Below are 70,541 nucleotides of genomic sequence, written 5' to 3'. Positions count from 1 at the left end.
AGGTGTATCTTCCCCGAGTCAGGAGAGCCAGGAAGTGGAACTGAGAGGTGACAAAGAGGCAGGGGCTTTGGGGTTTGCTTCCATGTGGCATGGCCAGCTGGCTCCAGTTCCCTGCTGCCTCCCAGACCCCTCCAGGGTGTGGGAAGGGGACACCTGCACAAGGAGAAGAGGGGCTCCCAATACATCATGCTCTCACCTTCCTGAAGGCTGACTTATTCAGAACGAGTTGGAGAAGCAGGCTTGAGAATCCTCAGGGGAGAGCCCTGCCCATCACCGTGGACTCTGGACTTGAGCCCACAGGGTGAGAAGTGACAGCTTCTCCCATGGCAGGGCTCAGCCACGGCGCCACTGGGGTCGGTCCTGACCCGCCCTCCCCCACCTATGAAGAAGGGGTTCAGCCAGCGTGCTTTGTGCTCCCACCTTCCTTCTGCATCCACATGGAGGAGGCCAGGCAACCTGAGACACTTGGGAAACTTGTCTTGAAGAACAACCAAGAATCAGAGAGATGAGCAGGAGACCTTGTGCCTGGGTGGCATTTCCTTGGGACCAAGGGGGAAGGGTCAACCCCAGGAGACCATCTTGAACAGAACTGACAGCAACTCTTTTGAAAGCTCACACCTGCAGTGCTGGCCCCGCCCCTCCCCATTTGTTCATTCATTCATTCAACATATTCATGGGGCCCTTCTGTGGGTTGAGCTCACCCTCTGGTAGAGAAGATTCTCTGCTACGGGGAGAATGTTATAAGTAAAATAGAAATAGCTAACATTTATTGAGAACCTACTTGGTACCAGGCACTATTCTAAGCCTGTAAAAAATCACTTAATGCTCTCAAAAACACTGTGGGGAAGAGAGGTACTGTCACTATCCCCTTATTATAGATGGGAACACACAAGCTCAGTGAGGAGGGGGAACTTGCCTGAGGTCACCCAGCTGGGAAGGGGCAGAGCCAGCCTATGAATCCAGTGTTGTCTGATGTCAGAAGCCAAAGTCCTAACCACAGCTTGAACTTGGGTGTTCCAAGGAGAGAGAGACATATGCTCACTGGGAGGATCAGGGGTGACTTCTCGGAGGAGGTGGCACTGGAGCTGGCATTGAAGGGGGTAGGATTCAGGTGTGGGGCTGGGGAGAGGGTATTCCAGGCTTCGGGGATATCAGGACCAGCAGCAGGAGGCTGGTAAACATGAGGCTAAATTAGAAGATTCTAGGGGGGTGTGAAAGGGATTGTGGAAAGTGGGAAAACTAAAAACTCCTGAGATATTTGCCTTGGAATTTTCTCCTTGGAATCTTGACTCTGCGGTCCCAGGCCTGATGTCCACAGCTGGCCGTCCACAGAGCTGAGTGAGAAATTCTAAGCCAGTGTGAGAGAAGGAGAGGCTCCACTTGGCCCTGACCTTGCCCAGGCCTGCACACACCAGTGGCCTTGAACTTGTTTCCCAGGGCTCAGGCTTGGTCTGGCCGGCAGGGATTCCCCCAAAGGGAGCCTGGGCTTGCTCTCCTGCTGAGATTCCAGATCCTACCTGTGAATTTTCCATGGGACCATCACCCCGGTACTGTGGGGAGGAAGAAAGAGGGAATTGGTTTCCTTTGCAAGCATGCAGCTTGTGGCTTCTCCTTACCAGGCTGGACCCACTGTCCCCTTCTGGGATAGAGTAGGGGAACTTTTACCTTGGGGAGCCTGGGAGACCAAACTGGGAGATTTAGCAGCTGACACCCCAAAAGAATGAGCCTCAGGCATCCAAGCTGTGTCCCTGGCACCTACATCAGCGCTCAATAAATATCTGTGAAGGAAGGAAGAAGGTAAGTGGGTAATGAGGGAAGGGGTTTGTCCAGGGAGGTGTAGAACAGGCTTCCACCTGCCAGAAGCTTCCTGTCTAGTCAAGGAGGTGGGTGGGAGTGGCAGTGAAATGTGATAATGATAACATTTTTCATAACTCAAGTTTGAGGCACCAAAGGCAATATGGGGGAGGTATATGTCAACACGAGGGTGGGGAAGCCTTTCCCAGAGGGGGGGCTTCCCCAATTACGGTCTGAAGAGGCTCTGAGCTCCCGCTCAGCTCAGCGGTGGCTTTTCCTTGAGGTCCTTCTGAGCCGGGTCCCTCTCACCCAGTTTGGCATGTCAGGCCCTCATGTGGTCTCTGCTGTTCTCTGCCGAGGATGGAGATTCCAGAACCACACTGATATGAGTGTGTCTTCCCTGGGGCGGAAGGAGGGGGCCTGGGTGACTTGGCACCCCGCCCCCCAGGAGCTGTGAAACTTACTTTCTCTGCTCAAACAGTGGGGAAGGCGTTGTGCTTTTTGCCCAAACCGAATTGTAGCAACTGCATGTGAAGGGAGAAACATGGCAGCCCCAAGCCACAGTCGTGGTGCCTTGTCCCATGGGGCCCCCTTGTAGGAGGGTATCTGCCCATGCCCTCCAAGTCACCCACTTTTCCGTGGCAAGGGTAATGGTGGTGGCTCTGGTCCACCCCTCTTCCCTGGTCCTCTCAGGATCTCAAACTCTAGAGACGCCAGGCTCTGACCCTGCCTTGTCAGTCTCCAAGGGCAGGCAGCCGTGGCAGGGAAGGGGGACCACCAGAATAATCTCCGTGCAGCTTTACATGACTGAGTCTCACCCATCTCTACATTTTCATACCACATCCTGGGGATTCAGAGAGGTTAAGTGACTTGCCCAAGGTCACACAGCCAGGAATGGCAGTTGGAGCCTGAACCCCTCTGATTCTCTGTCTAGTGCTACTTTATTGCGTCAGTGGTCTCAAGAGACTGAGAAAAGGAGATACGAGGCTTAGTCCAGGCACCCCCATTCTGAGGGGCAGGGCAAGGAGGCAGAGAGTCCCAATTGAGGATTCCTGGTTCCAGATAATAGAGATTGTAGCTGGAGCCAAAGAAGGGAAAGTGAAAAGGTGAGGAATGCTGGTGGCGAAGCTCCGATTTCTCCACATCTGGAGGCAGGACATCCTGGACAAGTGTTCACACTTTCGTTTGGTGACTGCTGCTTCAGGATGCCCTCTGCTGCCCGCTCTCTGGGGTGGCGTGGGGGTGGGGACAGGTGTCAGTTTATGTGGAACGCTGGGAGCCCTGCCTTCCAGAGGAAGCACCAGACTAATGCTACATCTGGGGTCCCAAACTTGGAGAAATGGCAGCATCTCTGGAGCAGAGGTGGGGGAGGTAGGAGAACGTAACTGATTAATGAATGAATCCATTTTATTCATTTATTGATCAACTGCTACATGCCAGGCACTGTGCTGGGAGATGGGAATACATAGTAAGTGACAGCCAAAAAATAACAGCAAATCTTTCTTTTAGCCCTCACCATGTGCCAAGCCAACCGTTTTACATGTGTTACTCACTTATTCCATATCACACACATGTGGGGCTCAGAGAAGCTAAGTAACTTTTCCAAAGTCACAGAGCTAGAAAGTAGCAATGGTGGGGGGGGGGGGGGAACGGGCGCGCGGGGGCAGAATTCCCTGGTGGTCCAGTGGTTAGGACTCCACGCTTCTATCACAAGAGGAGAGAGCTGAGTAAGCTCATGCCGACAATGCAGGAGACCAGGTCTCCCTCCAGGAGAGGTGTGCTCTGAGTGTCCTGAAGGATTTGAGAGAAGGTTCTCTGCCTGGGAAAGTGGAGAGGAAGCATTTCATCTGGGCCTTGTGAGGTTTCATCCGTAGGGGAGGAAAAAAGGGTTTCAGGTTGAAGAAGTAGCATTTGCAAAGGTGCAGAAGCCCAAAAGAAAATACGTGTCCCAATTCGCAGAGACGTGGATGGATCTAGAGACTGTCATACAGAGTGAAGTAAGTCAGAAAGAGAAAAACAAATATCCTATGTTAACGCATATATGTGGAACCTAGAAAATGGTACGGATGAACCGGTTTGCAGGGCAGAAATAGAGGCACAGATGTAGAGCACAAACGTATGGACACCAAGGGGGGAAAGCGGCGGGGGTGGTGGGATGAACTGGGAGATTGGGATTGACATGTACACACTAATATGTATAAAATGGATAACTAATAAGAACCTGCTGTATAAAAAAATAAATAAAATAAAATTCCAAAAAAAAAACCTGTTAAAAAAAAAAAAAGAAAATATGTGTCCCCGGGTTGATGAACTTGGGTATTAAGCGAGAGACTGGGGAGTGTGAACATTGTGGAGACCAGGTTTAGGAGCTGGGATTGCATCCTACAGACAATGGGGAGTCACAGGGCAGGGTGGGGTGGGGAGGACTCATTCTGAAGAAATTACTGCAGCCTTCTGAATTCTTGGAAATAAGAAGTGAAGCAGTGACTATTATAATTTGTGTATGTACACACACACACACACACACACACACACACAAGGACCCACAATCCTCCTTCCTCTGACCTCCTGCCTCTTAACTGGATCCCCATTTCTCTGCCAAAGAAGGCGGAACCCCTTGTCCCTGGAAGCATAGCATCCCAACAGCCACTGCAGACTAGACCCTGGGGACCTCAAAGCCTCTTCCCCTAGAATCCAAATGAAACTGGCCACCAATACCCAGTAGATGAGAAAGGTCACTGCCTGTAAACTGGCACACCCAGATCCATGGCCAAGCAGCTGTGGAGGCTTCCCCAGGACAGCAGCGTGGAGGAGATGGAGGGGAAGTGGGGGAATATCAGCCCATACTCTGGGAGCCAGAGAGGCCTAAATGGAGGAGGCCATGAAGTGAGGGTGCACCGGGGGAAGGGGGCAGCCAGAGAGACCTTGCACATACATTTATAGAGAGAGATTGAAAAGGGGCTTGTTCTTGTTAACTCGGCATTTTCTACCCATTATCCCTAGACCCGAGCCAAGGCAGATCTTATTGTCCCCATTGTACATATAAGGAAACTGAGGCTCAGAGAGATTAATTGACTCACCCAGATCACGGAGCCAGTCAGAGGCACAACCGGGATATTTGTCTCAAAACCCTTGCCAAGTAATCAGACTCAGATTGTGCTTAGGGCAAAACAGAGGCACCATTTTTTTTTTTTTTTTTCCTTTGCAGTACTTTGGTATTGGTAATCATGATGAAAATCCAATCTTGTCTGGATTTCCTCTAATTTATTCTATGGTTTATGTTGTTTTTAATTGTATGGGAGGTGGGGGAGATGGGCAAAACCATCTTAACAGTACATATAACAACCTCTAGAAGTTCTAGTTCAGTTTATTGAACTATTTGTTCTCTGGTTAGGCCAGGCTGTGCCAGGATGAAGTTTCTTTGGCTCTTGGTACTTTCATGCCCCTGTGTTCACAAGTCTACGCCATTTGTATAAACAAAGGAGAGGAGATTCAGGTATGTGTGTGAGGTCTGCAATTGTTGTGTATATGTGTATTGTTTGTCTCACCAAGAATGCACAAGAAATTGAAATCTCATCTGGGCTGCCTCTAGTAAGGCAAAATGGGTTGCCAGGGGAGAGACTATAAAATTTCACCAGAGAGCATTATACGACTTTTGAATTTTGTACCAAGTTCATGTCTTACCTATTCAAATAAATAATGGTTTGCAACATTTACAACCTTGTTTTAAACAAAAACAACATAAAATGTGAATTCAACAGCTTCTGTTTTCAACTCTGCAGACACAACAGGGACAAGAAAAACAAAGGTCTTGTTACTACCTTGAGGAGGCAGAGAGAAAATTACAGAGAATCAAACACAATTTAAAATCACACCAAATGATCCTGAGAATAAGAATCCAGCCTGGGAAGCCAGGAAAGCCAGAGGGACAGAACTGGGTAGAGAAGTGGTCGGTACCAACTGGGGAGGTGGGGGGAGGGGCTCCAGAGGCCAAGCCCCTCCCAGCAGGAGTTTGTCCGGCGGATGGGGGGAGACATTTAAAGAGAGAGGAGCACAGCCAGAAGATTCCTGCCCTTGAGATACACCAGTAAGTTAAGAAAGAAGGTGGGGCCATGAAGAACCAGCCCCTCACACATCACTGGAACTTCAGGGGTCCCTTCCCCAATCAAGATTCAGTTTCTTTGTCTATAAAATGAAAGGTTTAGCCCAGAAAGATCTCCAGGTGCCTCGCAGCTCTAATATTCTCTGATTTGATGGCTGCAGCCTCCTGCAAACATGCATAAAATAGATTAGTTTTAGCGGTAGTAAAAACAAAACTGAAAATCAGATTTATCATTTTAATTAAATACACTTTACATTCTCAATTTCTAGGGAGCAAAATGCTTCCCCCTGCCTTAGTTTTCCCTTTGTGGGAGACATTCGTGTCTGATGTGCAATTTAAGAAAATGCCGAACTACCCCCTAAGAAGATACACAACTAACAAGACCCTAACAGGTATTAACAGGAAAGTGGGTCTTGTAGGGGGAAAAAAAGAGCATAAAAAGGAAATGTCAGGGAGGGAAGGGTCAGATGGGTCAGGATATCAGAGGACCGTGGATCAGGCTGGTAAGAACAATATGCTTTTGTCTCTACGGGTCTCTCAGAAGCGGCTGCCCCTGGAGCTCGGTGGAGCTTGAACAGGGAATCAGGAGGTGGGAGTTTGGTCCACTCTCCCATCCCCCCCACTCCCCACCCTTCAGTGACAGAAGGCCAATTGCTCTCTAAACTTTAGAGTACTCAACTACAAAATGGAACTAAAAATACCTGCTTTGAAGAATGCCGGGAAAAGGTAATTAGATAACATATCTGAAAAAGCTTAGGAATACAATAAAATGTAAAGCACACAAGCACACACGAAAACACCATATTTTGGAAACTCAAATTGGAATCCAGAATGCCTGGGCCCCATCTGGTGAGGTTCTGTGTCCTCTCCGCATGCCTCCCCCTAACATCTTTCCTTTCTGCCATCCTCTCTCCACCCAGGTGCTTGGTCCCCACGGAGTGAAAAGAAAGCAGCGCCTTCACCCAGGACGAGCCTCATTTCCTGGGCTCTGGGTTCCATGGCCCCAGATTGTAAATTAACAACTGTGACTGTAAATTACCAGATAAATCTGGGCTGGGGTCGCCAGCAGGGATAGCTGAGAATCAACAGGAGAAGTAAATCTACAACAGCGCTTCCCGAGTTGCAGGGAAGCCCTTCAGATGCCTCAGGGGGAGTCAGAAGAGTTTCTGATTTGAAAAAAAAAAACCACTCAGAAATAAAACCAGGAATCCCCACCACCACCACTATTTCCTCCAAAAAGAGTCCAGGAGAAGTCAAGCCCCCAGGCTTCTGCCAGCTCCGGGTTCCCTGCCTCTGCCTTAGCCAGCTGGGGCGTTCACTCCGCGGCGCATTACTCGTGATGACAAGAGCAAATATAGACGCTCTCAGAGAACTGGGGAGAGACTAAGTGGAATGAATGGCATTTAATCTTTAACGAGAGAAATTGCCTCCCCTTGGCAGTGCCCTGCCCATCAGGAGCTACGGCCCCTCATAATTCAAATCCGCACTTAATTAAAAAGGGGATCATCCTGGATTCTGCCCAACTGGCACCGATTCCACTCTCATCCTTCAGGCTGCTGACATTTGTCCATTTGTCTCTCTTTGACAGAAAGGGAAAAAATTCAAAAGGGAAAAAAAGATCCTGTTCCATCCTAACAGCTTTCAGGGAGGGCCTGTTCTTGAGCTGGGCTGCTTCGTCTAAAGGCCGAGGGTTGAAATCTAAACTAATAGGGGAAGAGACAGAGCAAGACAAGGAAAACTTGGCATTTGGGAGAGTCCTGAGCGGCTGCAGCGGCAAAGAGGAAAAGCTGAAGTCACCAGCACCTTCTAAAAATAAAAGTGACTTTCCTCAGGGGCACACTTTGACCTCCCAGACTCTTCCCAGCGTTAGGCGCAAACTTTCCTCCCATGACAATATCCCAGATGAAAGGAGGACACATTTATTTAGCCTTGTTTAAAAACATTGAAATGTTCCTCAGTGGGCGTCTGACCAGTTCTTATACGGTTCCCCAAAAGGTGACTCCCGAAGGAGGAATCCTAAAATCAGCCCCTTCCAGGGATCGGCCTGGCCCAAGGAGGTCATTGTGTCTGTCCCTCTCCTCCTGAGAATCTCACACCCAGATGAGGGTCTCTCGGGAAAAGCAGAACCTCCCATCTCAGATTCCTCACTGTGGCCTCTCTCTGCTGTACGAGATCCCGCAAGAGTCAGGCTGTGGTGATCACCTCCTCTTGTTTCTCCCAGGTTTCCTGAGTACATCCCACCCCTACAACACCCAAGGGAAAGAGAGGCCCCGTTTCCACCCATGGCCTCATTTTTAGGCCTTTTCTCCTGAGACAGCTCTCCTCTACCAGGGTGCCCTCCGGAGTTGCGTAAGACATCTGCTTTACCCCTACATTTCCTCCAGCCCAGCGACGTGCTGGCTAGAGGGAGGGCCCGCCCCCTTTTCTGTGGGGTTCTCAAGAGAGGTCTCCCACTAAGTAGAAGGTGGAGAGAACAAGGGGAGCAATTGCTCCACCCCCTCCCAAGCAGAGTCTCCAAAAGTGCTCTTTCCAACCACTTTGAAGATCATATATATTGACAAGACGTTTGTGAAGACATCTAGGATAAAAGACATTAGGGCGGTGGTTCTTAACCTGGGGAGATGGGGGATCATAGACCCATCTGTGACGGTTCCGATAAAAGCTCTGGACCCTCTCCTCAGCCAAATGCATACACGTCTGCACGCACCAATGCAGACCGTTGGTTTCAAGATGTAGCGTTATCCATGGACCCTGGGCTCAGAAGCCCTGCAGTTCAGAGGAAGCAGTGTGAAAGAGTGGGACTGTGAGACAAGGACGAAAGGAAATCCAAGAGTGGCACTCTTTTTTTTGGTGACCCACCGGCCCATGGCGAAGACCCCATGTTCTCCCACCCCCACCAGAAAATAGGCCCTGACCTTATTCTCTGGTTCATTCCCCCTGGTGACAGCTCCAGTTTGGGAGACACTAAAGAGTCACAGGTTACCTCTTGACCCTGTTTATCTCATCCATCAGGCCTTACTATTAAGCTGGGTTACCTTCTAAGTACTGCCCTTTAAGCCTCTGAGACTCAGCTCTTCCAGACACTGAGGAAGCCAGGCCTCTGAAGGCATTTCTGTCTTCCCCTCATAGTCGCGCTGGGCAGGTCACCCAGCACCCACAGCTACATTCTGAAAGGCCACCGAGGAGAGCCTGCTTCTCTGATGGCTCCTGGGCCCTTCGGGTCTAATCCAGGTGTCTCTCCCTCCTCACCCCAGCGCTCGGAACTTCCAGCTCTCAGGCAAGTCCCAAGCTGCCTTTGTTGGACATTTGCATATCAAAAATCCACATTTACATTTTATAACTTAGACTCCTAGGAAACAAAGTCAGAGTCCAGCCCCAATATTCCAGGGAGAAGGAAGCATTAACCTGCACAGCCCCCCACCAAAGGGGTGTTGGGGGGTGTCAGGGAGTATGTTGTATGTGTTCTCCGTGAAGCTGTGTGTCCAGGAGGGGACTGCGAGCTTCCTTAACCTGGATGTGTCCGTGTATACTCTCTGGCTCAGGCGTGTTCTCCATCCCTCCTGCTGTGTATTCACTCAAATGTAGTCTTTGGGCCCATGAGTTGGTCTGGGGAGTCCTCAGTCTGTTGAGCAGATCCTTGGGGTAGATGTGTGTTTCCAAGGCCTCAGTTTCTTCGTTTGTAAAATGAAGAAGACTCCCCACAGGACTGCTGTGAAGGCTGCATGAGTAAATACAGGTCAAGTCGTTGCAGCAGGGCATGTCACATGGAAGTTCTCAGTAAATATTGGTTATTGAGATGTGATTGCCAACAGAAAAAAGCTCTGGACCCTCTCCTCAGCAAAACGTGATTTCCAGCCCCTCTATTCCTTCCTCTCCCCAACAACCTCAAGCCCTGGAAGAAGCTCAAATGTTCCCCCTGGAGATGTCACTGCTCTTAAAACCGTGAAACCCAGATTGGGACTTGAACCCATGATCTTTTTTTTTTTTCTTTTAATAAACTTATTTCTTCATTCATTCATTCATTCATTCATTTATGGCTGCATTGGGTCTTCACTGCCGCACTGGCTTTCTCTAGTTGCGGCGAGCGGGGGCTTCTCTTGTTGCAGAGGCTCTAGGCGCACGGGCTTCAGTAGTTGTGGCACGCGGGCTCAGTAGTTGTGGCTCACGGGCTCTAGAGCACAGGCTCAGTAGTTGTGGCGCACGGGCTTAGTTGCTCCACGGCATGTGGGATCTTCCCGGACCAGGGCTCGAACCCATGTCCCCTGCATTAACAGGCGGATTCTTAACCACTGCGCCACCAGCGATGTCCCGAACCCACGGTCTTTTTTTTTTTTTTTTTTTAACATCTTTATTGGAGTCTAATTGCTTTACAATGGTGTGTTAGTTTCTGCTGTATAACCAAGTGAATCAGCTATACATATACATATATCCCCATATCCCCCCCCTCTTGCGTCTCCCTCCCATCCTCCCTGTCCCACCCCTCTAGGTTGTCACAAAGCACCAAGCTGATCTCCCTATGTGATGCAGCTGCTTCCCACTAGCTATCTATTTTACATTTGGTAGTGTATATATGTCAATACTACTCTCTCACTTCGTCCCAGCTTACTCTTACCCCCTCTGCGTCCTCAAGTCTATCCTCTGCCTCTGCGTCCCTGCCCCTAGGTTCATCAGAACCTTTTTTTTTTTTTTTTAGATTCCATATATATGTGTTAGCATATGGTATTTGTTTTTCTCTTTCTGACTTACTTCACTCTGTATGACAGACTCTAGGTCCATCCACCTCACTACAAATAACTCAATTTCGTTTCTTTTCATGGCTGAGTAATATTCCACTGTATATATGTGTCACATCTTCTTTATCCATTCATCTGTCGATGGACACTTAGGTTGCTTCCATGTCCTGGCTATTGTAAATAGTGCTGCAGTGAACATTGTAGTACCTGACTCTTTTTGAATTATGAACCCACGGTATTTTAATTGAGATCACACACCTGGTCTCAGGACTTAACGAAGCTCAGGTTCTTGATGTCTCATCACAGAAAGATTTTGGTGAGAGACAAAGTGATAGGTAAGAAGTGGATTAATTTAGAGAGAAATACACTCCACAGACAGAGTGTGGGCCATCTCAAAAGGCAAGAGCGGCCTCAAAATATGGCATGGTTAGTTTTTATGGGCTGAGTAATTTCATAGGCTAATGAGTGGGAGGATCATTCCAACTATTTTGGGGAAGGGGTGGAGATTTCCAGGAATTGGGCCACCGCCCACTTTTTGGTCTTTAGGGTCAGCCTTGGAACTGTCATGGCGCCTGTGGGTGTGTCATTTAGCTTGCTGATGTGTTACAATGAGCATATACTGAGGCTCAAGTCCACTGGAAGTCAAATATTCTGCCATCTTGGACCTAGTTGGTTCTAACCAGCTTTCATCATAGCCTATGGCTATGTTGTTTTTTTAAAGGCTCTGCCCTGCCCCCTCCCCTCCTGTTTCACTCTGAGCCTGGATGTTGAATCAGCCAGGTGACAGCCGTGGCGACTCAGCCAGCCTGCTGAGCCACAGCCGGAGGAGGAGGGCCCCTCAGCCACGACCCTGGATGAGGAATGAAAAGGAAGCACTTACTCTCCAGGAAGCCAGGGGGCCTCCAGAGAAATGGAAGAACTCAGAACCAGAGGGGCACCCCGAAGAGAGCCCCAGACTGGAGTGCCCTCTCCAGGACCCGCCAGAATCTTCTTCATTGTCATGGAAACTACATCAGAGCTGCCTTCCTGGAAGCTGCCTTTCCTCTTCCCCCACTTCTCTTGGCTCAGAGACACAAGCTCCTCCCTAAACTGGTCCCATCCAGCTTAAAGCTGAGATTTGCTTGGACTTGTCTCTCCTTGCTTGGGGAGGGTTCCTTGCTAAGCTCGATTAGTTTGGTCTTTATTGTACCTACTCACTAAACAACTATTTCCTGGGACCCTCATAAGCATGAAGTAAGCTGGGGAAGACTTAAAGAGGCAAATGAGATCTTTTCCAGGCCCTGGAAAGCTCTCCATACAATCGAATGACCATGAGGCAGAAAAAGACATGACAACAGAGATATAGGCAAGAATGTTGTAGGGTCTTTATGGAACTGATTCAGGATCTCTGGAAGGCTTCCTGGAGAAGAGAGGCAATAAGCATGAGTCTTAAATATTTCGGGAGAGAAGAGAGGGAAGTTTATTTGCATTTGCCCAGGATGATCTCCTGAAAGGAGCCCTAAACAGGTGCTAGAGGTTTGGTGTTCTAGTTCTGATCCTGACAACTGAAAGAGCTTGCGTGTATCATTTCCTTCTCTGAAGCTCGACAGCCTCATCTGTAAAGTGGAGGTGTTAGATTAGATGAATTTTGAAAACAGGCCTGAGGTTTGGTCACTCTCTTGTGTTTATCACAAACAGGCAGGAAACAAAATCAGGCTCTCCTCAAAGGACGTCATAGACTGTAGACCCAGATTATCTCAGGAAAAAAAAAAAAAGACCTGGAGGACGTCATGTCCTGTGTGCCTCCATGGCTCCAGCCTAAGCAGCACAGCACACCAAGTGTCTATCTTGGTCACAGCTGCCTACCTGGCACCCAGCACTGTGTCTGGCACAATAAATATTTATTGAATGAATTGGTAAATGAATGAGGTGACAGACTATGAGTAGCTTTTGGCTAGAACTGAAAGCAGTCCTGCCCCCAGATCATCAGATCCCTTGGGGCTTTTGCTCCCTCATACCCTGTGTTTGCTCTCAGGATAAGAGGAAAGATGGCGGAGAGAGAACTGCATTTTCAGAGGTCCATGCCGGGCCTCTAGTTTCTGCTGCAATCAATAGAAAGTGGGTCACAGAACAGCTATGCAGAGAACAGACCCTTGAGAAAAAGCCTGGATTCCGTGCCAGCTCACATTTATTGAGCGCCTACTGTGTATCAGTTGTTGTCACATAGCTTTAATTCATTTAATTGTGGCCTCAAAGGGCTGTACAGGAGAACATAGGGGATTGCGGGCTGCAAACCCCAGCCGCGCTGACGGAGTGACCTCCGCAAAGCCACTGCCCCTCTCCGAGTTTTCATTTTCAGTCTCTGTAAAATGGAAAAAATAGAACCCCTTCGCCAGCTTATGGGAATGAAATGAGCACGTGGAAGCAGAGCGCTTCATAAATGCTCTTTATTATTTTTCCTCTGGGCATGCAAGTCCGCTCGCCTCCCCCCAGGACGCACACACAGATAGATTCACACTCCCACGTACACGCAGATTCACAGAGATGTGTGCAGACGCCAGCCGGAGGTGCTAGCCGAGCCTCCGGGCCACAGCCGAGTCCCGCAGAGAAGCCGTCGGGTCCTCGACTTCCCCCGTTTTCTCTCAGCTATTTATGAATGAACTCCGGCCGCGAGGAGTTTATTTTTTTATGAATGGGAGCCCAAGACGTGAATGAAGCCGGGAGCCAGCCCGTGCGTTCTGATTGGCCCCCGCGGCTGGGAAACTCCGCCCCTCCGGCTCGGCCGGGCGAGTCTCGGGATTGGCGGGCGAGCCCGGCCCTGGGGTTTCATTCACGAAAGTCAATGAAACAAAGGGAAAGGGGTGGGGGGAGAGAGAGCCGAGGCCGAGGCGAAGGAAATGCACCAATCAGCGGCTCCCCCGGGCTCACAACTGTCGGCGGCGCCCGGAAAAGAAGCCGGTGCGCGGGGGACCCGGGGCCGGGGCCGCCTCGCTCCGGCCTAGCCCCGCGGCCCTCAGTGGGGTCTCGGGGTATGCTCGGGACCCCCCGCTGCTCCAGCACAGACGCCCGGGCCTCAGGTGAGGCTGCGGGAGGGAGAGGGAGGGAGAATGTCTGCGATTCCCAGCCTCGCCTCCAACACGCACCACACTCTCACCGCCGCCTCCGCAGATTCCAGGGCAGGGGGTGGGAGACGCTGGGATTCAGGGTTGGAGGGGGCGCCAGAGTTGTGGGTGTGCGAATGGTGCGCTCCTCGCCTGCTCCTCCGCGCGCCAGCGCACACGCGCGCGCGAGCGAACACACAGGCACACACAGACACACACACACACACACACACACACACACACATATACACACGTCTTATGTAACTGAGCCTGGGCAAAGCAGGGCTGCAGAAAGCAACCGAAACGGCGAGCCCGGCTCCCAGGAGCAGGTGGGACCTCCTTTGGCGGGAGGGGAGTGGTGGCGGCGCTAAGCTCGGCAGGCGGAAACCTCCCCATCGCCTAAGTGAGTCGGAGAAGTTTTGCCGTCGGACCCAGAGCCTCGCGACTGCCCCTCCCGGTCACCCTTCCCCACCCCCACCTCGCTGCCTTCCCCCAGACGGTGTGCGAACGCAGCCCCCCCGCCCCCAGGTCTCTGCCCCCGCGCGGGGCCCGGGCCGTGTGGCCGGAGGGAGCGGCCGGATGGAGCGGAGGATGAAAGGCGGATACTTGGACCAGCAAGTGCCCTACACCTTCTGCAGCGTGAGCGCCGCGCCGGCCTCCACGCCCGCCCCCTCCCTGCACCCCGCCCCTACCCACCCAGCGGCCCCAACGGGGTTCAGGGCTGCCCGCCCCTGAGTCACCCCGAGACCCCAGCCCCGCCCCCCAGACCAGGCGGCCTCAGGGTGACTCGGGGGCATTCTTCCCCTTCTCCGCAGAAATCTCCCGGAAATGGGAGCTTGCGCGAAGCGCTGATGGTCCCGCAGGGGAAGCTCATGGACCCGGGCTCCCTGCCGCCCCCCGACTCCGAAGGTAAAGAGACAGAGAGACAAACCGCTACCCTCCCCACCTCACACACCCCGAGGGCTGACTCTGGAGCCCCCGCCCTTTTCCCAAAAAGACTCGCCCTCCAAGGGACTCTGGTCATTATCTGCCAGTACCCCCAAAGGGGAGGTCATCCGGCTCGCTAGGGCTCCTGCTCTCTCACCAGCACCTCCAGCTCACCTTCTCCAATTCCATTATTCACCCCTCAGATCTATTCCAGGATCTAAGTCACTTCCAGGAGACGTGGCTTGCTGAAGGTGAGTGGTTTTGTGTGACCTTGGGGTGGGGAATGCTCTCTACCCCTACTATTCCAGCCTAGCCCGCTTCCTCTCTCCTCGGCCTCAAGGGCCTCTCCAAGGCCCCTTCCCCAAGTCCCCTGCCTCTCCACTCTTTCCAGCTCCCAGCGTGGATACTTATATTGATATTTATTTTCTCTGCCCTGAGCCAGGCTTGTGTAACTAGGCCTGCGGATGAATCAGACCATTGTGTGGGGTATTTGCCTATTTGAATGGAACTTGGCCCCAGGCCCGTTTTCCTGGTTGAAATTTTCATTTGCAAAGTTTGTTTGGCACCAGCCGCCAGGCCGAGGTGTAGGTTGGGGAGTTGCAGGAGTGGGGAGTTTAAGAAACTGGAGGAGGAGAAGGAGAGATTCATTTGTTACTTGCCTTCTGGAATTGCCAAAACATTAATTGTTACACCCTTGGTTTCTCTTCTTCCCAGCCCGCAGCGCCAAACAATTTACTGTTTGAGCCAAAAGAACAGCAAAAGTTTAAATAATTCTTTTTTGCCGCACTTTGGCAAAGCAGCCCAGGGCTTCTCCCTCAAACAGCCTTGATTGTAATTCTAATGGCAACTGATCCTCCCGCCTCCTTCCCTCCTGACTACCTCCCTCCCCAGGCAAATTGCCCCTCCAGTTTGCTGGGGGCGGGGGTGGGGTGCGCTCTGAGCTGGCTGGGGTGGGGTCAATAGCGAGGCCTCCTCTGGGTAGCGAGGTGTGTTCTGGGGGGGGGGGGTGTCTCCTGGTTGGATTCCTTGGTGTGTTTGGGTGGGGCCTGAGGGTGTCGCCGGTGGGGCTGCAGGTAGGAGGCTTATGGTGTTTAGACAGTCTCTGAGAGGGAGGGGTTAACACCCCCATCTGAGGGTCCCTTCAGTGTAACACTGAAAACCAAGAAACTACAGCACTAGGAACCCCTTCTTGAGGGCTTTTCTCTTCTTTGGGATCTCCCCTTCCCTCCAACTGGGTATCTTTGACGATTTTTTTAAACTCAAACCCAGCTCCTCTAGAGCCATCTTTAAAACCTTGGGGTAGAAGAGAAAGACCCCTGACTAGGTGAGACTAGATCTGTCTTGACGACTGTGGTGTCCCCAAAATACGTACGCTAACAGACTGACTGTTTAGCATAGAGCAGGCACTCATGACATTTTGTGGAATTCGAGGCTGAACGGCCTCGTGGGTGCTGGAGGGACCTGGGGGTTCTGGGGGAGATTGTGCACATCTTGTCTTCCCCGATTCTGCAAGCCCTGTGTGCCCAGCTGCGAGTTACATGCAGAGCTATGCCCAGTCCTCCCATCCTCCGCTCGAGGTTCCGGAGCTGGGCTGGAGCTGAAGAACGCAGCGGTGTCGGTTTCCACCGTCTCTCAAAGACTTCCTTTCCCAAAGCCTGATTTCTGTCTGGCTTGCCAGGCTCCTCGTCTGTCAGCTGAGGGTCCCTAGGCTCCCCAGGTGGGCAGCTCCCGGGGCTGTGACCTAGGGGTAGGCTCAGAGGGTGGCATTTTGGAAGCAGCTGGGCTTGGAATGGGAAGGGGAGGAAAACGTTCTCATCTGCTCTCAACCTTGGAAGCCCCACCCCTTGGCGGTGGGGGTCTAGAAATTGTACTTGTGTCTATCTGCATGTGTCAGTGTGACAGCCAGTGTGTGTGCTTCCTGCTGCTGCCCTGGAAGTCCCTGTACATTTAAATCCAGTGGGTGGGGAGGTGGGGGTGGGGATCGCAAGACGGAGGTGGGGGGGGTGGGCCGCTGGGATCTCCTTGGTTCCCTCTCCTTCCTTCTGAGGGAGCAGCTCAGGTTCCCAGCTGGCGATGGATGGCCAGGCGTGAGGGGGGGATGCTGAGGCCGATCGCTCCTTCTCACTCTCTCTGCGGAGACAGATGCAGCTGCCAGGGCCCTGTCCCCCTGCACCATCCCAGCACCACCCCAGCCTCCTCTCCTGCCTCTTCCCACCAGGTCAGTGACCCCTGCAGCCCAGAGGGAGTTTTGGGGTGGCAGGGAGGGACTAGCTCCTTTGGAAACTTGCCAGTGGTGGGGCGCGTGGGACTGGAGGCCAGAGCCCAACCTCCCTCAGCTTGATTTCCCCCTAAAGCCCCAATGTGGAGAGACGCAGTGGGTCCTTGAAGTGTGGAAGAGGCTGTGAAGAATTCGGGGGAACACCAGGCTGGATTCTGGCGGAGGCGGTTCTGGGTGCGGCGTCTGGTGTCCATGCAACATTGAGGGGGAGGGGGAGTGGGGCTCTGTAGAGGCAGCTCAGACATCTTTGGGTTGGAGGTTTTCTAGATGGAGAGGGTGGGGGTGAAGTGAGGCTAAGAAGGTGTGTCTGTTTTCGGGGTGCCTGGGATCTGCTGAGCTGCTGGAGAAAGAATCAGGCTACTGCAGGGAAACCCAGGCTCAGACAGGCTGAGCCCAAGCTGTGTCTGGCTATGGTTAAAGATGTGCCGCTTCTGGACGAGCGTTCCTTTCCGGGCTTGTCGGGAGCCCTCAGGAACCCTCAGAGACAATGACGTTGGTCTCTTTGGTGGTAAGGAACATTGACTCTGGGTCATGTATGTCCTTTGTATGAGGCGGGGGTCCATAACGGGGTCGGTGAATTCCCAAAAGCTCGGTGGATAGGTTGCAGGGGTCCTTGTGCCCTCTGATATGTGTATAAAATTATTGGGGGTACACCATACACAAAGGAATGTGAATTTTCCTAGGAAGAGAATGATCTATAGCTTTTATGAGATTCTCAAAGGGGTGGGCCTGTGCTCCCCTTGTCATAAGAATCATTGCTCCCAAATCTTCCTCCAAGGTCTTCAGCCCCCTTGCCCCTTGGTTTTCCCTCATCGTATTTTTAAGTCCAAAAAGAGAACCTGTGTGGGAAGGGTATGCATGGAGGATGTGTTTCATCCGTGTGCTGCCGTGAAGTAAAAGGCATCAGGGTGTGTGTGAATCTGCGTGTGTGCACGCTGGTGCTTCAGCCTGTCTGTGGGGCGATATGGGGTTAATCCCCTCCCCCAGTCTTTCCTAGCTACAATGCCTCCTTCTACATCTTTCTGTCTCCTCCCCTTCCAGAAGGCTCTTGGGGACAAATGTCCCCTCCGTAGATAGAGAACTGGTTCCTTCCAGCACACTGCCAGGGTGGGGACGGGGTAAGGGTGAGAGATGAGGCCAGTGGTGACACAATGGAGCAGAAGCTCCGGGGAATGGCCCCCCTTCCCCCTGGGGCTCCTTGAGAGACCCCTTCACCCTGTGATTGCACCCTAGGAGGGAGAGAAGGTGATGGGGCATATATCGTATAGGCGGGTGGTTTGCCTGGGGTGGGCTTAGCTACTTGGTGATTTTCACCTCCCAGTTCTCCTGGAGCCCAGCTTGGGAAGCCCCTAAGCCCCTTCTCTTCTACTGACCCCCCCCCCCCATTGGAGGGATGTTCCCTAAAATTCTCTCTTTCTGGGCATCATGCTGGCTTGGCACGTTTTTCGTCCCCTCCCTAATCATGTGCCATGTCCCCAGGCAGATAAACTCCACCTTAGTGCCAGGATGGAGTTGGGGGCAGACCCTGGCACACTGGCTTGGCAGCCAAAGCTCAGCCAGGTCAACAAATACAGAGTGGCTGACACTCAAGACCAAACACGGTAATTAGAAATTCTCCTGCTCTCCAGGAATGAGAGGCTCCATGTTACTGTTCCTATTCCCATCCTTGACAGTCTCTGTGCGACTGAAGCCCTGTCCCACCCCTTGGGAGAAGCCGGTGTTCTGGAGAGGGCCCAGGCAGGGACTGGGGTTCCCACCACAGCCGCTTCTTGCCCTGGCTGATTTCTCATGGCCCTGGGATGAAGATGGCGCCACCTCTTTTGAGGTGTGGTCAGTGTGCTGCGGGGCGGGGGGGGTGGGGGGGTGGGGGGCCTCCTCTGGGACTGCTGGGGGAACTGGGGGTTCTGGTCAAACCTTCAGGCCTGAGGCAAGAGGAGAGACAAGATGACCCCAGGGCTCTCTAGCGTCACGTGACCTGGTCTGTGCTGCCAGCAGGAGATGCCCCCAGCCCATTACCTCAGTGGAAACTGGCAGTTAATGTAGCCCCAGAGGCAGACCTGTGTGTGTCAGCCTCCCCCGTGTTCTGCACCTCCCCCACCCTTGGAACCCTCTTTGCCCAGGTAGCAGGAAGGGAAATATTGTCCATCTTGCCCTTATCACCCCCATCCTGCCACTTTGGGGGTCTTGTCTATGGGTGGGCCAGAGGGCACAGCAGGGATGGGCTTGGGCCTTGCACCCCTGGGTAGCTGAGCAGGTTTTGCACCCTTCCCTTTATCCAGTTTTCCAAACCTGCCTATTCTTAAGAGCTACCAGGGGCGTGCGTTAAAATACAGATGCCTGGCCCCCACCCCGGGCCTATGGAATGTGGCTCCCCAGAGGAGGGGAAGGGGAATCTGTTGTTAACAATGCCCGGGGATTCTCGATTGGGCCCAGCTTGGGAATGGTTGCCTTTGTGCCCTAGTTGCGCTCCTGAAAATATGTGCTGTGTGGTTTTTTGGTTTATTTGTTTTTGCCACGGGATTTCATGCCCTAGTGATCTATTTGATCACTTTAGGATTGTCCTATGCTTACTTTTCTTTCATAAGTTCTTTAGCTGCTAGTGGTTCCTGATTCTTAAACCCCTCAGCCATCGGGTTCCCGCTGTCAGGAAGTCACCTACCTACAAACGTATATTTTATTTTATTTTATATATTTTTTTATTGAAGTATAGTTGATTTACAATATTGTGTTAGTTTCAGGTGTGCAGCAAAGTGATTTGGTTATACATGTATATATGTGTATACCTATATTCTTTTTTTATTCCTTTCCATTATAGTTTATTACAAGATATTGAATATAGTTCCCTGTGCTATACCGTAAAACCTTGTTTATTTTATATATGGTAGTGTACATCTGTTAATCCCATGCTCTCAATTTATCCCTCCCCCACCCCCCGCATAAATGTGTATTTTAAAGCACTTGATACCTCTGATATTTAAAGTAAGTTGGTGAAGAATCCACTTGCCAAGCAATTGATCACAGCCTAAAGCATCCCTTGTGAGATGTGCTTTTCAGGGGACCTGCCTCTAATGTTACCTGGTGGTGGAGAGGGGGAGCCCTAAAGGGGAGGGAAGGGCTGATTGGTTAGGATCTCTTTAGTTCTTGCTCCCAGGCCCATGTTGCTGGCTCTCACCGGCCTGAGGACAAGGAGTCATTGTAGTTTATTCATATAGTTGACAAATAATGCATTGAGTGTCTCTTCTGAACGGGACCTTGTTTGAGGGGTGCTGGGGAGTCAGACAAATAAGACAGACAAAGCCCCTGCCCTCAGCAAGGTTAACTTTCTGGTAGAGGAGATGGACAATAAATTACACATAAATTACACGTGCGTAAATTAATAAGTTCAGGTAGTCATATGTGCTAGGGAAAAAATAAAACAGGAATGCAATCGAGAGCCAGGAGGGACCACTTTGGTTTGGGTGGTCAGAGAAGGCCTCTGAGATAGCAAAGTGAGCTAACACTTCAAAGGCCAGAAAAAAACAGGCCAAGATGTGGGGAAGAGGGTTCAAGCTGGTCAAGTTTGAGGACCCAAAAGGAGACCAGAGCTCTGGAGAGTAACAGGCAAGGAGAGGCAGGTGAGAGAGGTAAGCAAGGGCCAGAAACTTGGGCGCCACAGAGGCCAAGGGCAAGAGTTTGGGGTTCATACTTTAAGCAAGGGAGAGAAGTGATCGGATTTCTGTTGTAAAAAGATCCCTCTGACAGTTTTGGGGAGAGTAGATGTTGGGAGTTCTGATAACATGTCGTGGCTGAAATCCAAGGAAGAAATGATGGAGCCTTGGCCCAGGAGGGAAGCCATAGAGACTGGGGTGTGCCCTGTATAGACTAGGACGAGTGGCGGTGATCTCCAGCCGTCTCCTCATATCCCTCACCCTTACCAGCCATTCTCAACTCTCCAGTCATTTTATCCATGAGTTTTCCTATTGTCCAATCTGAGAGCAGTCTCCAGGGAATAAAAGACCCCTCTCCATGGGTTCCATTGCTTCATCTTCAAGCCACTCTCTTCCCAGACTGATAGGAAGTCCCTCTCGGTGTCTACCCTTCCCCTTCCTGCTGTGATCTATTTATTCTTGAGAGAGGGGCAAAAAGTGGGCAAAGACTCTGGGGTCAGGAGAGGTGCTCAGCTGTATCGCACCTGAAGGAGTTAGTGAGGCCAGGATAAGAACTAGAAATCAAAGCCCAGATATCCAGTCTGGAGGCCATGGATGAGCTCTTGCTCTATTTTAGTTTTCCTGCCTAATCCCCAAACCCAGCTCGACCCACGCTGGCACCCTGGGAGTGCTCCTCAGAGCTCCAAGCTTGGCAAGCCCTTCTCTCTCTCCTAGATGCACATCAAAGGGATAAGGCACCATGACCTGTCAGTGTCCCCAGCCTCCTCTCCCATTGTCATCCTCTTATCACCTCTCTTGAACCATTCTCTTTCTTCCATTCCATCTCCTTTCCCAGGCTCTAGATTTCTACCTTTCACCCGGGAGGTTCTATAAAAGGCAGATTCCTGGGTCCAGCCCAGATTCAGAATCTTCCCATGTGATTCTAAGTCCACAGAATCTCACTCCTTATAGTACCTGCCCACCCCAGATGTGACTCTGCTGGGAGCTTTGAGGGAGCTTTGTAAACTCTGAGGGGCAGGGCTGTCTTCACTCATAAAAGTGGAGGGAAAAAAGACAAAGCACCTAGGACAAAACTCTGGAATCTGCTCAGACGGGTTCTGAGAACTTGCAGCCTTCCCTCCAGGGTGTTAATGGAGCCCAGAGATGGAGGTCGCTAGGACCTGGGGTGGAGTTGCCTTCAGTCCTAGGAAAGCTGTTTCCCCGCTTCGGGCTGGTGCTAATCTGCAGGGCTGCAATAATGGTGTCTGCCAGGGGCTGCCATCCAGGGCCCCCACCCCAGCCTCACCTCTGGCCTCTCTCTGCAGCTCAGGTACCAGACAGTGATGAGCAGTTTGTTCCTGATTTCCATTCAGAAAACTGTGAGTAGGGGGCCCTGGGTAGAGGGAATGGGGAGTAGGGGAGGGCAGGAAATGAGTCATAGGGAGAGAGAATCACAAAAGATCAACTTGTTCTGTCCTCTAGAAGAGGGTGAAGGGAAGGGCTGCCCATTCTTGGGTTTGGACTCAAAGACCAAGCAACAACTGGGAGATGAAGACCTTGCTTCAAATCGGGGCTTGCCCATCCTAGCTGTGTGACCTTGGAGCAGACACTTCATCTCTGTGATCCTCCATTTCCTTATTTCTGAAATGAGGGGCTTGGACCAGTGCAGCAGGGTCCAATTCTACCATTCTAAGTTACTTTCATGCAACTGGGGGCGATTTTGCCCCCCAGGAGACACGTGGCAATGTCAGTTGACATTTGGGGTTGTCACAACTGAGGGTGGGGTGCTATTGGCATCTAGTGGGTAGAGGCCAGGGCTGCCGCTAACATCCTACAATGCTCAGGATAGCCCCCATGACAAGGAATTATCTGGCCCAAATGTCACTAGTGCTACTGTTGAGAAACCCTGCTTTAATGTCAGATACTTTGCTCTCAACTATCTTCAGTGAAATGAAACAGGGCACAAATGATCAACAACAGAACAGTCGATTGCAGGTTTTGACTCTCTCACATTCACTGCCTTGGAACCAACTCTGCCGCTCAGCCTGGTGGCTGGAGTTGGCAAACCCAGCAGGGGCCACAGGAAAGGCCAATGTTCTTCTCAGATAATTAGGAGCATGTGTATGATGCTAGTCAGCTGACAGGCAAGTGGGCTAATATCCAACCTTAACCAGAAAAAGAAAGATTCTTCATAGCCCCAAATAAGAAAACATTTTTCTCCCTTGGAATTTTCCCAGGCAGTCAGGAAAACCACAGGCCTTTGGTTGGAGGGGCTCACTCCTAGAAAGGTGTTTGGGGGGTGGGGGGATTGCATTAAATGTTGAACTTCAGACAGTTTCTTTGGTTCATATTGGACATTAGCCTGAGGTATAAAACTACACATAATGTAAATAGCCAAACTGTTCTTAGAAGTGTCTGACGACGGAGAACCAGAGAAGGGGGGTGAGGCTGTCCTGGCACCCAGCTGATCCTTAAAGAGCAGAAAGTGTCCGCAGCTCTTCCTGCCTCTCCTGTGACACTCTCTGGCCTTGCTCTGCCTCTCCCGACCCCCACAGTAGCTTTCCACAGCCCCACGACCAGGATCAAGAAGGAACCCCAGAGTCCCCACACAGAGCGGGCCCTGCCCTGCAGCAGGAAGCCGTCCCTCTCCTACCACCATGGCGAGCAGTGCCTTTATTCCAGGTGAGCCCCAGCCCCGCCCAGGGGAAGGGTTGGATGGAGGGTGGGGGTGGGCACCTGTGATCAATGGCAGCAGTTGAGACGCAGGTTGAGACGACAGAAAGGATTTCCGAGCTCCGGTAATGGAGTAATATAGCTCAGGATTTCCTAGCTCCTGTAATGGAGTAATATAGCTCAGGATTTCCTGAGTAGTTAGGATGAAAAATGCAGCAGGGGGTTCAAGGGATGTGTGTTAAGACTGGGGCAGAGTGTTTCCACTGGAGAAGCTGCTGTCTGACCCAGCCCAGCTGCTCTGGGCTGGGGAGAGGTGTTCTAAAGATTACACCCAGCTTCAGGATTAAGAAAGGAGAAAGAAAAGTTCATTTGGGGCTGAGTCTGGCTCATGCTGTTCCTTTCCCGGCACCCTCTACTCTTCTCCCATAATCCCTGTGACCTGACTTCCCAGGGAGTGAAGCGTTCAAAGATGCTCGCCCAGCTTCTCTGCCCCCTCACCCCTGTCTCCCCCTCACCTCCAGTGCCTATGACCCCCCTAGACAAATCGCCATCAAGTCCCCCGCCCCTGGTGCCCCCGGACAGTCGCCCCTGCAACCCTTTCCCCGGGCAGAACAACGGAGTTTCCTGAGATCCTCTGGCACCTCCCAGCCCCACCCTGGCCATGGGTACCTCGGGGAGCATAGGTAAGGTGACAAGGAGAACCAGGTCTCACCAGTTTTTTCTCAATCCCTGAGTGTTCTTCGCTGCCCTTAAAAGAGACCTGGCATGGGGGGAGGTAGGGAGGAAGGGATATTGACATGCCCCCCTCCCATTCCCCCCCCACCCCCCTCCCCCCACTGGAGCCCACTCTGTAAGCTCTGGGAGCGGCAGGCACAAGGAGGGCTTCGTTTAATATTCTCTTCTCTTCCTTCTCCATCCAACCACATCCAGCTCTGTCTTCCAGCAGCCCCTGGATATCTGCCACTCCTTCACACCCTCTCAGGGAGGGGGCCGGGAACCTCTCCCAGCCCCCTACCAACACCAGCTGTCGGAACCCTGCCCACCCTACCCCCAGCAGAGCTTCAAGCAGGAATACCTTGATCCCCTGTATGAACAGGCCGGCCAGCCCGGCCAGCCGGCAGTGGGCCAGGGTGGAGTCAATGGGCACAGGTACCCAGGGGCGGGGGTAGTGATCAAACAGGAGCAGATGGACCTCTCCTACGACTCAGGTAAGAGATGCTCCCGGGAAGGGGATGGAAGGGTTTTGGTGGGATTGCTGGGCCGGGTGGCATGTGATCAGTTCCGTTAAACCCAGAATGTCTCCCCACAAGTTTTTTTTACCTTCCCAGCCATTTACCAGTTCATACATTCAACCCACCCACCTACCACTTCTTTTCATAGATTCAAAAGAACTGTCACTTTTCAATCAGCAAACTTATATTCAGATAAGAGATAAGTGAGATGTGCAGGTCCTTGCCCTCAGGTAGCTTGTGACTTGATAGGAAAGTTAAGTCATTTCTTCCTATTTCTATTTAGCAGGTGCTTGGGGGTTTAATTACCTACTGAGATTTAAGTACTGTGCCAGGAGCATGAGTGTGTGCAGTTGGAGGACACAAAGATGAATAGGACGTGTCATTGGTCCCTGTCCCCACAGAAGCTTAAAAATACAAAGAGATTTGAATGAGGAGAAACATGCACTTGAAGCTAGCCAGGTTCACAGTTCCCAGCTGGAAGGCAGGGTTCGCATGTGGTTTCCACATCCTGTTCCGAGCCTCCAGGTTGTAAGGACCCGCCATCCTGGCCAGACCGGAAGTAGGGACTGCTTTAAATTCTAGTTCCACCTGGCTGTTAACAGGAGTGAGATGCACTCAGCTGCTGTGTTCATAAACAGCTTCAGCTCAAAACCCCAAGTGCCCAGGAAAGGCCCAGAAAACCTTGTCTCCTGTTACATTGCTACCAGCTCCAAATTTGAGTTTATCTGCAAACTTGCATTAGAAAAAATAAATTCAGACATTAGGGTAGGCCCAGAGCTGGCCAGAGCTTTTGAATTTCCCTTTTCCTGGTGCCCCGTCTTTTAGGGGCAGGGGGATGAGCCCCAAATCCTTCAGGCTGCCCCAGCAAGAACCAGAAGGGAACAAACACCTCTCCTCAAGCCCGGGCCCTAAGGCTGAGCCGTGCCCGGCAGTGAGATGGAGGAAGGAGGAGGGAGAAGCTCTTGCCGCTGACCTTCAAAGGATGTAGACCGGAGGAGATCGTGTTACATGCCCTTGAACTCCTGCCCCTCCCCCTTCAGCTTCCTCTGAATGGAGTCAGGAATTCCATTCACAAAATGGAGGCATGAATGAGCCCACCCTCCCGCCTCCTCCCGGAGGTGTCGGGTTTCACCATCTCATTCATAGGTGGGAGTGGTGGGGGTAGGGCAGGAAGGGGCTGGCGCTTGAAGGGCTGGCTTTGCACCAGGGCCTCCTCCAGGTGGGGTGGGGAGGTGTCAATTCCGTGGAATGGAATGAAATAGAGTGGACTGTGCTGTCAGACCTGAAAACACACAGCCCCGTGTGCCCACTGCCTCTTCCACAAATAGATGCATGCGTGTTCTCTCTCTCCCCCCCGCCCCACCCCAACTCCTTTCCTCCCTCTCTCCCTCCCTCCCTCACACCCGCACTGGGCTGGAACCTGCCCTGCTGACCGGACGTCAGCCCATTCCAAGGGAATCTTAGGCTGGGACACTGAACCCTTTCCCCGGAGGTTCATCTCTACCCTCCTCCTCCCCCTAAACTCACAGGAAACAGCTGCTCCCTGGAATCCTGGGCCTTGTGGGGCAGCTTTGCCCAGCCCCAGCTGCTGCCCAGCCCCAGCTGCTGCCATCCAGGCCCTCTGGCCCCGCCCTCAAGTTGAGGGCTTCCGGCTTCTCACTCCCTCTGGGGGAACTTCCCCTAGGATTTGGTGGTAGGCAGGCCTCTGGGGAAAGAACCGGAAAGCAGGCTGGCAGAAGAAGTTCTTGAATGTGTGCAGGACTGCAGCCCCTACCCCAGCCACGTATAACATCGCCCTTTTTTCTTTCTTCCCCCCCAAGATGTCCCTGGGTATGCTTCAATGTACCTTCACGCAGAGGGTTTCTCCGGGCCCTCTCCAGGTGACGGGACCATGGGTAAGGCAGCCTCCTCCCTCCCCTGCCAAGCCCTCCAAGTTTGGAGGAGGGAGTCGTGCCTTGGGGGAGGGGCTCCTGGCCAGGAGTCCCTCTGGACTCTCTGGGGTCTCGTATCAGTGAACCCCCAGATCTGAGTGATCCCTGCAACTTCCTCCTCAAGGCTATGGCTGTGAGAAACCTCTGCGACCATTCCCAGATGATGTCTGCGTCGTCCCTGAGAAATTTGAAGGTCAGAGAAGTGACCCTTCATGCCCTCTGTGTCCCCCAGGAATCACATCACAGTTCATGAGGAAGGGCCTGGAGAGACCCCTGGGGAGAGGGGACCGGGTTGCTTGGGGGACCAGAAGGCACAAGCCCTCCACCTCCTGTTTCCCGTGTTCCCCAGGAGACATCAAGCAGGAAGGGGTGGGAGCCTTCAGAGAGGGACCGCCCTACCAGCGCCGGGGTGCCTTGCAGCTGTGGCAGTTTCTGGTGGCCCTGCTGGATGACCCAACAAATGCCCACTTCATTGCCTGGACCGGCCGGGGGATGGAGTTCAAACTAATTGAGCCTGAGGAGGTGGGCCTCTCCGATGTCCCCACCTCTCCTCCCAGCGACTTTGGGGCCTGGAGATGAGAGGACCTGGGAACCGGTGGCACGTGCCTTCACCAGCACCGTTGCTTTATTTCACCTGAATTCCTGCCAAACCAGGGTCTGTGGGCTGGTGCTTAGCTGCAGGGCCAGCTGAGCATTTGCACCAAGAATCTCAAGTACTCTTTCTGACCTGCGCCCCGTATTTCCTCCGCTGAGCTGCCATCGCCATCCCCAAACTCTGTCTCCTGTCCCCAGGTCGCCAGGCTCTGGGGCATCCAGAAGAACCGGCCAGCCATGAATTACGACAAACTTAGCCGCTCACTCCGATACTACTACGAGAAAGGCATCATGCAGAAGGTCAGGGGTTAAGGGTCCAGGAAAAGGGGGTGGGGGGCAGTGGATGTGGGAAGGTGATGGGGGCAGGACAGGATTCTCCGCAAGTTTGAAGGAGCAGACAACGAACCAGTCAGAGAAGTCAAACTGTGGACAATCCCAAGATTTCCCTCTCCCAAACAGTGATACATATAAATAGTAACGGAAAAGCATAAAGCATGGAGAGGTTGAGATTACAGAACAAGAGCTTCTTAGAAGAACCAGCTGGAAGAGAAATGTGCCCCGGGCACCCGCCTGGGCCTGGAGGAGGGCTGCTCTCCCCACCCCCACACTGACCCAGCCCTCTCTCCCCACAGGTGGCTGGCGAGCGTTACGTGTATAAGTTTGTGTGCGAGCCCGAGGCCCTCTTCTCCCTGGCCTTCCCGGACAATCAGCGTCCAACTCTCAAGGCTGAGTTTGACCGGCCCGTCAGTGAGGAGGACACAGTCCCTTTGTCCCACTTGGACGAGAGCCCCGCCTACCTCCCAGAGCTGGCTGGCCCCGCCCAGCCCTTTGGCCCCAAGGGTGGCTACTCCTACTAGCCCCTAGCAGCCGCTCCCCTGCTGCCGGGGGTGCTGCCCTGTGTACATAGAGATGAATTTGGTGTCAGGGAAACTCCCACTCTGAAACCCACAGATGTCTTTGGAGCAGATCCCCTCTGCCCGTCAGTCACTCCAGCCCAACTCTGAGCTGCTCCCCAGAGTTGATGGGAACGGAAAGTGGAGACACTGCGAGTGTGAAGGTGGCGTCTCGGAAACTCCCCCAGGGGCTCCACCTCTGGCCTCTTCCTAGGTCCTGCTTAGAGGCCAAGCCCCACTCCCTCTCCCCCATCACAGAGAACAAGAGTTTGTTCTGTTCTGGGGGACAGAGAAGGAGCTTCCCCACTTCATCCTGGTGGAGAGGGAGACATTGAGCTCCCCTGATCTCCCGTGCCGGGGAGACAGCAGCCTGGATCCTGCACTCCGCTCCAAGCTGTGGCCCTCGAGGGTCCTACTTGGCACTTCTTGGTGCTCTTTGTTCCTAGAGTCAGGGGGAGGCTGGAGTGAGGAACCTGGGATGGGGGAGGGCTTGCCAGGTGGAGGAGGGACGGCTGGGCTCTGCTCCCAGGGCTCTCTGCCTCTCCGCTGCCTTTTCCTAGGCCCAGGCCTGGGATTTCACCTCCATCTCCACTACATCTGCCAGACCCTAATAAAGGCCCCTGCGTCTCCTGTGAGTTCTCCTTTGTCCTCTTTGCTGCCATGGGAGAAGGACCTGGGGTTGGAAAGAGCTCTGGCCTTAAGGGCACACGACCAGAGTTTGGGGCCTGGCCCTGACACTTAACTTCCCTTATGGGTTTAGGAAAAAACAATTGACCTCCTTTTCCTCTGGAAAATGGGCTCAGTGATACCTGCTCTTTCCCCCTCCCAGGATTATCGTGTGAAGATTGTCCGAAATAATGGACAAAGGGTACTTTGTAATCTGGCCTAGTGCCCATTGGCCACCTGCAGCCGTCTCCCTGTCGAGGTTGAGGGAAGCGGGAGCCTAGTAGAACTTTGAGGGCCTCCTGGGGCTTCTTCAGGCAGAGTTTGGCCTGTGGTTTCTGTGATCACAGTTGCTCCCATGACCACGCTACCCATGTGTACCCCAACTGTGTGTCCCCTCCTGCCGTGGCTCCAGGTTGCTGTTTTTGCTGAAGGTGAGGACAGAGTTTGTATGGAAAGGATCTGAAGAGCAGGGAGAGAAGAAAGGCACCCAGGGTGCGGGAGGGTGAGGGAGGCTGGAGCAGCCCCGAGCCCTGGGTCCTGGCTAGTGGAGGAAGAACAGGCCAGACCTTCACAGGAAAAGGCAAGGGGAAACAGCATGGATTCTCCTGGGGGACCCAGAACACTGGGCCGAGTTTTTGGGGTTCGGGGGAAGGCCAGGCTGAAAAAGTGACACCTAGAGAGGACGTGTAACAGTAGGTATGACAACGGGGTGGCTGTGCCTAAGGGAAGAGCAGGATGGGCAGTTCTAGACCCCACCGCTGTGTAAGCAGCTTCCTAGGAGCCAGGCTCAGGTGAAAACGGGTGCTCTCCATCCAGGTACATCAGAACTGCGGGGAACCGCAGCTGCGCTGAGGCAGGGCCGGCCCAACCCCGTTAACGCTTCACCCTCAGCCCCTGCCCAGTACTTACGCCAAGATGGCAGAAAGGGATGCCACTCAAACCCTACCCACAAATAAAACGCAATGTTATTTTCTTCCCCAGAAACAGAAAACATAACGTGCTGACTTTCATAATTGAGAGCAAGAGACAGAAAATTTTAAGAAACAAGTTTTTAAAAATATATGATTTAATTGTACATGAAAGCCAGGCTATCATGGTGGGAAGAGATGTAAAGTCAAGTGGAAACCCTGAGGTCCCCAGTAGGTGCACATGAGGAGAGACAGGGATTTAGGTGAGAAGCAGTGTCCTGGAAAGGTGTCCACAGGCTGAGACACGTGACCTCTGCCCTCTGAAATGCGCGGTAACGAGACACTCCTCACAACTCTTGCTCAAATCCTTACACTTGGAGGGCACTGCTCCGAGAGGAGACAGCTACCAGACGGCAACCACGACCACTGGAGAGAATTCTCTGGCTGAAGGAGAGACAGCCAAAACCAAATCGTGCTCCAGAATGGATGAAGGCGAACCCTGGACCAAGGCACATGACCCAGCAGGAGAGCTGACATGTGGCCCGTGGGGATGGTCCCCCGACACACAGACAAGTACAAGACTCAGCACATGTGCAGGGGCAGGAAACTCCTGAGCTAGGCTCCCACAGGGGTGGGGTAAACAGCATACTTTTAACAACCGAGAAGGTTCCAGCTCCCTGCGTGAGACCCACATCCTCTCCTGGGCTGTCACTCAATCTCGGGAAATATTGGTTCAAGGAAGAGAAACGGGGGCCCCACTGTGTAGGAGCAGCAGGCGAGTCCTCCTTCCCAATCTGCCCGGGGGCCCCCTTCTCCCTCTGGGCAGGCTCAGCAATACTGCCTACATGCTGTTTCCTGATGGACAGTCGGAAGGTCAGACCCCAGCCATGTTGTCACAGCAGAGACATGACCCCAGCTCTTCAGAGAGATGTTCAAGGAACACCCACGGAGCTGGGGTCCTTTTTGCTCACCTAACCCAGGAAGATGACCAGCCTGCTGTCTCTCACCCTTGGCCTGTTAAACATCCCCTTTTCAACTTCAGCTTAAAACCCAAACCTCCTTCCTTGGGGGCGATGACTTCAGAGGTGCGAATGCCATCAGTGCTGGTCACCCAGCTGGGACAGGCGGGCTGCCAAGCCCAGAGTTTTTGTTCCTAAACTGGAGAGACCTGGGCTGGAATTAAGACTGGGGAGCTGGGTACCCAGCCCCTGCTTCCACTTCACTTTCCTCGGTCCCTCCCTGCACTATCTCTCCCCATAAGACCTTAAAGGTTAGCACGTAAAGATCCTCTGCCCTTAACTGCTGGCCTGGGCTTCCTGAGAGGCACACTCAGAATCGTAGGAGCTCACTCAGCTCAATAAAGGGGCAGGGACCTACAGGCAGCAGATTCTGCTGGGTTGTTTCTGAATTGTGTCTTTAGGGTGGTTGGTTTGCTGCTCAATGACAGCCCACATTCCTTTATATCCTAATATGGCATATGGTCTCTTTTAGTGTCCAGCATACCATTGTACAGTAGTTCTAGTATTTACATCATTACTTACTGGTGTGAGGGGATAGGACGCAGTGCGGGCCATAACATAGGATGTCCCCAAACCCCTGGGGGCTTCTCTACAAGACCAACTTTCCAGAAGTTCCACAGCCTGGACCAGCAGCATCTGCCTGATGTTCTTCCAAGTCCAAGCCCAGAGGCTTCTCAGGAAATGTGAGAGGGGCACTTGGAGGTGGCCATTGCCCAGCCAAATGCTAGAAGAAAACCACCGAGCACGAGGCCAGGAGCACGGATCCTGGGCAGCACAAACAGGCTCTGAGAGGTGTTCTGTTGATTTTCAGTTTGGGGGTGGAAGGAGGGAGGCTTTGACCAAAAAACCCTTTGTCAAAGACCTCAGGAGGGTAAAAATAAAACCAAAATAAACTGAAAGTTGTGTCATTACTTACATGTTTCAAAAGGAAATAGGACACGCTGCATGTTGTGAGCATGGCGGGCGGGAAAGGGAGCCAGGGAGAGCCTTCTGTATTCAATACGCGGCATCTGTAACCACTCAGGCGCCCAAAGTGGAGCGCCTGTGCAGTGGATGTGGTTAATCACGGGGCGGTCCACGCAGAGCCGGACCAGCGCCGGTGCTGAGAGATAAGACTGGAGGTCTGGCTGTGCGTCACCTCCCAGCCCAAAGAGGCCCCGGGCTCTGGTTTCAGGGGACTCTCCACTGAAACCACAGATACTAACCCTCCCCACCCTCAGCCCAGGCCAACACTAACCTTTCAGCTAAAAGAAACAGCCACAGAAAACCAATTTTGTTTCCTTAAGAAAATAAATATTTGCAGGAGGTCAAGCAAAAGTACAGGGGCTGGGCAGGGGCGGGAAGGGGGAGGGGGGGGGGCAACACTTTCAGTGAGCTTTGTGGCTCCCTCCTCCAGAGTACCAGGTAGGGCATCAGGGCCCTCACTGAGTCCAGGTACCAGACGCTCATGACTCCCCTTTCCCATCCGAGGGCTGCAGAAGTTTCCCCTTTCTTGGAGATGATGCAGTGTACTCCCATGTTGGCTGTGAGCCCTGGCTGAGTGCCTTGGGGTGGTGGGGCTTGGAGGCTCTGATCAAACCAGGTGTAAATCCCTGTTTCTATTTTACCACCAGGGAAGAAATGAGAGACAAGTTTAGGAAATGCCCAGTTAAGATAGTCAGTCACTGGACAGCTGTATCCTCAGGATCAGCTTTTCATCAGTAAGAGCGAGGCCAAGCCCTGGCCCACTGCTGCAGAAGAGACAAACAGACTCTTGCCTTTCAGCGCCGCCGGAAGGCTCGGGATATTCGCCAGGCGTTGGGTTCCTCATAGCGGTTGTACAAGGGTTCAAGTCGTTGCTGCTTCTTCTGCTTGCTTAGCTTGGTCGGGTCAGAGACCTTGAAGAAGGCTGGAGCAAACTCCACAAGCCACCGGGGGTCAATGGTGGTGACCTCACGCATGTACTCCTTTGTGGTCAGCACCAGCTCGTGGTACACCACCCTGAGTGGGGGACAGAGAGAGGGCTCAAGCCTCCGATACAGGCCCGGCTCCACGGCACCCTGGTCCCTGGTGGGCCTCAGCTGAGCTTGCATTTGACCCTCTTACCTCTCCTGCCTGACCCCTGAGGAGACTGCAGTCTCTGTTTATGACAGCCACACCCCAATACTGAGGAGCCCGCACACCTCTAACCACAGAAAACTGCCAGTTCCAACGATTTAAGTGACACGGAGCCAAACACATCTCTCCTCTGGACCTCGGTTTCCTGCTCTGTGAAATGGGTGGTTTTCTGGGCTGTATCCATAGAACTCTAGGGCCCTGAAGAAGACCTCAGAGGCTGCCACAAGGGGATGGGGAAAGCCAAGCAGGCAAGGCTCTACATCTCCAGCCCTCTTGTACCACCATGGTGGCACAGTGGTTTTTAATTGGTTTTATGTTAGGGTGGGTAAGATTCCAATTTTTTTTTAAATACTACTTGAAAAAACAATTTTTTTTTAACCACCTCACTAGATAATCTCTCAGATCCTTCCTAGCTCTTACCCCCATGATTTTATTTCTCTAAAAAGGGCCTCGGGATTTCCCTGGTGGTCCGGCGGTTATGACTCTGCGCTTCCACTGCAGGGGGTGCGGGTTTGATCCCTGGTCAGGGAACTAAGATCCCGCATGCCGCACAGCGCGGCCAAAAAAATAAAACTAAAAATAAATAAATAAATAATAAATAAAAAGGGCCTGATACTGTGTCTAATTCAGGCTCCTGCTTCTCTAGAAATATGAGCAATATTAGAACAGGAAGTGCTGGGGGTGGGTGAGGATACAAACACAAAGGGCCAGTAGATCCACAAGTTCTCTCTGCCCACCTACCATTCGGGCTGTCTGTTGAAGAGAGCACTGGAAGGATGGATGTAGACCACCTGCTGGTCGATCAGCGTCCGGTAACCCTCCTGTGGGTCTTTCTTGGCAGCGTTCCGGAAGAATCCACTGCAGATGGCCTTCTGCACTCGGACTGTGGACTTACCACAGGAGACCACATCCAGCTTGTGTCTAGCAGGAAAATAAATCAAGAGAGGACAAAGATGTGAGACTATTCTGCTTTCAGAGGTTCTATCTTCCGGAATGATGGTACCCAACACACCCTTCTTGGGGTCCCCAGAGTTGGCACCAGGACCCTGCTTCCAGCCCTTCCAGGGGCAGCTCTACACAGCGGGCAAGGTGGATGCCATAAGAGCCAGACACTTTGCTTAGGTTGTAATTCAACCCAACTGATAATGCTGCAGACGCTTGTAAACAAAGAGCATTTTCAACAACTAATGTTATCATCTCCCTCTTAGGAACTTTCTGAAGTGATTCTCAGCCGCATCCTTACCTGGGGAGGAGTACAACAAAGACAGAAAAGCTGGAGGAAAAGAGTTATGTGAGGAGCAGGAGTACAGGTGCCTACAGCTTCACAGGTTCGTACAGAGACAAACAGACACGGCATTCAAGGAGGTTCAACTTGAACATGAGAAGTCACTGGGTGTTACCTGTCCATTATGCCCAACATCTGCTTGCGAATGTCCTGGGCCCGGCGCAGAGAACGAGCCTGGATAAAGTTCTCATAGCACCACGGGTTGGAGAACTTATTGTTCTTCCAGGAGTTGTACACGGCCAGCAGGGTGAGGTGGTCCCCTTCGGTCTGGTGGAATTTGGCCTTCTTCTGATCTGCAAGGGCTTGTTTATCCTGCAAGCAGTGCGGAGAGGATCATTTTCCACCCAACAGCTATTAACTGAACATCCAGCAGTGCTGGGGAGCCCTCTGCGGCCCCATCAAGTGTCCACATTAAGCACTGTGGTGGCAACAGGCTGATGTCACGCAACTTCACCTGACCCCTGTCTGAATGTGGGCCTGAACTCCCTACCTTGGGCCTGTAGAAGACGTTCTGCACAGACAGCATGGACACAATGGTCAGCATTTCCTCACTGCAGCCTAGATGCACAGACATGATCAGCATTTTGCACAGCATTGGCTCCAGAGGGAACTCTGCCATCTAGAGGGAGAAGAAGAAACTACAATTGCATCCCTGGGGAAGACCCATCTGGGGTTGCCAGTGTAAAAACACTGGTCAGAGTGGGTAACAGACCACAGGAGGTTTACCTAAGCACGATGGTGTGGGATGCCTGGCTCTATGAGAAGAATTTTTTTTTTTTTTAATTTCCCAAATAAACCCAATGAAATGTATGTGACCAAGAATATAACTACCGTTGGGGCAGGTGGGAATTTTGCAGACATCTTTTCAAATTAAGGCTAGACTCAATAATATATCATGAGGTAAGATTAACTGAATAGAATTTCTTTTTCTGTAAAGAAGAAAGAGTTTTAAGTGATAGTGGAAAATCCAGGTTAAAAACAGGCATGTAGAATTCTACTCAAAGCTTATCCAGGGCCTCAGAGTTTAACCTTTTAAACAGAATAGAGTATGGAAGGTTAGCCAGGGAACCTTCCCCAAAGCACCAGAAGTTAGGTTCTGTCCCTTACCCTGCGGCCCAGGCGAGTAAGTAGGCCCTCGTCGTCCAGGGCCCCCAACGTGTATAGCTGCTCCATGGCTGTGATCAAGGTTTCCATTGGCGGGGCATCCATAAAGTCAAAGGACAGCAGGTCATTGATGCCCATGGCCTAGAACAGAAGAGAAGAATGTGTGTGATGGGAGGGTCAGCCTCACCAGTGTTAACATGGAGGGAGACTACTTGTCACCTTCTCTCTTACATCTTCGACTGCAATTAGGAAGCCACTAGCAGGATTAGCAGGAATCTCCAGGAATGCGCCACACAAGACTCAAGACTGATAGAAAGCATATACTTTCTCGGGAAACTTTAAAAAACACTCTCTCAGAATGACAGCATGTACAGCTTAATGACAAAAAGACAACAATTTAAAAACGGGCAAAGGTAGACATTTCTCCAAAGAAGATATAAAAATGGCCAACAAGCACATGAAGAGATGCTCAATATAACTAGTAATTAGGGAAATGCAAATCAAAACCACAATGAGATACCACTTCATACCCACTAGGATGGCTATAGCTATAATTTAAGAAAGAAAAAAAAAAAAGAAAGAAAATAACAAGTGTTGGCAAGATATGGAGAAACAGGAATCCTCATATGTTGCTGGTGGGAATGTAAAATGGTGCAGCTGCTGAGGAAAACAATTTGGTGATTCACCAATAACTTAAACACAGAATTACGAAATGATCCAGGAACTCCACTTCTAGATATATACCCAAAAGAACTGAAAGCAGGGACTCAGACAAATACTTGTACGTTAAGTTCACAGCAGCATTATTCACAATAGCTAAAAGGTAGAAACCAGCCAAATGTCCATCAATAGATGAATGGATAAACAAAACACTGTATATACATACAATGGAATATTATTCATCCTTAAAAATGAAATTTTAACACATGCTACAACATGATGAACCTTGAAAACATCATACTAAGTAAAATAAGCCGGATCAAAAGGAGAAATGTTTTATGATTCCATTTATCTGAGGTACCTAGAATAGGCAGATTCATGCACACAGAAAGTAGAATAATGGTTACCAGGGGCAGAAGGGAGGGGAAAAGGGATAGTTTAGTTAAATGGGTACAGAGTTTCGATTTGGGATGATCAAAAAGTCCTGGAAATGGACAGTGGTGATGGCTGCACAACACTGTGAATGTACTTAATGCCACTGAACTAGACATTTTAAAAAGATTACAGTGATAATGTATTGTGTATTTTATCATAATTAAAAAAAAAAAAAAGACAACAACCAGCTTGCCCTGTCTCTTGCATACATAATTTCTCCTGTGCATCTGGGAAGTGCCTTGTACCATGTTAGGTGGCAGGGATATAAAGGTGACTAAGATATGGTCCCTGCTCTCAGAGTTCACAATGGTGAGACGCGTGGACACAAAACCACCTGCAATCTGCCTGGCACAGAGTGGGTATTCGATACATTTGTTACCAAATTTGATGACTAAAAGAAACAACTGAATGATGCACTATCCAAGTGTGTATAAAGGGAGATGTGGCAGGACCTAAGCTTTCTGTTTCTTTCTCATAAAGTGATGGTGACCATAAACGCAGCGGGTGTTCAATAAATTCTTATTGTATAAGAACTACAAGGAATTATGTAAGCAATCAGTAAGCACTGTGCCAAGTGCCTTTACCTGCATTATCTCCTTTATGTTCACAGGAGAAACTATTAACAGCCCCCGCTTTTGAGAGGAGAATAGAGGGCAGAGGGCCGAGCAGATAAATTTGCCAAGGACACACAGCTCGGAGCAGAAGTTTGAGCCACAGATGCCTCTCTGTTCTCACTCCAGAGACTGGAGCAGGTTTTTTTTTCCTGAAGCTCTGTTTTAGCCTCTCTTACAGGGAATGAATAATAAATTACAGCAGAGCACTCTGCATCAGTGAAGTGCCAGGGCTCCAGCGCGGCCTCAGTGTCGGGGGCGGGGGGGGGGGGGGGCGGGGGGCGGGGGTGCCATCATCTGGGAAATTACTCATGCGGCTCCCCCTGCCAAAAGACAATGAAGGTCCTCACGGGGGACTGAGAGAGGAAGAGCAATGATTCAGAATGAAAACCAAGTCCCCAGGGGGCCAGGCTGAAATCTGTACTAACAGTTCCCCTTTTTGGATTGGGGGTTTTGCTTCTGTTCTAAAAGAACAGAATTGGATCTGAAAGTTAAAAGGGTTGAGGGAAGTGAGTTTGTCCACAGTTTGGCACCGATTCGATTTTTTCTAATATCCTGTTTGAAAATGCTCCCAACTAAAACCTTTTATAACCAAATACCCTGCTGGTTACGATGGCAAGAAAAAAATGTCACAGCACACATGCCAATTTAGCCCCAGCCTCGCAGTAGAGAGGCTGTTATCACAGCCGTTTGCATTCCATTCAAAGGGACCGGTTCCATGAGGTTACTGAAGTATTTAACAAGGTTGATAAAACTGAGATTCATTTACTAAGGCCATAGGATTGGATTGTTCTACCAAAGCATTCTAACAAGACAGTGATTTCTACCTTGAGTGAGAGCACTGTGCTTGCTAAGTTGGTTCTCTGGATTTCCGGCACGTTGGTGGTCAGCATTTCATCCCGGTAGGCACGTTCTGTGTACAGCCTGTAACACTTCCCTGGGCCTGTTCTCCCAGCTCTGCCAGCGCGTTGCTTTGCCTGAGCCTAGAGGAGTGGGCATATAAAAGTAACATATCTGTTAAACATGGCTTAACAGCTTTACCCAGGAAATCTGTTAAAAGAGGGGCACTCAGCAACAGGCAAAACCTAAAATGGGGTTTATTTCACTTCCTTTAGGGTCATTTCCAAGACTACCTACCAACGCTCTTATCATCCCCTCTCCAACACTCAGCATTTCAGGAAAGTTTGTTCAAGTGAGGCCAAATACAAGCACGTGAATAGAAGAAATATGGTAAAGATCACAGAAATATACCTTCAAAATAGTGTGGCAGGGGCTTCCTTGGTGGTGCAATGGTTAAGAATCCGCCTGCCAATGCAGGGGACACAGGTTCGATCCCTGGTCTGGGAAGATCCCACATGCCGCGGAGCAACTAAGCCCGTGCGCCACAACTACTGAGCCCACGCGCCTAGAGCCTGTGCTCTGCAACAAGAGAAGCCACCGCAACGAGAAGCCCACGCACCACAACGAAGAGTAGCCCCCGCTCGCTGCAACTAGAGAAAGCCCACGCGCAGCAATGAAGACCCAACACAGCCAAAAAATAAAATAAAAAATAAAATAAAATAAAAAATATTTTAAAAAACCAAAATAGTGTGGCACATCATAAATGAGAAAGCATAAAACAAAATGACAAAACCCACCCTCCACAGTGATGACCAAAAATGTAAGTGAACTGAATAAACACAATGTTAATCATACCAGTGAATGAGTCTGCAGCTGTTTTAAAAATTAGGTTTGAGATGCTCAATGACAGAAGGAAATGTTCACTCACAGAGGTGAAAAAGCAAGTTGCCAAACAATGTAATACTACTTTTATTTATTTTTTAATCTTAATGCAAATATACAAACTACCAGAAATAAAAAACTAGAAAAAAAAATACCTTAAAATGTTAACTGTGGCTAATTCTGATGGTAGGCTTGTAGATGAGTTCTATTTTCTTTATCAAATATCCAACAATGAACATATATCACCTTAATAATCAGGAAAATTAAATACTTAAAAACCGCTTACTACACTACTAGAATTGCAAGCTGAAACAAACATGAAAAAAGATGGGCAAGAAAAACATCAAAATGATGACAGTGATTGGTGGTAGTAGGACTATGGGTAATTTCCAAAATAATGTAATATTATTTCTGAATTTATGGGAGAAGGGCGCTAATTTTTGAAATTAAAAAAAAAAACGTAGGTTAGCCTAGGTTGCTAGGAAACAGTGAATAGCAATCTGAAGAGGGCCGTTTTCTGTCAAAACCATCTGTCTTATAAATAGTATCAGGATTTAGAAATTCCTATGCCAGCTCCAAACCAAAGGATGGAATATGAAAGGTCACTACCCACTCAAAGGCAGGCAGCAATCATGCACCGTGGCAGAATCCACAGCATCCTACAGGTGTCTCTCCAAATCAGGGAGAGCAGATAATAAATAATTTCTCCATCACTGCGAGTTGCACGTATCACCCCCAGGAGAACTGTACAGAGTACACATGCTGGGGCCAGACTGCCCAGGTTTAAATCCTGGCTCCACCAGCTGTGTAACAGGCAAGTCACTTAACCCCCCTGGTTGTCAGTCTCATTTGTGAAATGAGGATAATAATAACATCTACAACAAAGGATCAACTGAGAATATAATGAGTTCATGTATGTGAAAGTAGCTGGGACAGTGCCTGGCACTTAGGAAGCACCCTGCAAGTCTTAGCTATTATTACTGAAGTTTCAAAATGAAAACAGCCTTACGGTATTATAAATTATGAAAGTAATACATACCTCTTATAGAATATTAAGACAATATATATAATATATATAAAATAGATAACTAATAAGAACCTGTTGTATAGCACAGGGAACTCTTCTTCACTTTGCTGTACAGTAGAAACTAACACAACATTGTAAAACAACTATACCCCTATTAAAAAAAAAAAAAGGGCTTCCCTGGTGGCGCAGTGGTTGGGAGTCTGCCTGCCAGTGCAGGGGATACGGGTTCGGGCCCTGCTCTGGGAGGATCCCACATGCCGCGGAGCGACTGGGCCTGTGAGCCACGATTGCTGGGCCTGCGCGTCTGGAGCCTGTGCTCCGCAACGAGAGGCCGCGACGGTGAGAGGCCCGCGCACCGCGATGAAGAGTGGCCCCCGCTTGCCGCAACTGGGGAGAGCCCTCGCACAGAGGCCAGGACGCAACACAGCCATAAATAAATAAATAAATAAATAAATAAAATTTTTTAAAAAGACAATATATAAGAGCACAGGGAAGAAAATGTATGTGCTTTTACCCATCAGCACGGTGACCAGCAGCACCTCCAAGAAATAACCCTGGCTAACATTTCGCCTACATGCTTTCAGTCGCAGGCACATTTACATACACTGTGCACAAGCACACACCATCTATTTTTAAACAAAAATTGGATTACACTACTCATGCTATTTTGTAGCTCACTTTTTTCAAACGATATATCAGAATTATATGCTTATGCCATTAAATATAGATACACACCACCATGTTAATGTCACATAACATTCTATGGCATGAATTTACCATATTTTATTAAACTACTTCCATTTTGGAGCTCATTTAGAATTTTTCCAGGTTCCCTCCAATATAAACAATGCTTCAGTGAACATCCTTTTCCATTACCTTTGGATATGTGTTCAGTCATTTGTAACTTTCAGATATACTTCTAGAAGCAGAACTGTTAGGTTAAAGAAATGAACTTTTACATTTCAGATACATTGTGGCCAAACTGCCTTCAAAAGGGATGATCAGGCTATTCATTTTAAAATATAATTTAGGTAGGAAATTATTCTATAATTACCAAAGAAACACATTATCATCTCATGAATTATTACTATCTCAGATCTGTGGCTAAGTGCCATACTTTAAAAAATATGTTCTTACCACTTATATTAGATCATCTAGGGTGCTAGGATTCAATTTCTTTTTTTTTTTAAGTTCCAGTTTTATGGTGCTTTTTAATGCTGACACACAATTCTAGAGATTAAAAACAAACAACACAAAATCTCCCTTATCTCAAGAAAGCAGCCAGCATCTTAAAACAATAAAATTCAAAATTCAAAACCATAAAAAATTTCAGAAAAGCCCTAACCAGGATTTTCAGAAAAGCTGCCGGTAGAAGCTGCCATACCTGAGAAATAGGAGTTACCACGAGCTGGTCGATCCCTGTCTTAGAATTGTAAACTTTCTGCTTCACGAATCCAGGGTCCACCACATAGTAAATGCCGTCAATAGTCAGCGATGTCTCCGCAATGTTGGTGGCAATCACGACCTGCAGGCAAGAAGGACACAGCTGGATTGAGCCGCCCAGGCTCAGCCCAGAGGTGTGAAAGGAGACTTCTGAACTCAGACACCTTCCCAAAGGGATTGTGCGGCTCTACCTCTCTCTAGATGATTAGAGAGCACTTAATCTCAGTTTGGCCTCAAATGGGCAGAAGGGGAGGTGCCTTCATCTTAAGGGTTAGGTTGGGGAGGGAGAGGTACCTGAGAGAAGTGGAGTAGGAAAAAGCAGTGGCCAACCAAAGCCAATTTCATTTGGTGCAAATGGCTACATATCTCATTTTCTAGATCCGATGTTGATTATTACAATTTTAATTTTCTAGCACCCTGGGAAAGCAGAGACTTCCTGGCATCACATGTGCCAGTGCAAAATGAGATTTTTCTTCCCCCACGGGGACATCTGGACTACAAAATGGGCTGTTTGTGTATGTGGAACAAGAGGGAGATTTTTTTTCTGATCATAAAATGAACTATAAGGCGGCAGAGGAATTTCACAGTTTGTGTGTATGCAGCAGTATACGTGATCTAGAAGATTATTGGTCTCAGCTTGGCACTGCCACTGTTCTTCCACCCAGAGGTTCAGATAATAAAACACAAATGCTCAGAAAAGTCATTGTTAGGAGGCACCAGAACACCTCACCCCATGCCAGCATCTTACCGGCCCTGAAACGCTTCTACCTGCCAGAGAGCTGCAGAAGCCCTCCCGGAGGGAAGTGCCATCACCAGGAAGAGAACAGAGCAGGAATCACCGTCTTCCCACCAAACCTGCTCCTCCTCGTTTCCCTCCTCAGCACCATCTTCCATCCAGCTGCCCAAGCCAGAAACTGGTAGTCATTCCTGACTTCTCCCCTCTGCCCTTCCCTAAACCTCCAGGCATCCACTACGTCTTGACCATTCTACCTCCTTAATGTTATTAAATCCTTCTGTCTTCCAGATGGTTACTAGATTCATTGTGGTGGTCATTTCATAATATATGCAAATGTCAAATCACTTTGTAGTGCCCCTGAAACTAACATAATGTTGTACATCAACTATATTTCAATTAAAAAAGAAAATCCATCTGTCTTCCATTCCTAGGTGAAAACAAATGTCCACACAAAAACTTGTAAACAAATGTTCATACCAGCATTATTCATAATAGCTAAAATGTGGAAACAATCCAAATGTCCATCAACTGATGAATGAATAAGCAAAATGTGGTACACTCCGTTCTACAACAGAATATTATTCAGCAATAAAAAGAAATGAAGTGTTTATACATGCTACAACACGGATGAGCCTTGAAGACACGCTAAGTAAAAGAAGCTAGTCCGCAAGGACCACATATTATATGATTCCATTTATATGAAATGTCCAGAATAGGTGAATCCAGAGACAGAAGGTGGATTAGTGGTTCCCAGGGGCTGAGCAGAGGGGTGAATGGGGGACGATTGCTAAAGGGTGCAGGGTTTCTTTGAGGGGTGATGAAATTGTTCTAAAACTTAACAGTAGTGATAAATGGTGATTAATGATTAATAATGGTAAATAATGGCTGCACAATTCTGTGAATATACTAAAAAAATTCTGTGACTATACTAAAGTGTACTGAATTGTATGCTTTAAAGGGACAATTGTATGGTATGTAAATTATATCTCAGTAAAACTATTATTTTAAAATCCATCTGTCCCCTTTCCCACTGTCTCAATACACACACTCACAGTCAATTCCAGCTGCTGGAACTACACAGCTCCCTGAAATGGCCACACTCTCTCACCCCTCGGCGATCACAGCCTGTTCTGTCTACTCAGAATGCATGTTCTCCTGCCCTTCTCGTCTAGATGAACATCCACGTGTTCTTCAGGACTAGCTTAGATCCTCACTTCCTGTAAGAACACGGGGTTGGGTGCTCCCCCTCTGGGCATCCAGCACACCAGCAGCACGTTCACACTACATGTTAAAGGCCTGTCTACCGGTGGATGTCCCACAGCAGATAGAAGCCTGTCCTCAGACTGCAGCCCTGGTGTCTACCCCAAAGCCTGGTAGATGCTCAAGAAAAAGTCTGTCGAATGAAGGAAAAGAGAGGAAGAAGAGCAGGATCACATACAAGACCCTGATTCCTTAGCAAACTGGTTGGACCACTTTCTAAAACATAATAAACAAGACTCACATACACCTTAAGCAATCCCCGTTAGGGCCAGCTGCATACAGCACATGGTTTCAGAGCACAAGAGCCTGTGTTACCTTTCTGCTGCCAGGTGGAGCTGGGTCAAAGATTCGGGTCTGCATCTCACTGGGAAGAGCAGAGTACACTGGAAGGATAATCAACTCTGGAACATCGGGTCCCAGGGATTTCATTCTTTCATACAGGATCTCACAAGCAGTATCAATCTCTTCCTGACCAGTCAGGAAGACCAGGATATCACCTAAGAGGAGAACAGAAGCATTGACTTTCTCTGTGTGTGTCCTATACAAAGGCCACAGTGACATTCACCGAACTCCAAACGATGGAAAACACACTCATATTCTGACCTCTGACAAATGAAGAGGTTTTCATCTATCCATGTTTATTCATTTGTTTGTTTTCGGTTTTTGAAATTTTTTAAAATTTGTGTCTATATTTAAATAGATGCATTTAAACCCTGCACACCATTATTTATATTTTCATCACCACCATTTCAAACATGCAAGCCTGAGACTTACAGACAGAACAATATTTAACAGGCATTTTTTTAAAGGTCTAAACTACAGATGGTTTTTTTGCGTTTTTTGTTCGTTTGTTTGTTTGTTTGGCCGGATCACGAGGCTTCCAGGATTTGAGTTCCCCGACCAAGGACTGAACCCGGGCCCCCGGCAGTGGAAGCGTGGGGTCCTAACCACTGGACTGCCAGGGAAGTCCCTGAAAGGCATATTTTTAAAAGATGAGCAAAAATACCCACATTAGGACTTGGTCTAAGAGGAAAAAATGCTCTTTCCCCCTACCTGGTGGTTCTGTTAAATGGATCTGCATGACAGTGATCAAGCTGGCATCCAGATAATCAGTTTCAGGTTCCTTTGTATACAATATTTCTACTGGGTATGTTCGACCTGGGATGGTGAAGATGGGAGCTTCATAGAAGTACTGAGAAAACTTCACCGCATCCAAGGTGGCTGAGGTGACAATCAGCTTCATGTCCTGCCGTTTCTGAACCGTCTAAAGGGAAACGCAATGTAGCTTACTAAAAAGGACTGCCCAAAAAGGCACAGGTACTCAAATCCAATTCCCAGAATTCAGTTCCCAACAGGGAGAATAAGGGTCAGCAAAGAGCACCTAGTTACCTTTTTCAACAATCCAAAGAGCACATCAGTGTGAATTGTTCTCTCATGCGCCTCGTCCAGCATGATGATTGCATACTGAGTGAGGTCGGGGTCAATCAGGCACTCTCGGAGCAACATCCCGTCCGTCATGTACTTGATAACTGTTTCGGGGCTGGTGCAATCCTCAAATCGAATGGTGTAGCCCACCTAAAGCAGAACAGAAGCTCAAAACCTTAAGACACAAACCTCTCCGTTTTGCAATCTCCAGGCAAGATTTTAGCCCAGGCTATTACCCATAATCTTAACAGACAGAATTTGACCAAGATGTACAATGATTTCCTCAAAGTAAAATCTGCCTTGGATTTGATCCTGAACAGATCAGTGATGACCATGAGAAGCCTCGCTCTCAGGAGAAACCTGAAAAAAGGTCGTACTACTCGCATTTTACAGGTGGAGATCTGGGCCTTTACACTTTCTTCAGGCATTTTCAGAATAGCTTCGCCAACCACTTACCTCTTGGCCTAAGCAACAACCAAACTCCTCTGACACTCTTTTGGCCACTGACATGGCCGCAACTCTTCTGGGCTGGGTACATCCAATCTTGCCCCTGGAAGTGTAGCCCGCCTCTGCCAGGTACTGGGTGATCTGCGTTGTCTTCCCAGATCCTGTCTCTCCGATGACAATCAGGATCTGATTGTCATGGACAGCCTGAAAACAACCAAACATAAACACGGTCATTAAAATCTGCCACACATTACTCTGGAGTAAAACAATTGATCATGCTCTAACACTAAAGGAGAAAAAGGAGAAACAGTAGTATACATACGTGAGATGACATTCAGAGTTTAAATTATTTTTAATTATGCATAGAAACAAATGCTAACGGTGATTTTCTATGAGCAATGCTCTTTCTTATTTTAATCGCATGTATAACAAATTAAAAACTTTAAACTTTATGAGTATTCTCTTTTTAACTGACTCAAATTTTTTTTAATTTATTGGTTTCCTTAAATTCATAAAAACACAAAGATGATGCTAAAAGCATAACTATCCAGATAGAACTAATATTTTATATACGTACATGTATTTTTTTAAGTATTACATGAACATGGTTAAAGAATTCAGTAGTAAATAAAAAAGTTAAATACAATGTTCCTTTCTACTGCCATTCCCAAATCTATAAAGTCACTTTACCCCCTAAAGTCACATGATTTCTACACTGTTTATAACAGCAAAGGACATCCATCAACCTATATGTCTATTAACACAGCACTAGTTAAATAAGCCAGAGCACATCCACATAACAAAGCACCTAAAAAAAAAGGGAACAATGCTGAGCTATATCACTAAGGGGAAAAAGCAAAATACAGAGCAGTACATATAATATGCTGTCATTTAGAAACACAGCTCATATAAAACATGTAATATCTGTGTTTATATATATATTTGTACTTGGTTGTATATGTATAAGATGTCATTGAAAGGATTCCCTGGAAACTAGTAAACTCAGTTGCCTCGGGAAGGCTTAGTGGTCTTAAATCGGATCTCCAGAAAATGGAAATAAGTATCTGAAGCAAAGATTTGCCTCAATGTCAAGCATCCCCATTATTCTATTGTCCAGAGCTATCTGTCTGTGCAACACAATACTCTGTCCACTTGCTCTAGGGATCCCTAGTTCAAACAGATTTTATTTCCTCATAGGAAAAAAAAAAATGTGTAGACTAATATATACATATTTTTTAAGTACTTGGAAGTGTTGTTTTTTTCCCTATCCCGTTCGGAAAAGCCACTTCAAATGTGCTAATTTCAATTAAAACATGTCATCCTCCTTTTAGAAAACACCCTGACTTCCCCACCAACACATCATAAAGGGCTTCTCACCTGGACCAGCTGCTCCTTCAGTTTGTAAATGGGCAGGCTCTCTCTCTGTTCAATGATTGACATCTGGGTCTTTTTTCCATAAGAAGCTTTGTTGCCCCCAAAGGCATGCTTCTTCCACTCGGGAATGTCATTGGGCATCATCCCAATACCCCTCATGTTGGCAGCAATCTGCCTGCCTTCCGCTGCAAAGGAAAACAGGCGACGTAGTATCATCCTCATGCTACCTCACTGCCCCCTCCCCCCACACTCAACAGATCACATTCCTCCAGTACATCCCTCCTCTCTGCTATCTCTGTCTTGAAGCCACCATCTCTCTCCTCTGAACTATTATAAAAGCCTCGTAATTCACCACGTGTCTACTCTTGCCCCATCCAATCCATTTCGTAGGGCACCCTCAATAATCCTTTGGAAATGCAACTCTGATCTTGCCACTTCCCTGCGAAGAACTTTGCAGCATTTCCCCGTGAACTTTAGGACTGAGCCCTAACTCCTAATGCCATCTCCAAATTCCTGGCAGCCACAACTCACCCCCCACCTCTCTGCCCATCTTTCTCTCTATTCCAGCTACACAGGTCTTCTTTCCCACATCACAGCCTCAGCACAGGCTATTCCTCAGCCTGGAACATATTCCCCAAACCCCATGCCAGCCCCTTTGACAGACTAAGTCCTATTTATCCTTCAGGTCTCCACCTTCCCAGGGAAGTGACCCACGATAGCCAACTATACTACCTGTACTTCTTATCTATGTAGCACTCATCGTGATTTGGTCAGTAATTTGGTAGTATTTGGTTAATATCCATTTTCCCCACTAAAATGTGAGCCTCATAGAGCAGGGATCATGTCTGCTTTCTTCACAGTTGTATACCCAGGTACCTAACACAAACAGTAAGTATTTGTTATGACTGTATCCAGCAGTCAGTTAATATTTACTCCACAAAGATTTATATGAAAAGAGAAGTTTCAAAGCTGCATTATCTTTGGAATAAAAATTTTTAAGTTATTCAGAAGAAAACAGCCAGTCTAATGATTTGACCACGGTTACGAAAACATTTAAAAAACAAAACAAACCAAAAACATGCTCTAACTGAAGGGAAAAACCAAATCACCAAAGCCAAGGCTAAATCTTTAGTTATGTACTGGCAGCGCCTTCTCCCTGTGTATGTGAAAGTTCAGATTTTTTTTTTTTTGAAAAGTCCACAGTCCCCTCCCAGAGTCCTACCATCAGGCAGAGGATCAACCCAATGTTTGTTGAGTCCCATGGGAATAGAATCCATCTCTGCTTCCCGCTGGGCCTGCTTGAGTTCCCGCCTTTCTTTGGCGAGGGCACTCTGCATCATTGCTGCTTGGGAGAGGGAACCATCCGGGTTCTAGTGCAACAGAGGACAAAGCAACATCAGAATGGGATCTCAGCATGCATTAAATATCCAGGAAATAAAATACAGATGTTAAGCCACTCAAATCTAAAAAGAGGCCCACCCAGAAGAAAGTTCATATTAACATCCCAGACTGCATGAAAGAAATGGATAAACTGTACTATATTCAGAGAAAATGAACAAGGACAATGATAAATCACTGAAGAAATTAGGGATTTTGGGCTTGAAGATGGGAACCCCAAGAGAATGGACATGTAAGAAACGGATAAGAATTCTTCTGAATGGTCCTGAGAACTAAAATTGAGACCAATGAGATGCCTCAATAAAACATATTCAGGTCTACCTAAAGAAGAACTATTGATCAGATCCATCTGGGGATGGAATGGGTCTCCTCAAGGGCTGGTGAATTCCCTGTCACCAACACTGTCAAGCAGACATGAGAAGACCACGTGGGAGGAACACTGCAGAGGGATATATGGGCGGATTACAAGCATCAGCTGGGCTGGCAGATCTTTAAGATACCCTTTTCCAAACCTAAAATTTTATCATAATTATTCAGTGAATTCTTCTCCTCACACTGCCCTCCACAACACCCAGTGCTATAGCTTTCTACTGGGGGGCCCAATTGCTCAAGTGAACCCTTCAAAATTGCCCTTGAATCTGCAAGGTAATGGCTCAAGCCCTAAAGCGTAGGCAAAGGCAGTGACGGTAGATCCAGCACTCATATTTATCGCTGCTTCCTCCCAAAGCACACTAAAATGAGAGTGTAAGAATTTAAAAGGCAAAAACAACAAAGCCAAGTCAATCTCCCTCTAAAACAAAAATATTCTGGACCCCGACCAACAGTCACTACTACCTCCCGTGGCCTGAGTTCTGCTTACTCAGAGCTAGTGACCTGCTCTGAAAAACTGAACTGATGTTTTAGGAAAAGAAGTTCACTTGACACGTCCAGGTTAGAGTCTCAGTGTTTCTCACCTTAACAATTTTGATAGGGCTCATGTCCATGCTTTGCTTGGTGTGTCCTCTCAGGAATGGAGGCTCTTCCTCAACCAGTTCAATCTCAAGGTCCTCATCTAAAAGTCCCCCGAAAGAAGAAGTAGCCAAAAAAAAAAAAGAGAGAAATGACCGACCGTTTTCACCAAAACAATACATTTCCACAGGCATCAGCAATCTTTATCAAAGATAGCTCCCAAGGTCAAAACTCTAATGCAGGTGACTGTTTCCCCCTCCGCCAGCCATTTCTAGGGCATTTGTGCCCCAGCCCAAGAACTGATCAGAGCTTTTTGCAAAAGAAGTTAAGCCTGTGGAAAAACGCTGTCTGACACTCTAAACGGCACTAAGGCATGTGCCATCCAACTTCATATGGAATAACTCCTAACCCACGATAGATTAGGGCAAAAAAATTTAGTTGGACAAATGGACAATACCAAAAGTTGACAAGGATGTGGAGCAACAGAAACTCACTTACACTTATGGTAGAAGTGTAAATTGGTACAAAAACTTTAGAAAACAATGTGGACTGCCTGGTAAAGTTGAATACACACATTTCCTACCACCCAGAAATTCTCCTCCTACATGTTTAGGAGAAAGAGATGGTCTTGCATATGTGAATTAAGAGACAAATACAGGAATTTCATAATAGAACTATTCATAAAGGTAAACAAAAAAACCGAGAAGACAGCCTATATGCCCATCAAAAGTAAAATGAGTAAATAACGGTAAATTTATATACAGAAAAACTCTACAGCAATGAAAACGAGCAAAAAATAACTATAAAAATCAACATAAAGGGACTTCCCTGGTGGTACAGTGGTTAAGAATCTGCCAGCCAATGCAGGGGACACAGGTTCAAGCCCTGGTCCAGGAAGATCCCACATGTCACGGAGCAACTAAGCCCGTGCGCCACAACTACTGAGCCTGCGCTCTAGAACCCGCGAGCCACAACTACTGAGCCCGTGCGCCACAACTACTGAAGCCCACGCACCTAGAGCCCGTGCGCCACAACAAGAGAAGCCACTGCAATGAGAAGCCCACTCACCGCAACGAAGAGTAGCCCCCACTCGCCACAACTAGAGAAAGCCCGTGCGCAGCAACAAAGACCCAACACAGCCAAAAATAAATAAATAAATTTAAAACAAAAAATCAACATAGATAAATATGGAAAGAATGATGGTGACTCAAAAAAAAAAAAAAAGTTCAAAAACAGACAAACTGAACAATACAATGTTTAGGGATAGATATATAGTAGATAGTAAAACGCTAAAGGAAAATAGGAAATAATTAACACAAAATTTAGAATGGTGGTTACCCAAAGGAGGAAGGAGGAAGATCTAATCAGAGAGTGGCATGTATGGGTTTCAAAGGTGCTGGTAGGTAAAGTTCTACTTAACTGGGTGGTAGGTACACAGATGTCCATTTGTTATTGTTATATAAACTATATACACTTTATTAAGGAATTTATTTCACAATTTTAAAAAATTGCCAATGGGCTAAGTCAAAAATTGTTCCAGGGCAACTCAGAGGTAATCTAGGCGGATCCAGGGTTTACAGAACAATTACTAAAATGTGAGATCAAATTCACTCCCCAAAATACAATTATGACTTTTTATATCCTAAAAACTGAATAAGCAACAAGTGTAACAATATATACACATTTATCAGAAAAATGAAGTTTTTTGCTTCCATCATAAGGAGACCCTTTTCCTTTGAGAGATAAGTGGTGAGACCCAAGGAACAAATGAGTTTAACCACTGGGTTAAACTACAAATAAACCCCATCCACGGCTCAACTTGCCAACTGTCCTCCCGATCCATTATCCTGCTCCATCTAAGTGGCTGGTTACCTTCTTCATCATCCACTTTAGGGAGAATGCCAGTCTCTTCATCAAAGTCTGGAAACTCTTCTTTGGAAAGGACATTGGCAGCAATCATCTAGCCAAAGGATAAAAGGAAGCATTTGTCACCTGCTAGATCAAAACTCTTCTTTTGTAAGAGAGTTAATACAGAGATTTCATGTAGGAAACCAAGGTTTTTTCCTCTGCTGACCCAGGATTGCAGGGCCTTGAACACCGTATATCCCATCCCTAGGGGGGCACGACAACGTGGTGCCCAAAAGCACAGCTCAAGGGTCTCATCCCCAGGATGTGTTATCTGCTCCTTCCCTTGACTCCATAGCATTTTGCACATTCCTTATTATGTAATATGTAAGCCTTCCCAGTTATTTGTTTCAATCTATCTCCTCCCCTGGAGAAGAGATCCTCAAGGGTTGGAACCATGATAGGTCCTCATAGCCCTAGCATCTGCACAGTGGCCTGGCCAACAGCGTTTTTACGTTTACTGACTAATGATGAGAACAAGAATGAACATTTACATAACACATAACACAGGCAGGCACTAACCTAAGAGCTTCACTTCTACCAACTCATTTAACCCCCACAATGTCACCACTGGCCCTGCTTTACAGATGGGGGCGTGGAGGCACAAAGAGGTAGTGTAACCTGGCTCAGGATCACAAGCTAGTAAGCGGCCTGAAGTCAGCCAAGCCATCATGCGCCAGCGCCCGCACTCCTCACACCATGCTACCTGCTGAATGACTACGTGGCCATAAGAGCAAACGGCCCCAACCTGCTTGATCTCCCACTTCTCCGGGTCAGAAATGCGGGTAAGGCGCTTGCGCTCCAGCGAGTCGTCCTCTACTTCAGGGGCACTGACGAGGGAGAGGTGGGTGGGTCTATCCGGATTCCTCATAGAGGTCTCCTCGTTGGTCTCCCCAACAAGATTTCGTCGTCGATTTGGGTTTAGATCTTCTCCAGTCTCTTGATCCACATCCTAAGGCACAAAAACAAGGGACATAGCCTACCTGCTGTCCTCTTATGTTTCCCTGGCCATCCGTTGTGGCAACAGGCTGGATATCTCACCTACCTTCATGCTCAAGCTGGTCTTGGTCCCAGTGAAGGACAGCACTTTGACCTTGACCCTCTGGCCTTTGCTCACCACATCAGCCACATTGGCCACACGGCCTTCCCGGCGGAGCTCAGAGATGTGCACCAGGCCTTCCCACCGTTTCCTGAGGGAGAGTCACACACGTCTGGAACATGCCTAAAATACTTTTTCCCCAACCGATTTCCACCCTTGTTGGAAATGAACAAAGGGAAATGGTCTTAAACTCAAGAGGAAAGTTCCAAGAAAGTGGCCAAACAATAAAATAGGATTACCACCCTCCCAGAGAAAAAGTTGGGGGCCGGGGGCAACAAATTCTCATCTGTCTCAACCAGCAAAAGGGCAGATCTCCCGAAGGCAGAAGAAGGAATAAATGGCTCTATGACATTTCAAATAAAAAGTCAACTTCTAACAACCTGATACAGTAATTTTTTAGAATGTGACAATCCCCAGTGATAAAAGAAATTCTGTCCTTCAGTGGTGTGAAAGAAGAGTACCAGCCATTACCTTAGTCCCTCCAGCTGCACAAAGCATCCAAACTGCATGATGCTGGTAACTTTGCCGTTGTAAACGTCCCCGATGGCGGGCTCTTCTGGGGGAGGGCGGTCCACATGCTTATCCCGCCATCTGTCCAGATTCCTCTCCCCATACTTGTCTCGGTCTTTCCGGTCTCTGGGGGGACTCTGACTTCTGCTCCTGGACCGATATCTAGACTTTCCCTTATTCCTCTCCCGGGTCCGGGAACGTGATCGAGAGCGGGACCGGTGTCTCCGCTTGTGGTCTCTATTGCGGTCTCGGTCTCGCTCGCGGTCTCGCTCTCGGCTCCGCTTCTTCTTCTTTGTCTTGTCCCTAACAAATCAACAAATACCTGTTTGAAAAAGAAACCAGCCCAATTCCATCTTTGCCCTCCCAAGCACCCAGCACAGTGCCATGTACATGGCAGGTACCCACTAAATGCTGAACTGAACCAGAGTTGCAATAACTATGACATCCCTGCAGGCCAATAAAGGAGGCCACAAACATATTTAGCCTCTTTCAACCTGGATTTCTATCTTCTGAACACCTCAGCATTTGCTGCATAAACATTCTCGACAGGGAGCAATGAAAATAGATGCAACAGTATGGTACGTGGCCAGTCTAGATTCTGTAAACTTGCCCAAAATTTTGCTTGGCTGGTCCACAATTCAACTATCACCATATCCTAAACTTCCAAAGGACAGGACGCTAGGGACAAACCGGTGCTCAGCGTCTCTGTGCTTCTCCTGGCCTGCTGCACTGGGCATCAAGGCCTCCAGTTCTTTCAGGACATCCACAGCGACTTTCACATCATCCTCATCCAGCATGGTCTACAGGGGCAGAGGCAGTCAAGTTAGGAGAAGAGGGGACAAGAAAAGTCACTCAAGAATCTGTACTTCAGGTACATCTACAAATCTAACACCCCCTACATTTCTGACCACTTATGTGAAGAAGCAGAGAGGACAGAGATTTCCAACACAACTTGAGATACAGGAAGAAGGAATGAGCAAAGGCTCCTGGAAATCATTTCTACACTTGGCAAATCCCCCTTGTCCTTAATACAAGCCTATGGAAGGCAATTAGATATCACCCTTCCCGTGAAAGCATGAAAGTGATGATTATAAACAGAAAATAGATGTCAAAATTTTTGAAAGGAACTCTCCCTCTACACTCCCTTCCCTCTTTCACCTGTTTTATTTTTTTTTCCATAGTTCTATTAGCTATCAGCTATATCGTATACTTACTTACTTGTGTATTGCCTGTCTCCTCCCCATTAGAGGAGTTTACGTGTTTATTTCCTGTCCCCACCCTAGTACTAAGATGTAATCTCCAAGAGAGCAGACACTTTAGTCTATTTTGTTCACCGCTGTACCCTGGTAGTTATAACAGTGCCTGGCACACAGTAGGTACTCAACAAATACTTGCTAAAATGAAATTTAAAAATCAAAACACTTTAAAAATAGGATCTTCTAATACGTAATAGAGGGGAAAAAAATCTAATTTCGCACATCAGGCATCTGTTCCAGAACCTTAAGTTGTTTCATACTTATTCCATATCCCTAATCACTGCTTTCCATAATTCCCAATCTCATTTCCCTAAAATATGGTTCTCTGAACCCTTTAACACTACTCTATACAGCAGTATGTGCTCAGGGAGGGACCAAACACTTTCACTTTGAAAAATATGTTACAGTGTAGACAAACTTAAAATTAATAACTAATGAGACAAAGAAAAGGGGTGAGAGGGGGGAAAATGCAGTTATAGTAGACATCCTCATCCTCTCATGGTAACAGTACCCGAACAGAAGGGTTGTCTGGTTGGCATAGGACTGGAAAGAGTTCCTTCAGCTTTTCTTTTTCAGTTTTGGGTTTAACAACTGGATCTTGTTTCATTAAAGCACATGAAGGGGTTAAAAAAAAAAAAAAAAAAGATATATTTAATACTCTTAGTGGTTAACAAAAGAACTTCAACATTAGATTTGCATCAAACTAAAACCAGAACATTTTCCTACATATTACTCACATACATTACTATAAACGTAATTCAATTTTCAAAAAAAAAAAAAAAAAAAACAACACTGATTACAAAACCCTTAACAAACTATCCCGGCGTGGCGGTGGGGAGTATGATTCAGTATTCATTTGATTGGTTATGTCTTATCATTTTAATTTTGTCTTAAGTCATTTGAAAATTTTACTAGAACATTTACTTGCTCAGCAGCTGCAGCAAGGGAAATAAACGCAATTTATAGGACGCTTACAATCTAAACTATTCTGGAGATGAAGCTTGGCTAGGAGCTCTGCTCACCTTTGCTTGTGGAAGGCTTCGTTGGAGGCCGCATGGTTTGTATGAGACGCAGCAAGTTACTAATAAGAGAATCCTTTGAAAAGAAACAACAAAAATTGTCAGCTCCTGGATCAGTGCTTAAAAACACTAAGAAAAGGGGTGTCCTTTAGAAAAGAGTGGTTATGCACCTGAATTTAGCTAACTGGGACAAATGAAGCATAGAGTGTCAACCTAATATGGCACGAACCTAGTAACATAGCCTTAGAGAAAGCTAGTATTTAGGACTCTTTGGGGGAAGTAATTTAGTTCCCGTCAACCATTTTATTTCCCATGGTTTAGAACTACCTCTCAAACCTAGACTCTTGCTTTTCACTTCCTGATTCACAGGACAAGAATGTAAATACCCATAAAGACTTAATAATGGTGGGCTTCCCTGGTGGCGCAGTGGTTGAGAGTCTGCCTGCCAATGCAGGGGACACGGGTTCGTGCCCTGGTCTGGGAGGATCCCGCATGCCGCGGAGCGGCTGGGCCCGTGAGCCACAATTGCTGAGCCTGCGCGTCTGGAGCCTGTGCTCCGCAACCAGGGAGGCCGCGGCGGTGAGAGGTCCGCGCACCGCGATGAGGAGTGGCCCCCGCTTGCCGCAACTGGAGAAAGCCCTCGCACAGAAGCGAAGACCCAACACAAGCCATAAATAAATAAACAAAAAAAATAATAATAATAATAAAAAATAATAATAATAATGGAAAGCCTGCCCCATTTTCCTAGAAAGGTGTCACAGGTAATTTGGTTACATTACCACTGCTTAGTGGCATGAAAACACCACACTTAATGGCTTACTTGATTGGCATGTACTACCAAAATTTAAATCCAACAGTGACATTGAAACAAAACAGGGGTCTCTACATACACATACCGTGAATTCTGCACCATTTTTGACCAGCGAAGCCTTAAAAGTATCAAAGGTGGTATTTTTCTCAGCAAGACTGATCACAAATTCAGCTGCAAATGAGAAAAGGGATTACAACAAGAATGGAGACTTGAGCAAGAAATCAGTTTCAAGTATGTTAAAAATAAAACCAGTTGGACTATCCAACAGTCATAAAAACCGACGACCACCATTCAGTAAGGGTAAAGAAAGAATTTAGACTACCAAGATTATCCATGTATATTCTAGTTAATTTTCATAAGTAAAAAGAAGAAATGGCTCATCAGGCCCTTGAGTGTATTTAAGGCAGGAAGACCCCCTTGTCCCAGATCACTGTACTCTCTTCATGAAACTGCTACGTATGTACTCCACCATATAGATTCTAGAGGCAACCACGTCCAAGAGCATGAGCCCATGTGCATGTGTACATGCGCGCACACATGGACACACGCACAAATAGGATGCTTTCTACAGTTTCTGAAAGGACACACCCGATCTATATATGAGGGCCAGGCAGCTGCTGGATGGTACAACATCAGAGTCGGTGAAAGACTCACTTGCCGGGCTTCCCTGGTGGCGCAGTGGTTGAGAATCTGCCTGCCAATGCAGGGGACACGGGTTCGAGCCCTGGTCCGGGAAGATCTCACATGCCGCGGAGCAGCTAGGCCCGTGAGCCGCAACTACTGAGCCTGTGCATTTGGAGCCTGTGCTCCCAACAAGAGAGGCCGCGATAGTGAGAGGCCCGCGCACCGCGATGAAGAGTGGCCCCCGCTTGCCGCAACTAGAGGAAGACCTTGCACAGAAACGAAGACCCAACACAGCCAAAAATAAATAAATTAATTAATTAATTAATTAAAAAAAAAAAAAAAAAAAGGCTCACTTGCCCCTCTCCCCCAAATTTTTCTCTACAAACCGGCCTAGTTTTAACATTTCTAATATTAGAACTATTAATTACGAGACTTTCAGGAGAAAAGTGCATTATGATAGGCTGAGATAATAAGCCTCACACTGTAAGTTCTACAAGAAAATTTTAATGATTTCATTTGGATTTTTTTTTTTTTTTTTTTTTTTGCCGCACCGCTCCGCTTATGAGATCTTAGTTCCCCGACCAGGGATTGAACCCGCATCCTTCGCAGTGAAAGCATGGAGTCCTAACCACTGGACCGCCAGCAAATTCCCTTCATTTGGATTTTAATCCTGAAAAAATAATAATAACATGGAAGATCTGGGTAGCTAACTTATAAACTGGTAACACCATACCATTTCCATGCTGAAATTTATGACATTAAGTGAAAGCCAGATGCCATCAGCTTTTTTTAAGTAACAAGTTAATAACAACAAGGTCAGTGGTTAAGACTTTTCAAACATCTTCTACATGCCAGGCACTAGGCTAAGTGTTTCACATAGGTTATCACCATGGGTCTCACAACAACCCTCATAGGTAGGTACCATTATTGTCCCTGTTTTACAGATGAGGAGGCTGAGGGTTCGAGACAGTGACTTACCCAATAATAATTGGTGGAGACAGGACTGGAATCCAGAAATCAGATTTCAGAGCCCAAATTCTTTAGAGAAATGTGGAGGGAGAACTAAGTCACATGGTGCTAGTCATACAATGCTCAAAAGAGCCAATCCTAAAGCAGTCAGCAGCATATTCATACTGCAGCCGTCATTAATGAGGATTTTTTTTTTAATTTTCAGAATTATATGAGGACATCATTAAATTAACTGAAGTATCAAAAACTGGATCAGTAATTAAAAACAAGCTCATTGTTGAAAACAGGAAAAACAATGAGACTGCTTTAAATGATAATACATCAAGGTCAAAATCAAAAGAATCAAGTCAACAAATAAAACACAAAAGAAGTAAATATATACCTTTTTGTTATTAAAACCAACTCTGGCAATTTAGTTTCATCAAAACAATATTGTCTATCACACTTGTCCAATATTAGTATTTTTAATGTTACTGGTTTTGTAATTCTGTGTTTAACAGTGTAATACTGTGATTTATAAGAAGAAATACATATTGGTCGCCATCCCTGGCATGGAGCTCCTAAAACCCTTGGAATTTCCTGAGTGCAGAGAGTAAGTTATCTTTTTTTTCTTATGTTCCTGAGATAAGCTTAGGAAAGCCCCTAGGTAACTAGGATGAGGGCTAGTTGCCAGGGAAACCAATCAGGAGATTAGAAGGCTGGAACTTTCAGCCCCAACCTGATCTCTGGGGAGGGGAGAGGGGCTGGAGATTGAGTTCAGTCATCAATGGCCAATGATTTAATCAACTGTGCCTATACAGTGAGGCCTCTATAAACACCCAAAAGGACAGGGTTTGGACAGCTTCCAGGTTGGTGAACACATGGAGATTCGGGGAGAGTGGGGCACTCAGAGAGCATGGAAGCTCCTCTCTCCTTGCCACATACCTTCTATTTAGCTGTTCCTGAGTTATATCTTTTTATAACAAACCAGTTAGGGACTTCCCTAGTGGCGCAGTGGATAAGAATCCGCCTGCCAATGCAGGGGACACGGGTTCGATCCCTGGCCCGGGAAGATCCCACATGCTGCGGAGCAACTAAGCCCGTGCGCCACAACTACTGAGCCCATGTGCTACAACTACTGAAGCCCATGCGCCTAGAGCCCATGTTCTACAACAACAGAAGCCACCGCAGTGAGAAGCCCGCGCACCACAACCAAGAGTAGCCCCCGCTCGCCACAACTAGAGAAAGTCCACGCGCAGCAACAAAAGACCCAACTCAGCCATAAATAAATAAATGAATATAATAAACCAGTTAGTAAAATGTTTCTCTGAGTTCTGTGAGCCACTCTAGTAAATTAATCAAACCCAAGGAGGGGGTCGCTGGAAGCTCAGATCTATAGCACCTGACAACTTGGACTTGCAAGTGGCCCTCGAAGGTGGGGGCGAGGCAGTTTTGGTCTCAATAACTTTTTGTTTCCTCTAAAAGGGGCTAAGGCATTAGAACAGGTAGTTCAAAAGAGAGAGAGAGAAACAATGTAAGCTCACTGACCAAGGGAATCTATCTTGTTCTCTACTGTATTCCTAAGCCCCTAGCTCAACAAAGGTTTGCTGAATGAAGGAACATATTACCCAGAGAGATAACAAACTGATGAGAATATCACCTCATTATTATCTAAAAGAGAAGACTGAGGAAAAATGACACAGGATAGGCACATCTTGATGGGAGGCAAGAGAAAAGTGAACTAAAATATACAGGTGCTATATACTAACCCTGTGAAGAACACAGTATCATACCTATTTCACAGATGAGAAACACAGCTTCACAGAAACTACATCTTACCCAAGATCACACATCTAACTTCCCTGACCCCTCTTTGGCATGCATGTGTCCCTTTCCTTCCATCCCTCCAATTGATGACTTCATCTTCATTTAGAAAACAGAACAGTCACATTGGAACTCTCTCCCTCATCTCCCTACACCAATCCCTAAATCCATCTGCATCTACAACCATATTCTGTCCTCCTTCCTGTTAAAATGGATGAAGCATCCCTGTACCTGTCAAAAAATCCCTCCACTCATGGTCTCGACCCCATCCATCCCTCTGCCTTCATAAGGACTCCGCCTGCCTGTGGCCTTAGCTGTAAGACCGCAGTCTTTTCCATTTTCTCAGTTTGGGTTCTCCCTGTATACAGTTTGTCCCAAGACGTCTAATGTTTGACAGACACTAGACACTGGTGCTTGAGAGATAGTATAAGCATGAATGGTCAAGAGCACAGTTAAAGCCACAGACTACAAAAGACCTGGATTCCAGACCTGGCTCACTCACATTTGATATGTGATCTTGAGGGGTGTTACTTAATTACTCGGAGCCTTGTTTCCTTAATCTATAAACAGATGATACTATCTCACAGAGTGGTATGAAAACCAAATAAGATAATGTAAGTAAAACACTGAGCATCATATCTGGCATGTAGTGAGAACCCAATAAGTGTCTGCCATGAATATCATCATCATCATCATGTGGCTCTACGTTGTTGTCGTTAACGCTGTTTAATTGCCTGTGGCTGAAAAAAAAAACAAAGCGATGGCCGCTCCAGGTTTCACTGACAGCTCTGGGAAATGGTTTCTAACAGCTCGGCCTGGAGGGCTCTCAAGAGGAGGCCACTGCCGCAGGTTGCCTGGGCCAAGTCTCTGACAAACAGATAGACTCACACGGACCCACACACTCGGTCCATCAATCCCCTTTCTCCTCCGCTTCCCTCAAGCCCAAACCCAGATGCCGCAGGGACGTCCGCGGACTCACCCAGATCCTTGTCGTTGATCCCCAAGTGATTGTCCAGCTCAGTGCAAACCTTCGACACTAAAGACAGATACTCGAGTTTGGCTAGTTCTTCCGCGGGGCCCAGCTCTGTTCCGGGTACGGCTCCCGCCGTGGCCACGGCCACCGCCATGGCTACGATTTGCCCCGGGCCCCTCACTGCCCGCCTTCGGAGCTACGGTACCCGCCGGGACCCCTCACTGCCGGCCTTCCGAGTTGCTCCCGCCCCGCTCCAGCTTCCTCTTCCGGGTCCGCGCCCCTCTCTTTTGTTTACGGTAAATTGATATCTCCAGGAGCTTCTCTTGGCGTTATCGGATGGATCATAGAGATCAGACAGGAAGTGCTTAAGGAAGGGACGGCTGAGTGGGTTACTCTGCACACAGGGAGGCGCCCTCTACAGGCCAACGAGCTTCTTGGCCCGCTCTCAGGCTCGGAAACGTTCATTCTCCACGAGCTTCCGCCCTATGTCGGCAGAGGGCGACCGGGGCCTGCGCAAGGGGATCTGGGGAAAGGGGGTCGCGACCTCCCCCCATCGAACTCCCCTCCACCCCGCCGAACCGCGCCTTAGAAGCCTTGAAAAAGGTACCCGAATTCAAGTATGGAAAAGGCAAGATTCGCTTTACAGCAGATCCCTATATTCCTGGGGCTTTGCTTCCACTTGGGTCATGACTATCTCAAGCGATTCTGTAACAAAACAGCAGGCGATGGAGTCTAGTTCTGTCATTAACTCATTTTACAGACGAAGAAACTGATACTTCCACTATCTAGCTGAGTGACCTTGGGCAAATTAATCGCTTGGGGCTTAGTTTTCTCATCTGTAAACTGGGATAATGTTGCTCTAACTAGGTTTAGGTGATGATCAAATGAGATAACTGTACAAGGAGCCTGACTCGTAGTAAACACACTACAAATGGCAGTTGCTATAATCCCAAAACTGAGACAATGGTCACCGTAAAGTCTGTCAAGCGTAGATCTCCTCAGTCTGAGACCCCAGAGAGCCACCTGGCCCCTCTCTTGTGAAAACCACTTCTCAACCCCCGATTTTCCGGATGCTAATACCCTCAGTCCTCTCAGAACTTGTTCCCCCAAATATCAGCTGTGCTGTGAACCCAAAGTCGATAACCTCAGGTCTCCCAGCTTCTGCTTCAGGCCCCCTTTTCCTATGTGACAGAGGTGAGGATTTTCCCACACCACACTGCTCTGCGTGATGAATGAGGAAACAGGGGCACCCCCAAGTGAGTGGCTGTCTCATCAAAAGGGATGAAATCAGACCCTTTTGCTTCTGGCTTCAGGCTACATTACACTGCTGCACCTTTGAACTCTGTTCCTCCAACATCTCACTGTGGACTAAAGAATTGCAGAGGGAGAAAACCCCAGAGCAGTAGCTCTCACTGCTTCCAAGAGCTCCATGTTTCCACGTTCGTAAGGAATTAGTACTGTACCCTCTGCATTCTTCCCACTCCCCCTTTCTCTTCCTCCTTTCCCCCATGAATGGGATGGAAAATCCTGCCCTTGATTCAGTGAGCTCAACTTGCCAGCTTGGAGTTATGATACCTGGGGCTTATTCCATTGAATTCTTTTCTTTGTGTTTCTTTGCCTTTCAAAATATATATAAATTAATGTTCTGCTTTCCTCCAATATTTAACTGGATGGGAAAAAAAACGTGGAGTTTGTTTTGTTTTAAAAGCTCTGTGGGGGCTTCCCTGGGGGCGCAGTGGTTGGGAGTCAGCCTGCTGGTGCGGGGGACACGGGTTCGGGCCCTGGTCTGGGAGGATCCCGCATGCCGCGGAGCAGCTGGGCCCGTGGGCCACGACTGCTGGGCCTCCGCGTCTGGAGCCTGTGCTCCGTAGCAAAAGGAGGCCTCGGTAGTGAGAGGCCCGCGCACCGCGATGAGGAGTGGCCCCCGCTTGCCGCAACTGGAGAGAGCCCTCGCACGGAGACGGAGACGAAGACCCAACGCAGCCAAAAATAAAAATAAATAATTAATTAATTAATTAATTAAAAAAACAAAAACAAACAAACAAACAAAAGCTCTGTGGGAAAAAGGGCTATAGAACCATAACATGTAGTAGTGGTAGCAGTGCTATAAGAACTTTTTGAATTATTTGGGAATTACTGAACACACATCTCAATAGTAAATATTAACAACAAAACTGACTAAATTTTATTTGCATATGCCATTAAGTACACGTTTTCAGAAGTCAAAGTTTTTTATGCAATACACATATATTCTGTAATACCAAGGGATTTTTTTTTTTTAAGCCATCGGAAAACAACAAATACATAGATACTGATAAATTGACAACCCAAACACAGATGCACACGGAATGCTCCTCTCTCTCCCCATGAAAGACACTGGACCAAATGCAGTTCAAAAGTGAGTTCATGGCGGGGAGGGATAAATTGGGAGATTGGGATTGACGTATACACACTACTATAAAATTGATAACTAATAAGGACCTACTGTATAGCACAGGGAACTCTACTCAATACTTTTTAATGGCCTATATGGGAAAAGAATCTAAAAAAGAGCAGATATATGTATATATATAATTGATTCACTTTGCTGTACACCTGAAACTAACACAACATTGTAAATCAACTATACTGCAATAAAAAAATTTTTTTTTAAAAAGTGAGTTCATTCTTACAAGGATATATTTAGAGCACAGGAAATATAGCCAATATTTTATAATAACTATAAATGGAGTATAACCACTAAAAATTGTGAATCACTATGTTGTACATCTGAAACATATAATAATGTACATCAACTATACCTCAATAAAAAATAAAATTAGGGCTTCCCTGGTGGCGCAGTGGTTGAGAATCTGCCTGCTAATGCAGGGGACATGGGTTCGAGCCCTGGTCTGGGAAGATCCCACATGCCGCGGAGCAACTGGGCCCGTGAGCCACAACTACTGAGCCTGCGCGTCTGGAGCCTGTGCTCCGCAACAAGAGAGGCCACGATAGTGAGAGGCCCGCGCACCGCGATGAAGAGTGGCCCCCGCTCGCCGCAACTAGAGGAAGCCCTCGCACAGAAACGAAGACCCAACACAGCCAAATAAATAAATAATAATTAAAGGTGCTAATAATTTTTTTAAAAAATAAATAAAATTAAAATAAGTTTTTAAAGTGAATTCATTCTGGGAATTCCCTGGCGGTGCAGCGGTTAGGACTCAGCACTTTCACTGCCGAGAGCCTGGGTTCAATCCCTGGTCAGAGAACAAGGATCCCACAAGTGGAGCTGCACAGCCAAAAAAAAAAAAAAAAGTGAATTCATTCTCATTGTCCTTTGGATATATTTTTAAATATTATACCAGATGTAATTAATTGCCTGTTATTATTATATTGCTTTCCTTGGACAGCCTCCATGTGACCCCTTTAATACAGCTGTTGATAGTTCCCATTAAATAATCTACCTTCACAAAACAATATTTAAAATATCGAGGGACTTCCCTGGTGGTCCAGTGGTTAAGACTCCAAGCTTCCACTGCAGGGGGCACAGGTTCCATCCCTGGTCGGGGAACTAAGATCCCACATGCCATGTGGTGTGGCCAAAATAAATAAATTAAAAAATAAAATAAAAGACTGAAACAAATAGCTTATGCTTAATCACTACCACCACCCATGATGGACAAGAAATATTTTCCCACCGCCCTCCTGTAGTAACAAGGGCTTTGCTTTTATGCCTGTTCCTAGACTGACGCATGTGTTCAACCCTAACCACCTCCCACATTATTTCTGTTTTGTCCCAGAGACTGGTCCCAGCTTCTGGCATTGGGGTAAGAACTTGGGGGTTGGGGGAAAGTAGGTAGCAGAGAAGAAAGTCTTGAACCTCTTCGCAACCCTAGATTGGATGGGTGGAAAGCAGAAATAATCTACATGTGTGTAGCTGAAAGATGGCATCCTCAGGGAAGTTGGTGAGAAAAATCACAGGACTTCCTGTCACCAAAACAAAATGGTAGGCCTTCCCTGGTGGCACAATGGTTAAGAATCTGCCTGCCAATGCAGGGGACACGGGTTTGATACCTGGTCCAGGAAGATCCCACGTGCCTCAGAGCTACTAAGCCTGTGCGTCGCAACGCCTGAGCCTGCGCTCTAGAGCCCGCGAGCGACAACTACTGAGCCCGCGTGCCACAACTACTGAAGCCCGTGTGCCTAGAGCCCGTGCTCTGCAACAAGAGAAGCCACCGCAATAAGCCCGCGCACCGCAACGAAGAGTAGCTCCCACTCGCCACAACTAGAGAAAGCCCGCACACAGCAACGAAGACCCAAAACAGCCAAAAATTGAAAAATTAATAAATAAATTTATTTTAAGAAAAAGAGAGAGAGTGAGAGAAGCCACTGCAATGAGAAGCCCGTGCACTGCAACGAAGAGTAGCCCCCGCTTGCCACAACTAGAGAAAGCCCGCGCGCAGCAACGAAGACCCAATGCAGCCAAAAATTATTAATTAATTAATTTAATTTAATTTAATTTAATTAATTTTTTAAAATGGTGTTGCTGCAACCAAGAGAGTCCTGACTTTTTCTGCTGGGACCTCAGGGGAAACAGCTCTGCTCTGGAAGGCAAAATCAGAATGATTTGCTTCTAAGCATGTAACTGCCACTCAACTGTTGTTATTAATGCAGGGAGAGTTCAGAAAAAAATGGCACCTACTTCACTGCTCCACTGGGGCCCTGACCCAACCGAAGACTCTGGGAACCAACCGAAAGTCATTGGTGGGAACGGCTTGAGCCCTTTCATCCGAGGCTCTCGCTGAGAGGGACGGGACCCCAGAGAGAGTGAAGTAGTGAAACACCCCTCATTTTTTACTCTTTCTCCCCAAATTCTTCTCCAAATTTGAATCAATTCATCAAACATGTATTGAACATCTACTTCGTGCACAGGCACTGTGGTGGGATCTAGAAAGGATCATTAGGGGTCAGAAAGGCAGTAGAAAACCATCAAGGAAGAACTAGAATATTCTTAATACCATATACGTGACTGGGGGCAGAGCTGTGTTTATTAGTCTGGTCTGTCTGCTGCCTAAACATAAGGGCAGGTGATTGGAAGACAAAAAACAAAGCACGCTTGCTTCTGGTCCTCTGAGGTCAGCTCGGGGGAGGGAAGGGGGCAGACGGGGCCAGGACCATCTCAGAGGGCCATTCCTCCTCTTGTAATCCTTTATTTGTCTGCCTTATCTTACGATGCTCAAGCACAGCCTCAATTTCGCCCCAAATGTCCCTGACCTAAAATTTCCCCTCCTCTTAGGCTATCAACCTGCCATCATTAATAATGGATGCTATGAGCTCTAAATTCTCCAAAGTTTTATATTATTAGGCAAAAAAATTCCTTCTTAACAGACTTTTCCTTTTTTGTCACAGTTAAGTTTCCTCTTTTCTCTCTCACTTTAAGGGCTGTCTTTAAAATGTCAGGGGGAAAAAAAAAAATCAGACACCCAGACACCCTTAGGATGTGAACTTGTTAAGAGAATTTATTCCCCCACCTCTACCTCCTCATCGTCTGTGGAAAAGGTAAGAAATTTTCACATATTTATTTATTAGTTAATCATCTTTAAGTGACCCTGCTTCGGGATGTAGTGGATATTTCATAGACTTCATTTAAGTTGGTTTTCTTTAAAAAGAAATTTTGGGGGGGACTTCCCTGGTGGCACAGTGGCTAAGACTCCACACTACCAATGCAGGGGGCCCGGGTTCGATCCCTGGTCAGGGAACTAGATCCCACATGCATGCCACAACTAAGAAACCTGCCTGCCGAAACTAAGACCTGGTGCAACCAAATAAATAAATAAATATTTTTTCAAAAAAGAGAGAAGAGAGGGAAAAAAAAGGCAAGGAAGCCACTTAGGAGATCAGCATATGGCAGGATTTAAAACTTTAAAAAAAAAAAAAAGAAAAGAAAAAATTTTAAGTCAATATTACAAGCCTAGGTGACAAAGTGACAAGTTACACTGAGCTTTTTTTTTTTTCTCTAGTGATACTTAGCCCCGACTTCTGGGAGCAGGGTATTTTTGTAGCCTCTGGTTTCTCTTTGAGGTCATTCTTTAGTAACTTGAGGCTTTCCTCAGGAGAGATGCAAAAAACAAGGCAAACCAAGAAGTATGTTGATAGGAAAAGAGCAGAGAAAAGAGGAGCTGGCCTTCTGTTTGCAAGTCAGGCATGTAAACAGCCGCCCAGTTAGCTCCGGGCCAAAGGTCTGTGTTAATCTGCACACTTGCCACTAACTCCAAAGACACTGCTCCTTCGGAAACTCCATTTCTTCCCCCAAGAAAAGAAGGATGACTTCCCAGCATGCCCTCCATCCCAAATCTGAGAGTGTCCGGCAGAGCAAGCCATGAGGGACTTCTCCCCGGGCTCTCCAGGCCCTGAGCCTCAAAAGAGCTTTGGTGGTAGCAATAGCTGCTGCCCTGGTGCCGAAATAGCTGCCTCTCTGTCCTGGGATTATAGTCATTATGGTGATTGATGCCTCCATAGTGAAAATTAGCAATCTGGTGAGGTAACTAAAAATGAATGCATCTCTTCCTAGGGTTCACTCCACCCAGCTGAGCCACCAAGTAAAACCAGCACATGGGGCAATTAGGAAGCCAGCTCTTGCTTTCAAGGCCCAGAAGAAAGAGACAGAGTTCAGGGCCCCAGCTTCCCTGCCTGCTTCAGTAATGATCACAAATCCTAATAAGCATCCCCTTTGCCTCTCAATAGTGCCCCTGGTCTGTCCTCCATAAACACCAACCTGTGGTTTCACCTTTCAAAAAAAGTCATTTGCTCCACACAACAACATCTTACCCTCTTTTGCTGCAAAGTGGCTGAGGGAGAGGAAGGAGGGAAGTGAGGATAAACTTTTATCACATAGGTTTGTGTGGGGCAAAGATATTCTTTCTTCTTAGTCATATATTTGCTTTTATTTTTTTTTTGGCCGCGCTGCTCAGGTTGCAGGATCTTGTTTCCCAGACCAGCGATCGAACCCGTGCCCCCTTGCAGTGGAAGCGCAGAGTCCTAACCACTGGACAGCCAGGGAATTCCTGCATATATTTGCTTTTACATGACCCAGAAAGACTCTGATCTTCCCTAACTCTCAAATAGTGGTGTGAGTAGAACTTATCTGAAAATTTTTGCAAGATATGGAGATCCCATATTGATTGATCAACTTCCCTACTGAGCACATGCAGAAATCCCCATCCTGTTTTATACCCATGGACTTGGACCTGATGGGACTTCATGTTTGACAAGGATTGATTGGGGTCACGCCGTCAGCTACTTGCATATTTGGATTTAAATGCAGTTTCAATCACTTGTACTTCTCATGAAGTTTTAGAGTTAGAAGGGATTTAAGAGATAATGTAATCAAATCCATTCATTAGATGCCATCTTTATTTGAAATGGTTCTACTCCCCTGACCTCAATATCTGAAATTCCTCTCTCTAACCCAATGTATCCTTTCTACCACTGGACCTCCTCTTAATTTTCATGGTGTCTCTAAATCTTTCATCTATCCTTTCTTCCAATCTATCACCATTCTTTTTCACTTATATTCCCTCAACCATTTTGATGTTCACAAATGTCAAGGAATCCCTCCCTCCATTGGTTTTTCACTGTTCTTATTTTGCCAGCCCCGAGTGGCTCCTGTTGCCCTGTTTCTTCCTTCCCACACTGCTGGGTATTGCTGGAGAAAGTCCCAAGGTCACATTGGTTCAACACAGTTTAAATTCATAATCTTGAACCTCACCTGGGCCTCACTTGGGCTCTTCTGGACAGTGGTTTTCCATTCAGTGTGACTCAGGATATCCCAACTCTCCCAAAGTCCCAAACTCACCCCCACCACCATCATTCTCAGAAGACTTCACCTCCTACTTACAGGGAAGATGGAGGTCATTCAAGACTACCCTCCCGGGAATTCCCTGGCGGTCCAGGGTTTAGGACTCCACGCTTTCATGGCCAAGGGCCCGGAAAAAAAAAAAAGACTTCCCTCCCATCCCCACCCTCACTTCCATCTCAGAATAAGTCCATCCCTTCACCTGAGGTTTCTTTCTGTCTCCAGGAACATACCCCTTCTCCTCCTCAAAGCTCATGCCTCCACCATGCTCTCTTCATCTCATCCTCTCCATTGACAACCTCTCTGCTCTCTTGCATCCTTACCTCTTCTCTCTCCTTGTTTCTTACCCTCTTGCTACAAACATGTTGAAGTCCCCACCAACCTAAAAATAGGAAATCTTTGGGGCTTCCCTGGTGGCGCAGTGGTTAAGAATCCACCTGCCAATGCAAGGGACATGGGTTCAAGCCCTGGTCTGGGAAGATCCCACGTGCCGCGGAGCAACTAAGCCCCTGCGCCACTACTGAGCCTGTGCTCTAGAGCCCACGAGCCACGACTACTGAGCCCTCATGCCACAACTACTGAAACCTGAACGCCTAGAGCCCGTGCTCCACAACAAGAGAAGCTGCCGCAATGAGAAGCCCACGCACCGCAATGAAGAGTAGCCCCCGCTCGCCTCAACTAGAGAAAGCCTGTGCGCAGCAGTGAAGACACAACCCAGCCAAAAATAAAAATAAATAAAATAAATTAATTTTTTTTTTCAAAAGGAAATCTTTTCTCTATCTGCTTTCACTCAACCTACTCTCCTTATCTGTTTCCTGATACAACCAGAGCTCTGGGAAAAGTAAACTGTACTCAAATCTCTCTGTTCCGCCTCCTCCCACCTGCCCCCTTGTCCAACTTATCCCCTCAACCCCTGACCATTTGCTTCCACCTTCATGATGTTATTCATTTATGCATTCATTCATTCAACAGATATGTATTGAGAACCCACTCTGTGCCAGTCATTGTTGAAACTCCCCTCTCAGAGAGTTTACCAGTTACCTCCTAATCCAGTGATTCTCAAATTTTGCTGCACGTTGGAATCATCTGGGATCTTTTTAAAATACTGATGTCTGGGTTTCACTCCACGATATTCTGAGTTCACTGGTCTGGGTGTGACCGGGGCATCAGGATTTTTTAATGCTTCTTGGGTGATTCTAATGTGTAGCGAAGTTTGGGAACCACTTCCCTAATCCCCTAATGCAAGGTTTCTCAACCTCAGCGCTACTGACCTTTTGGGCACGGATCATTCTTTGCTGGTGGTGGGGTTTTCCTATGCACTATAGATGATTTAGCAGCGTCCCTGGCCTCTACCTACTAGATGCCAATAGCATCCTCTGCCCCCCTCGTGACAACCAAAAATGTCTCCAGAGATTGCCAAATGTCCCCTGAGGGGCAAAACCAACCCTGGTTGAGGGCCACTGCCCTAATGTCTTCAATTCTCATACTCCTTGATATGTGGATAGCATCTTGAAACCCCTCCTTCAGGAGACTACCCTTAATTTGGCTTTCACCACAGTGCACTCTCTGATTCATTATGCAAGGATACAGTGATATTCAAAGCATGTTATAGGGTGGATATAGGAGTTGCTCATGTGTCTTTTGCTCACCTCTTATTGGCTACTTATCTACAAGGCAGATGAGTAATGTAACCTTTATTGTGGGCAGCCACATGTCTAGCTAAGTCTGGGATTCTGGTCCTGTAGTTTGTTTGTTTGTTTTTTGGCTGCACCGCGCAGCTTGCGGGATCTTAGTTCCCAGACCAGGGATTGAACCCGGCCATGGCAGTGAAAGCACTAATCAGTAGGCAACTCCCCCAATTCTGTTCCTATAGTACTTTCAGGTCCTGCCTTTTTCCCATTCTCCCCCCTTCCCTGCTGGAAGTACAGATGTGATAGTGTTGAGTCATATTGGACCATATGAACAAGGTCATGACCCTAGGGTTCATAGAGCAAAAGGGTAGAAGGATCCTAAGTCTCTGACCTCCCACAGACACCACTCCAGCCCTAGACTCCTCACTCCCGAATTCTTTTTTTTTTTTTTTAATATTTATTTATTTATTTGGTTGCTCCAGGTCTTAGCTGTGGCTCGCCGGCTCCTTAGTTGCGGCATGCATGTGGGATCTAGTTCCCTGACCAGGGATCGAACCAGGGCCCTGTGCATTGGGAGGGTAGAGTCTTATCCACCAGGGAAGTCCCACTCCTGAATTATTACATGAGAAAGAAATACACTTCTGTCTGGTTTAAACTACCATATTTGGGTGTCACTGTTATATCAGTTGAACCCACGTCCTAATGAATACAGATCAAATCAAGTTCAACTATCACTTCTGGCAACACTCGGATCTCTATCTCCAGCCCCTGCAACTCTCAAACTCTACTCCCCTATTTCGGTTACCTATTGGAAGCTCCAGCTGGATAACCAATTAGGATCCTAAGCTCAGTATATTTAAAACCAAAAGCATCATTCTTTTGGTTTCCCAAAACTAACACTAATTGCCATTTTCCCTAATGCTGCTTAAAAGGCATCCTATTCTCCAAGTCATCCAGGCTCCAAATCTGCGATGCCTGCCTTCCTTATGAGCCTTCTGTCCAATTAACAGCTCCCCAACAACATTAGCTCCCCCTGCACGTCTACATGTTCCATATGTTTCCACCAGACCAAACCACTTGCTAGTCCCCCCTCCTTAATATGCAGTCTACTTCCAGAACTATTGCAGATTCTGTGCTTACTTCTACTGAAAGTCCCTACCCAGCATGCCCTTTTCCTCAAAGGCATGCCTGAGTCATCCCACAGAAGTCCATCCCAAAGCCTTGCACGTGGTAGGCATGAAAATGTTTTTCAAGTTGAAGAGATCAAGTGGTTTGCCCAAAGCCACATGGCTAGATGTTCTGCTGTATGATGGAGACTGCACATTCAAATGATAAACTAGATTTCCTGCTTATTTTTTAAATTGGGCTGACAAAGTCATGAGGACATGGACTTCCTAGGAAAAGGTAGTGATTTGAGAAATTGTAAACTATAATTTAAATAAGTGTTCTGCTATTCTGAGCTTTTGGCATACCACATAGTATAATTATATCATGTGTCTGTGTAACACAAGATAAAATATAAGCATTTTATATAGTTTCATGGATGAAATGTGAATCTTCATCCAAACATGCTCTTGCCTGCCTGATTCTTTATGGACCAGGAAGCCTTTAGAATACTGAGATATTTTTCAAATTGAGCTTGCTCAAATCAGATTAAGAATCACTGAGGGATCCTCTCA

General features: G+C 47.8%; 2 protein-coding genes across 6 annotated transcripts; one reads left to right on the top strand and one right to left on the bottom strand.

Moving 5' to 3' along the window:
* The first annotated feature begins 13,533 nt into the window (after positions 1-13,533).
* On the top strand, positions 13,534-28,498 carry ETV4 (ETS variant transcription factor 4). Of its 5 annotated transcripts, none has more exons than XM_068529762.1 (13): positions 13,534-13,685; positions 14,238-14,348; positions 14,525-14,618; positions 14,840-14,887; positions 21,866-21,919; positions 23,096-23,222; positions 23,753-23,896; positions 24,144-24,421; positions 26,266-26,340; positions 26,501-26,569; positions 26,726-26,898; positions 27,169-27,270; positions 27,603-28,498. In XM_068529762.1, the coding sequence occupies exons 2-13, from the start codon at positions 14,289-14,291 to the stop codon at positions 27,825-27,827; spliced, it is 1,449 nt and encodes a 482-aa protein (XP_068385863.1). In that variant the 5' UTR covers positions 13,534-13,685; positions 14,238-14,288; the 3' UTR covers positions 27,828-28,498. The 5 variants fall into 5 exon arrangements, with proteins under 5 accessions (XP_068385863.1, XP_068385862.1, XP_068385865.1 ...); XM_068529761.1 differs by having other exon boundaries at positions 23,735-23,896; XM_068529764.1 differs by lacking the exon at positions 14,238-14,348 and having other exon boundaries at positions 23,735-23,896.
* Positions 28,499-31,728: 3,230 nt separating this feature from the next.
* On the bottom strand, positions 31,729-59,741 carry DHX8 (DEAH-box helicase 8). The gene is made up of 23 exons (XM_068529750.1): positions 59,404-59,741; positions 55,114-55,199; positions 54,221-54,293; positions 53,710-53,795; positions 52,633-52,742; positions 51,904-52,245; positions 51,379-51,523; positions 51,082-51,285; positions 50,301-50,388; positions 48,434-48,531; positions 47,305-47,452; positions 46,086-46,267; positions 44,718-44,912; positions 44,226-44,411; positions 43,890-44,100; positions 43,152-43,333; positions 40,782-40,922; positions 37,476-37,631; positions 34,946-35,083; positions 34,329-34,457; positions 33,954-34,150; positions 33,295-33,474; positions 31,729-32,436 (listed from the first exon to the last, which is right to left on the bottom strand). Exons 1-23 carry the CDS (start codon positions 59,549-59,551, stop codon positions 32,217-32,219), a joined length of 3,645 nt encoding a protein of 1,214 aa, XP_068385851.1. The 5' UTR covers positions 59,552-59,741; the 3' UTR covers positions 31,729-32,216.
* Positions 59,742-70,541: the final 10,800 nt, after the last annotated feature.

The sequence above is a fragment of the Eschrichtius robustus genome, chromosome 20 (assembly GCF_028021215.1).
Source record: "Eschrichtius robustus isolate mEscRob2 chromosome 20, mEscRob2.pri, whole genome shotgun sequence".
In the NCBI taxonomy this organism is placed as follows: Eukaryota; Metazoa; Chordata; class Mammalia; order Artiodactyla; family Eschrichtiidae; genus Eschrichtius; species Eschrichtius robustus.
Note: the sequence above shows the minus strand (reverse complement) of the source record. Positions and strands in the feature narration are given on the sequence as shown.

Bases quoted from the DNA above. Each gene is read 5' to 3' on its own strand.
- DHX8 (XM_068529750.1), bottom strand. From the start codon at position 59,551: ATGGCGGTGGCCGTGGCCACGGCGGGAGCCGTACCCGGAACAGAGCTG. The intron at 47,453-48,433 runs GTGAGAAACACT...CTGTTGCACTAG, and splicing joins GCCCTATCAAAATTGTTAAG to AACCCGGATGGTTCCCTCTC. The intron at 44,101-44,225 runs GTAACTAGGTGC...GTTTCCCTTTAG, and splicing joins TCTTTGGATTGTTGAAAAAG to ACGGTTCAGAAACGGCAGGA.
- ETV4 (XM_068529761.1), top strand. From the start codon at position 14,289: ATGGAGCGGAGGATGAAAGGCGGATACTTGGACCAGCAAGTGCCCTAC. The intron at 14,349-14,524 runs GTGAGCGCCGCG...CCTTCTCCGCAG, and splicing joins TGCCCTACACCTTCTGCAGC to AAATCTCCCGGAAATGGGAG. The intron at 14,888-21,865 runs GTGAGTGGTTTT...CTCTCTCTGCAG, and splicing joins GGAGACGTGGCTTGCTGAAG to CTCAGGTACCAGACAGTGAT.